A 72,089-nucleotide genomic window follows, 5' to 3' on the forward strand; every position below is an offset into this window, starting at 1 on the left:
TCATTCACAATTCACTGTGATATACACTCATTCACAATGCATTCCCTGAACTGGTTGGCTTCAACTTTCAAGAAGGAAAACCCTCAGTGGAAGAGGTAAAAGACAGGATGATGAAACTGAATCCAGATAAGATGGAGATTCTGTTGTTGGGAGAATCATTGGACTGGTTAGAGGGATATTTGCTTAGCCTTGATCGGGTTACGCTCCTCATGAAGGATCATGTTTGCAGCTTGGGAGTACCCTTGGACCCAGCTCTCTCTATGGAGATGCAAATAAATGCCCATCAACAGTGATGCCTGTGTTGGTACTCCCTAAATTAAAGTACTGTAAAATTATCTATATAGGGCTGCCCGTGAAAATTCAACAGGTCCAAAATGCAGAGGCTATACCGATTACAGGTACAAGGACATATGAACATATAACCCCAGTCTTAGCACCTCTTTATTGGCTCCTGGTTAGTTTCTAGCCTTTGCAGCCATCTGAGCTGTCCCAAACCCAAGCCCCACCCAGCCTAGGGATGTTGGAAATGACCTCACTCTGCCATACCTCTGTGCCAGCACACTGGCTGTATCTCTCGGCTGAGAGGGATTCGGATCTGATGTAATCCACTCTTGTCGCCCTACTCCCCTTCTCAGTTTCCCCTTTTGGTTCTTCTGCTAGCTGATTACAGCCGAGACAGCAATTGTATTGGCAGATCTGAGACCAACCAAGGCTAAGGGTTTGTGCCAGCAGAAAAAGCTTCGGTCCATTCCAAACCCACTACAGATGGTGTATCTTTGCATTTGTATTGCTTTGCCTGACCTCAATCCCTCAGTACTGTTTTTAGAGACTGAAAATGGCATATGTGAAAAGAAACTATGGGATTTCGCAGTGTTACATTTGGCCTGAAATGGAAGGAATCGTATGCAAGACTGGAACGTTTCTAAATCTCAAGGCTGCACTAGGGTAATACTTCACCCCTTTCTCCCCACTTCTCTCTGTAACTCTTTATGATTACTACCTTGGAGAAGTATCAGGTTTTGTTTTTTCCCGGAGAAATGGAAACACTTGACCTGTATGTGATGAGGTCTTTGAAGTGCCAGCCCAGCCTCTCTCTCTACCTGCTGTCTGCTCTGTCTCCAGACCTGCTGAGCCATCTGACAAATTTGTAGTTTACACCAGAGAATAACACAATCTCCACTGACAGGCTACAAACACTAATGGATTTCTCTCTCCCTTACACAGGGAAATTAAATAGTGTCTCTTTCGCCATCAGGAAAAAGCTGACAACATCTGCATAGGAAAACAGGCCAGACAAGGACACAAAGGTGTCAAACATTTTTCAAAGGTTTACTACACATTAGCACTTTCTCCACAGGGTGTCTGGCAGCTGCCAATAGAATTCAAGGGACCCATCACCACTCATTATTAACCTGGCTCTGGCTAGCTTAATGGTTTAGGTCTTTGGCTGCGGAACCAGAGGTCAGAAGCTGAATTCCCCACTGCTTTCTTGACAGGGGCTGGACTTTATGACCCATAGGGTCCCTTCTAGCTCTGCAGTTCTAAGATGAGGATCAGGATCCTGCCATAATGATGAGTCAGGAGAAAGGGATCCGATACCTAAACCAGTGATGGCGAACCTATGGCACGCGTGCCACATCTGGCACGTGAAGCCCTTTCTTATGGCACGCGAGTGAGTGGCCCACTCTCCCACCCTTGTGGAAACAAACCTTTTGAAGTGGCTGCAGCTGGGATTCCCCCTTTCTCTTCCTGTTCTGGGTCCTTTAACTTCCTGTCTGTCCCCATGATTCCCCCTTTAACTTCCTGTCCATCCCCATGATTCCCCCTGAAACTGCCACTTCCTGTTCCGGTTCTGGGTCTTCCGGGTGGCACGGCAGCCACTGTTTCTTCCCCACCCCCTCATTTTGGGCACTCAAGCCGAAAAAGGGTTGCCTCCACTGACCTAAACCATCTCTTTCTTCCATATTATCAATATAAATGGCAAGAGAAAGAAAGAAAGAAAGAAAGAAAGAAAGAAAGAAAGAAAGAAAGAAAGAAAGAAAGAAAGAAAGAAAGAAAGAAAGAAAGAAAGAAAGAAAGAAAGAAAGCCAAACTATCTCTTTGAAGGCTGGTATCTCCTTGGTCCCATGTGAATATGAGAGTTCTTAACAAAATGCCTTGGAGCCATCAGTCTTCTTTTGTTCATGCAATTACACGAGTAGGCCATCTCCTCATGTGCCTGGTCAATCTCCAAGAGGCACAGTTTGTTCAACAGGGCAAACGGGTAATATCACCCAATGAATTGCACTAATTTTGCAGACAGACATTCATCCAGCAAAGATGGGTTATAAGAAAACTTGCCATATGCAAAACTGTATCTCTCACAATCGGCCAGTTTCATTAAAGGAAAGACAGATGACAAACCTTTTAAACTGTATTTCTGGCAGTTGTTAAAGGTTTTTTTAAAGAGCCCTGAAGATTAACTAATCAACATCAAGGAAAAAAGGGAAAAGAACAACAATGTCCTTGTTTCTTAAAAAAAAAATTACAGATGAAATACATTAAAACTTGAAATACATTGGACTACTGCCTGCTTGATCTGGATCTAGTAGTAAACACATACAGCTAACCCAGTGAATGAATGATATCTGGATTATAAATGAGATTCTATGCCACTGATAAGTGCTATTAGTAGTTTTAAAAAAAACAACCCTCTTCCTTGCCTCTGAGCACTGCTTAAAGCATCTGGAACTGCTGCTCAAGGAATCGGGAGCACCATTTCCATGTGCTTGTCTTCCCTCCCAATCTCCTGCCTGCAAAAGGGACAGATTAATCAGTAAGCTATGAAAGAAAATTTAAAAATTGGCCCAGTGTCCATGATGCCTGACAGGGCGCTTCCTTTGTTCCTTTTTCTCACTTGTGAATTGCAATGCCTTCAGTGGATGTTTGCTAACATTTAAAATCCTCGCTGAAAGTAGTCATAACTTCAGTCTCCCTCACTTGGAATGTTCATACACTGTAAAGTTGTATCCATTTTACGCTGCTTTAATTGCCATGATTCCATCCAGCAGAATACTGCTATTTGGAATTTGTACTCAGAGATCTGTATAGACAACCCTGAACTCCAGCAATATAGCTCTCTTCCAGAGATTTCTATGTACTTCAATCTAATTATAAGGATTCTATGAAGTGGTGCCATGCCCACTGAAATGTCACTTCTTTTGTGGTCGAGATTTCTAGACAGTATCACCAATCTAGACCATAGATACAAAAGCCAGTCATTGAAAATCCAGAGAACAAGACCAAGAAACAAGAATCTTGCCAGAGAGCAACGTAAGAGAGGTGATAAAGATCTAAAGCCAGCATCCAACAACAAGACAAGGTCTAACTCAGTGTTTCCTTAATCTTTTTTAAATTTGGTCCTCTTTTGTAATAGCCAAGTAACTTGAGTGCTTTTTAAAGGCCTCCAAGTTCTTCAGAGGGCTCTTCACTGAGGGGAGATTTTTTGGAAGAGGAGGTAAGAAGGGGTGTGTCTGATTTCCATTTCCAAAATAGAAAATTAAACTCAAAGTGGATTGACATTTTTTTCCCTTCCCAAATTTTATCTGGTAGAGACAAATTTACCAACCTCCCACTACTTATGCATTATTACATTAATATTAATATATTAGGGCAGACATATTCTGAAAAAATCTATCTTTAATATGCTTTCTTTATCCAAATAAAAATGCCTTTTTATGCAAATGTGCCGGGCGAGCTGCAGGTTACTTGGATATTATAAAAGTGGGTGTGACTCAAAAAAAGGTTGGAAAATACTCCTGCATCTCCAACAGTCTAAGGGTTGCAGGGACAGTTGGCTCCTCCTCATTTACTGGTTGGTGGGGCGCAACTCATCTTGGCTGGAAGTGGCCTCCAATCCCCCAAAGAGAAACTGGCTTAGCTCATATTGTCATACTCGGATGGGGTGGATGAGTTTTGGATGAAGAAGCTGAACCATAGGAGGTGACTCTTTCTAAAGGTTAACCTATATTTCTCATTATTAGTCAGATATACTCATAGGGTTGTGAAAATGTCTCAGTCTCAATTTTGCTGTGTTTTCACAATTCACATCTGCTTTCTTCTACCATCCCTTTATATCAGGTACTTTGTTTTTTTGCTCTTTCCATAGGAAAATTTTCATGTCTTTTCCATGGGCATTTTTCCCTAACGGAAGACTATCACTGTGCATTCCCTTTAATGTATACCTTTCATTAAACACTTTTTCCCAATGTATTGTTGTTGTTTCGTCATTAAGTTGTGTCCAACTCTTTGTGACCCCATGGACCAGAGCACGCCAGGCCCTCCTGTCTTCCACCACCTCCCAGACTTTGGTTAAATTCATGTTTGTAGCTTCGATGACACTGTCCAGCCCTCTAGACCTCTGTCATCCCCTTCTCCTCTTGGCTTCACACTTTCCCAACATCAGGGTCTTTTCCAGAGAGTCTTCTCTTCTCATGAGATGGTCACAGTATTGGAGCCTCATCTTCAGGATCTGTCCTTCCAATGAGCACTCAGGGTTGATTTACTTTAAAATTGATAGGTTTGTTCTCTTTGCAGTCCAGGGGATTCTCAAGAGTCTCCTCCAGCACCACAGTTCAAAAGCATCAATTATTCGGACGTCAACTTTCTTTATGGTCCAGCTCTCACTTCCATACATTGCTACTGGAAAAACCATAGCTTTGACTCCTTAGAGTTAGACCTTTGTCGGCAAGGTGATGTCTCTGCTTTTTAAGATGCTGTCTAAGTTTGCCATCGCTTTCTTCCCAAGAAGCCGGTGTCTTTTCATTTCGTGGCTGCTGTCCCCATCTGCAGTGATTATGGAGCCCAAGAAAGTAAAATCTGTCACTGCCTCCATATCTTCCACTTCTATTTCCCAGGAGGTGATGGGACCAGTGGCCATTATCTTAGTTTTTTGATGTTGAGCTTCAGACCTTTTTTCTGCTCTCCTCTTTCACCCTCATTAAGAGGTTCTTTAATTCCTCCTCACTTTCTGCCATCAGAGTGGTATCATCTGCATATCTGAGGTTGTTAATATGTCTTCCGGCAATCTTAATTCCAGTTTGGGATTCATCCAGTCCAGTCTTTCGTATGAGGTATGAGGCATTCTGCATATATGTTAAAAAAATTCCCAATGTAGTAAAGATGCTCAAAATCCTACAAAGTAGGCTTCAACAGTATGTGGACCAAGAACTCCCAGAAGTACAAGCTGGGTTCCGAAGGGGCAGAGGAGCTAGAGACCAAATTGCTAACATGCGTTGGATTATGGAGAAAGCCATAGAGTTCCAGAAAAACATCTACTTCTGCTTCATTGATTACGCAAAAGCCTTCGACTGTGTTGACCACAGCAAACTATGGCAAGTCCTTAAAGAAATGGGAGTGCCTCACCACCTTGTCTATCTCCTGAGAAACCTATATGTGGGACAGGAAGCAACAGTTAGAACTGGATACGGAACAACTGATTGGTTCAAAATTGGGAAAGGAGCACGACAAGGCTGTATATTGTCCCCCGGCTTATTTAACTTATATGCAGAATATATCATGCGGAAGGCTGGACTGGAGGAATCCCAAAATGGAATTAAGATTGCTGGAAGAAATATCAACAACCTCCAATATGCTGATGATAGCACTCTGATGGCAGAAAGTGAGGAGAAATTAAAGAACCTTGTAATGAGGTTGAAAGAGGAGAGTGCAAAAAACGGCCTGAAACTCAACATCAAAAAAACTAAGATCATGGCCACTGGTCCCATCACCTCCTGGGAAATAGAAGGGGAAGATATGGAGGCAGTGACAGATTTTATTTTCCTGGACTCCATGATCACTGCAGATGGAGACAGCAGCCACGAAATTAAAAGACGCCTGTTTCTTGGGAGGGAAGCGATGACAAATCTTGACAGCATCTTAAAAAGCAGAGACATCACCTTGCCAACAAAAGTCCGAATAGTCAAAGCTATGGTTTTTCCTGTCGTGATGTATGGAAGTGAGAGCTGGACCATAAAGAAAGCAGACCACCGAAGAATTGATGCCTTTGAATTGTGGTGCTGGAGGAGGCTCTTGAGAGTCCCCTGGACTGCAAGGAGAACAAACCTATCAATTCTAAAGGAAATGAACCCTGAGTGCTCACTGGAAAGACAGATCCTGAAGCTGAGGCTTCAGTACTTTGGCCATCTCATGAGAAGACTCCTTGGAAAAGACCTTGATGCTAGGAAAGTGTGACGGCAAGAGAAGAAGGGGACGACAGAGGATGAGATGGCTGGACAGTGTCTGCGAAGCAACCAACATGAAATTGAGACAACTATGGGAGGCAGTGGAAGATAGGAGGGCCTGGCGTGCTCTGGTCCATGGGGTCACAAAGAATTGGACACGACTAAACGACTAGACGATGACGAAGATGTATTTGCCCCTGTTTGTCAAATATACGCATTTTAAATATTATGGAAAGTTTTGCAACTATTTTATTTCTCTGAAATGTATCACCAGCCTCAGAAGCATACAATACTGCCAAGGTTAAGTGTGATTTATAATAACCCTCAGAAAGTCAAAAATAGATCCTTTTATCAACCTCCACAGCTCTGGCAAAATTCTTACTGATCCCCAGTATCCAGATTTCAGCTTGTAGGCCCACAGGCTTTCCACCACAGCCTTCATGGAGGGAAAAGAGCAAACAGTGCTTTAACTGTGAAGGAGTGGGATCCCTCTATATCCATTCAGTTGGATGTAGGCTGCTCATGTATGATGTATCCACACTGACACATGTACAGAGTGAAAAGCAAAACACGACAGTAAAAGCAAAAAGCTTTTGATTTAAGCAGTTTTTAGAAGGCTGGGAGTACACAGCAGGAGTCCAGTGGAGGAAAGTTTGTCTAGATACTTAGGAAGCTGAATAAACTCTATGCCTCTGAATTACATTCTTCTCGCCGATTCCATTGAAAAGATCTTTTTCCATTTTCTACTGTGTTCTATGATTTGTATGCCATTATTGTGGACTGTGCACACCGCTGTGAAAATCTGTAGATGCTACATATTCATTCTGGGAAAGGAAAGGGGCAAGATAAAACTGCCTTGCATTATTCTGTGTATAGTCAACAGAATACTAAATATGTGTTCATCTTGCATTTCTCTTCCACCAGAGCAGAACTAAATAGTTTTATTTCAATGTAACAAAAATCCCAAGATTTCTCCCAATGGATGTTTCTTTTTAGCCTCTCAAGGAATGCTTATTAATTTGTTTTGAGCTATTTGCTTTGCTTCATGTATCATGCTGGGGCGAGATTATGACAGGGCCAGTTTTAAGAGTATTATCAGTCTTGATTTAAAATCACAATTGATAGAGAGAAAGCCTTCTTAATATAATTGGAATCCTACCATGCTTAGAATTGTTATGACATGTTATAGCAGCAACTGTCATTACAACAATGTCCGAAATTTTGTGATTGAATGTTGACATTCAAATCTGAATCCTTTCTTTTCTTTCTTTATCAGAGTGTTACAGAATTTAAAATTGTGGATATATATGAAATACTGTATAGGTAAAATTAAAAATAAATTAAAATGTTATGTAATTAGACTGTTTTTTGGGGGTATTTCAATAATGTTATCTTGGTCGTTTGCTAGATCTTTTGTATACATGGTGGAGCATAAATTGCATGCACATACAGTAAGTGTGCATTGATTGAATTTTCCCACAGTCACAGAATATTTCTCTTGTATTCAAATAACCCAATATTACTGGATTATTGTTTGATCTTCTGACTTTGCTTCAAAGTCGATTAAGTAATTTCCAGATGGTCCACCCCGGGTTTTGTCTTGGCAGGAGACATTCTTCAGCATTATATCTGTGAAGATTCTCAGTTATCCAGGTGAGGTTATCTGGAAGTTGAGACATGGCAACTGGACTTCTTTCTTGTTAGGTTTAAATATTTTGCTACTCATCCAAATAGCTTCTTCAGTCTGAGGAGAGTTGGTAGGAGATCCCTGGTGTATCCTTTATGTTGTGGCAAGGTCCCCAGGGGGAAGTGAAACCAATGTGAAGGATATATCAGGGATCTCCTACCAACTCTCCTCAGACTGAAGAAGCTACTTGGATGAGGAGCAAAATGTTTCAACCTAACAAGAAAGAAGTCCAGGTGACATGACTCATCTTCCAGATTCTTCAGCATTCTTCCATTTGGCAAAGCGTGTTCTCCATAGGTTTAACCTAGCCCCTACCGGTTGAATATTTAGAACTTGAGATGTGTACTTGATCCTGAGATTTGAGCCCTGATTTAGAGAACATTTGAAATTAGATCTCCATTTCCTCACAACTTACAGACAAATGTATTTTAATTGATGCACATATGAACTTGCCATGTCAAAAATTATATCTTAGTATGAGGAATGGCAATCATAAAACTGAAACAGTTGAGGTGTGGAAAATGCTCCTTGTTTTGCCAGTTGTACTTTTTTCAGGCTGTTTGGCCGTGTTCTGGAGCGTTTTCTTCCTAACATTTCACCAGTCTCTGTGGCCAGCAGAGGACAGGAGTTAGAACTCTGTCTGTGTTCTGGTTTAATGTTTGGGATAGTTGAGTATTTGTAGCTGTGGGATCTGCTTTTTGTCCTTTTCAGGAGACTGGGTGATTATAGTGATCAGGGTGCTTTTTGTTATGGGTGTATTGTATGTGTATGATCTGTAACTGTGATTGATGGGTGTCATTAGCTAGTCTTTTGTGTGCAGTGATCACTGGTCCTTGTGGCTGGGAAGAGTTCATTGACCTTTTTGCAGGCTGTATTTTTCAGTGCTGGGAGCCAAACTTTGTTGACTTTTAGACTTTCTTCTTTTTTGGTGAAGCTGTGCTGATGTTTGTCGATTCCCTGTGTAGTCTAACATAATGATTGCTGGTGTTGTCCAGTACTTCTGTCTTTTGAAATAGGATTTCATGTCCAGCTTGTTTCACAAATACTATAATATCGATGATGTTCCCTTTGATCTCCAGTAACACTGCCTTGCATTTGAGCATCTTTTCTTCATTTTGCTTAACACATGAACCATGGTACAAAACAGTGGTTTCCAACCTTGGTTAACCCAGGTGTTCTTAGATTGCAATTCCCAGAAGCCTGCACCACCAGCTGTGCTGATCAGGGTTTCTGGAAGTTGCAGCCCAAGAATACCTAGTTAGGAACCACTGGTATAGAAAATCTTCAGCAAATTCAATATCACAGTGAACACCTCTTCTGAAATCATACTGTTTTGGTAAGCAAGTCACACAAGAATAGGCCCACTGAATCAGTTGGTGTTTGGTGAGTCAATCAATTCAAATAGGCATACTCTAATTGTGAGTATAGTAAGTCTCAATAATAGTATGCACATTTAAATCAATGGAAATTATGGAGGAGTTGACTCACAAAATCCTTACTGATTTATTGGGCCTACTCTAGTGCAACTTACGATGTTAAGTGACAGGGTTTCAGGCATTATTTTGTCTTCTTAAACCACCATCTTGATTTTTCACTTTCTTTGATTTTTGGGGGGATGGGGGGCAGGCTGTTGGTATTTTCTGCCAAAAATGTACTTTACTTTGCATGTCTTAAATCACTGATGTTTCTTCATCAATTTTCACTGGGCAAAGAGGAAGTCACGAAGGAAGCAAAACCAGGGAGCTGGACAGGGGACAGATTGAATTTGTCTTCAGTGTGGAAGAGATTGTAGCTCTCGAATTGGCCTCCTCAGCCACACTAGATGCTTTCCAAGTCCTCCATACAGAGCACGCTACCATAGTCTTTCGAGACTGAAGGATGCCTACTATCTGCGATTTTCTGTATGATATATTCTGCATATAGATTTAACAAACAGGGCACCCATATCTGACACCCACATTTGTTGACATGCGGCCCTTATTTAGGCAAGAAGTGGTTAACTGACTAAAAAAGGAGTCCACTTCTGCAACCCCGCGTGATGTCATTTTGTGAATGGTAGTGAGCACAAAAGGGTATCCTGTAGACCAGTGGTTCTTAACGTGGGCAATAATGCCCCCCAGGGGGCGATTTCATTTTTTCAGGGGGGCGATAGAACGAAAAGGGGCGGTGTGGGGGCGAAAGAACAGAAGGGGGGCGGTGGGGGGGCGCTGGAGCGAGCCAAACCTGTGAAGGCGACTGCAGCTGCAGTGCTGGCAGTAGATCCAGTGCTGCTGCTGCTGCCAGATGATCCAGCTCTTTCTACCTGCCACGTCTCACCTTTCTCCTTCAGGGCAGCACTGAGTGTGGATCGGGTGGAAGGAAAGGGTCTCTAGGGTCCTCATCCTTGCCCCGTGAAGTGCTGCCTCGCACCCCGGTGGGGAGGGAGACTAGGTAGGTAGGTAGGTAGGTAGGTAGGTAGGTAGGTAGGTAGGTAGGTAGGTAGGTAGGTAGGTAGGTAGGTAGGTAGGTAGGTAAGATATCATCACCTCAGGGAGGGGGCACAATGATAACTCCTTCAATGGCTCAAGGGGGTGTTTCTTTCAAAAAGGTTAAGAACCACTGCTGTAGACTATCTGGACAGCTGCCATTGGTGTTGTCCACATTCAGACTGCCCTTTGCTCTGTAAAGCTTGGCATCCTTTTTCCTGCTGGCAATTTGGGCACAATATTTTGCAGCAATATGGGGTCATTTCATGGCTTTCTGAATCACTGGTACAGAAGCACAATATCTCACATTCATAAATAGAGGGTTTTTGAAGAATTGAAGTGTGTGTGTGTGTGTGTGTGTGTGTGTGTGTGTAAAATATTTGTTGACATTTAACATATCTCTGTGTTAAAAATATGTTCATGAAGCAAAGCTGCACTAGGCAAGCTACATCCACAGTAGTTTTGGAAGAGGTAGCCCTGTTAGTCTGTGCTAGCATATCAGGCAAAAACAAATGCCCGCTCCGCTGCCAAGCATGCTTCGGCACTGTGGAACTCCATCCCTCCCGGGATATTGCAAGACATGGGAGTTTTGCAGATGCAACCCAGGAGGAGAAGGGGAAGGAGTGCCCTATTTAAGGGCCATTCCCCCTCCCATCAGCTTCTTTCACTTCATGCAACCCACCCGCCCACTCTGTGCACTAGTTTGAGTTTTCTGGTCACTTTTTGGGGCCAGATAGGAATTTTTGACCCGCATCCTGATTGGCACTTGGATGCAGGTGTTTTTTGTTTGTTTGTTTGTTTGCCAAGGTGCACAGGCAGTTTGACAGGGTGGAAATCAATTGGTCACACAGGTGGGTAGTGTGGATAGAACAAGTTTTGGTGAGTCCCCTTGCAATCACAGGTAACGTACAGCTCATCGGTTAGATGAGCAGCGTTGCAGATCATTAGATTACAGTGTGTGGGGGAGAAGATGCGCTGGGGCCACACCTAGAGCAACGGTCACAAAGAGGAAGGTGACTTGAGGTCTGGGGGTGGTCAAATTTGAGCTGGCTGGGCACTCGCTGTCTTTAAGACCATGAGATCTCGGGGCTAAGGACTCATCCATTTGTTGTCTGGTGAGACCCCTATGCAAAACATGATTCCACACTACTGCAGGACCCAATTTTTTATGGTTGACTATAATGGCTATTCAATAAAGTGTGGTCCATGTTTGTCCCATAATACTTATTCATTATTCCAGGATGGGGGGGGGGAATGAAAATTAAAAATAAAAATAACCTTAAAGTCTAAGTGCTATAGTTTAATGTGAGTTTTCATGGACAAGTCCACTTCCATGTACACAGTGGGTCACCGACTTTTTTCAACACTACATGTAATCCTCTTTATTAAAACATTTATTTTCCATATTAGTCATCAGACCTTCCCTTCTTCATAGAAAGCAGATGGATTTTCTTCACACTTATTTTTTTACAGACTGAAATGAATACTGCCAGGCATTTGCAGGCAAAAACAGACCTATTATATCCTGTATCTTGTATCCCAGTTCCTCTTTTTAATTGTTTCCTGGACAAGAAGTAGATGATGTAGCTTTCTTCTGACTATGCCTTCTGCAGGGATCAGGGAGGGGGAAAGATCAAACATAATAAATTAAATAGATAATCCTCATCTACCTTTTCCTTTATTTCCTCACACATAAGGAAATAATAATTCTTACCAGAATATACTTGAGTATTATTTATCATGGGGTGGAGGGAGAAAGGAGAGAAGCTTGTCAAATTTATGAGATAAAAAAAATACTCACACCACAGCTGCATATGTTACATAGTTTTGAACAAAGAGATTCCCTTCTTAATCATATTGAGCCTCCTCCACTCTTTAGAACAAGTTGTTTGAGTTATGCAGAAGTATCATCCAAGTAAAATAGAAAGAAATCAGTCACAGTTTTTCTGGCTGGCCATGTCATAAAGCCAGAGAGCAAAATTCACTTGTTAGTTCCAACTAGAGTTGGCTATTAAATTAATGGGACTGTGATAAAGCAAAACTCTTATAAGTCTACCTGATTCAATGGTAGATTTACTCTAATTGGGATTAAATGTTTGATTCCCGCTGCCCCCCAATTACAAACACAAGAAAATTGACTATAGACTCTACATCCAAAGCTTTATGACCCAGAATCCTGTTGACTTATTCAACCATAGCAGGGCAATCACTGTCAAGCTCTCTTTTGTGTGACCACTCGCATACTGCTTATGAATCAGATGTGCAACTGGTCACAGAACTGACCCCAGAAAGGACAGTCCTCTGGAGGGGAGAAAACATTGTAGCAGCTTCCAACAAATCTTCCATTATACATGTTGAAGGGCGGAGAGTATATTGACATAGCTGTGAAGTTGCCTATTCTTCTTTGCAATGGCAAAGGACTGTGTTGGTGCAAAAACCGGATTGTCTTCGGTTCACTTTGGTTCTGCCAACTCAACTCCAGGGAAGTATGCATGTATCCCAATTGTCATCACCCCCACTACTATCAACATCGTTCGTTCGTTCGTTCGTTCGTTCGTTCGTTCGTTCGTTCGTTCGTTCGTTCGTTCTTTCTTTCTTTCTTTCTTTCTTTCTTTCTTTCTTTCTTTCTTTCTTTCTGTATTGTTTTTCCACATAATTATGCCCAGAGCAACCCATGTAGCATTTTTCTTTGTAAAAGCATCGTTACACAAAAGTATACCAACAATTAACCACATAGTAAAAAAATGTCAAGCTGTACAATAGTAAATGAACTAGAAACAAACTAACCTAACCCAACAGCTTAAAAGGAAACAGATGAGGAAATAAAACCTAATTTGGAAGTAAGAATTTGGAAGCAGGACCAACTAGGTTTCCATTCCATGAAAGCATCTTGGGGTTCTACATATGCAGAAATGTTGGTTAGTAAGCAGAACACTCATTTGTGGCACCTCTCCTCCTGGCTCTTCATGGTAAGCTTGTTGAATATTCACAGGTTTGGTTTTCAGCAGTGTGTGAATGAGAAATTACTTGGGGAACCTTATGTATGTTTTTTGGAGCTGTGCCAAAGCAGGTTGGAATATGTTTTCACCTTGAAGGGAGAAGAAGGAGGAAGAAGAAGTGGAAGAGGAGGCCTCTAACATAAGCAGGGCATGGTTCAGTGAGCACTTAGCATAATCAGTTAGCTCGCAGGGAATAACTTTATATTGTGATACATTTATCAAAGGGGTGAAAAAATTCAGTAAAGAATACCAGTGGCATTCAACTAAATGTGTATAAACATATGGATGAGGAGGGGCTAAATGTCTTGCTCCTGTTTATGAGAAATACCCACTGCTTGTAATCTTGTAAATAATAGCTTTAGATATATTCGTGAAGGCATTCACGGCCAGGATCTAATGGTTGTTGTGGCTTTTTTGGGCTCTTTGGCTGTGTTCTGAAGGTTGTTCTTCCTAACGTTTTGCCAGTCTCTGTGGCCGGCATCCTCAGATCTGAAGATGCCGGCCACAGAGACTGGCAAAATGTTAGGAAGAACAACCTTCAGAACATGGCCAAAGAGCCTGAAAAACCCACAACAACCAATAGCTTTAGAACCATTAATTTAGGTTTATCATTTCAAGATTGGTCCATGCCTTTCTCCTCAAAAACCAGTGTGATGGTTGATCCGATTTATATTTCAGTTTTGCCAGAGAGGTATTCATAGAATTTGACAACTTTGATGAAATGTTGAGGTTTTCTTACATTTATCACAATTTTGAATGTGGTCCTCCCGAAATTTTTGAATGTGGTCCTTCTGAAATAAGTGAACTATACAGAGGTTTTAAATTCAATAGGGATTATATTAGGGACGGTTTGAATACTTAGAAAGTTTCTTGTTCTCTATGATTTTCCAAGTCTCACCACATGGAGTCTCCCTACCAGAACTTCCCCTTTGAATCAACAAGATTTCCCAGCTTCCTGTAAAAATGAGACCAGGTCTAGTTTTCCCTGTCATTATTTTATAGGTTATGCTCCTGTACAAAGAAGTGCCAAAATCTGTGTACCTTAATAACATTCCCAATTAATCTTGTACAGGAAAAATGCCATTCAGTGCAACAATTGCAGTAATCCTTTGCAGGTCTACTTTTTTTTTCAGAAAAAAAAATGACCACAACATTTCTGAGAAATCCTATAAGATTTTCAGCAAGATTTTTCTGTGGGAGGGAAATCTTGCACATAAATGTTTTATTGTGAGAAAAACATGGCTCCTTCACCCACCCCTTCCTCTCTAAGAGGGAGAACATACAAGATTTATATCTTGGCTTACATAGTACTGTGAGGGAGGTATCCTTTCAAGCAGACTTCAGTAAAGACTTCGTAAAATTCTGCATGTATTCTCATCATCTACCATTACCAAAAGCGTGGGAGTTACATATACTATCAAACTTCACAGAAATATTTGTTGCAGTACCATAGAAACGAAAAGATTGTTCTTTTTTGGGAATTTTTAGCAAATGATAAAAAGAAAATGCAGATTAATGTGACAGCAACACTAGCTAAGAGAGGACAAAGAAACCATGAAATTTTAGCATCAAAAGAAGGACCTTTAAAATGAATACTGTGCCAAATTTTTCTCTCCTTTTTTTGGTAATGGTGGTGAGATGGCTGCAGAGTATATAAATGAATGATAGATAATAAAATTACCAACCACTGTTTTTTCGGGTGAGGAGTGAGAAGAACAGTCCCTTCCTCTCCTGTTTTCCAAGGCTTTAGATATTTAGTAGTGGTAAAGATGAATAAAATCCCCCTGACAGGGGACAGATGTATGCTTACTATATTAATTATACTAAGTAAACAAATGGTCTTCACTCTCTCTTTTCCCCCTCTCATCCTATTGAGCCCACCTGTTGTGAGTAAAAAGTCATAACCCTCTTCCCTTCTCTGTCATTATTAATACAGAAATGTGGCTTTGTGGAAAAAGGAGAAGCTGTTGTACTGAGGTAGCTTTTCCGTGTGAGCCAAAATCTGGATGGGCAGATTTCTCCCTCATGTGAAGAGGCTACACAGGTTCACCTTGCCAAACAGTCATGCTTCCATGTGGAGAATAATGATGGCAAAGAACTAATGTGTGTAGGCTCTACAGTTCCTAAACTATATCTAAACAGAGCTTTTCTCTCTTTTCCTCTTGAAAAACTGCATCCATGCTGTCAATGATAGAGGACTCTCCTCCTGCGATCTTCCCCTCATGCCCATATTATATTCATGGCCATTCAAGCAAGGGCTTCTGGCACACAAGGCTGAAGGGAAAGTGGATAAAGTCCAATGACTTGACAGCATGGATGGGCATTTTAAAATTTATTTTATTGTCTTCATTTTTAAGCTACTGGAAGAGGAACTGGCTGCTCAAGATATGGCTGATATTATATAGCCAAGAAGCTTTGGCTACTGCCATTCATAAATGACATTCTGAACAGCTGCCACCAAGGCTAGCCAGTAGCACCTGCCATGTCCCAGACAAAAAGGAACAAAAATCTGCCTGACAGTTTAGTGTTGGAAAACACCCTAAATGGTGCTTCATTTGGATATTGTGGAAATTTAACTGGTTGCTATACCCAACCTATTGTGACTCCTTAGAAGAGTGCTCTTGCTACCACGAGGTAAGCCATTAGATATACTGCCCTCCAGTTCTGGGTATCCCCTCTTCCCCCATCCCAGAACCAGCCCTGCTTCAAGGGAGCAGATGGAATTCCTGGCCATCCCTATTAGCTTGTGCCATCTTTTATGGTTCTGCGAATGCTCTACGAACAGTGTCCACAAAACACTGGAAAAGTGATGTAGCTGGAATGTTTGGCAGCACTTATATTTATAATGTCCCTCAAGATATATAAGCATGGTACCTGCAAACTTAGTAAAGCAGCATCAACACAGATGTGCTAGTGATAAATTAGACATGGTAAAGAAACCACCTATGGATAATGAAATTACTGACTGGCAATAGCTGCCTGACCTGTATCCATCAACATGTCAGATCTGATATTGGTAGACAGCAGGCGTGCACCTTGGAAAGCATGGGGAATGCATTAATCTATGACATGTCTTCATGCTGTTGTAGACAATTGTGAGATACTGTGGGTTGCTTCTGATGACTATATATGCCGTAAAACAACCCACACACCTGTTTAAAATTAGCATAAATGCCAGCTCTTCTTCTAACCTGCAATTCTAAATGGTCCTTGTTTCTTAGATGCATATATTTTAATGTTGCCTGATTCATATCTGATGGCTTTTAAAAGACAGTGGTATGACTTTATAGAAAGGTTTTAAATGATCCTTTATAATGTGGAAGGAAATTATGCTTCAAATGCTGAATTTGGTTCAAACAATCCATGGAAAATTTAATGCTCCACATTCCATCCAATGCATTTCAAATGCTGCACTTCATAAAGCTACTTCCATAGAACCCTATTAAACTTTGTGGAAGCCATAAAATATTCAGTACTTTTATTAGGGAACACCTACGCCAATGTGAGATGCAGATGGCAAACTCGCCTTGCCCTACAAACCGTGTTCGTAAACTCTTTGTAGAGCTAGGAGGGATTTGGTTATTATGCACACTAGGATAGTTAAGGGCACTTTCATTTCCACCATTCTGTTCTTGTTCATTGGGTTTACTCCCTCTTACATTGCACTCATCCTATCATAATTCTGGATTCACTATAAAAGAATTTATAATATTAATTCTCGAATTTGAGCACACATCGATTTTCACAGCTCTTCCTTCAGTTTTTGTGAACGTGTGTGTGCTGGGACAACTTGGGAGGGATTCGAAAAGGTGAGATATAAATTAGGAAGATGCACTGTTTTTGCTAGAATGTGTAAACAAGGACCGAATCAGTGCTATTTATGCACTTCTAAAACAACCATGGGGCAGAGCAAAGAGCCCAGGGGCACTCAAGGGGTGCAAAGCAACCAAGAAAAGTGTGCTGCTTATATACCGACCTATAGTGCTTAAAGTTCTGTTTGGGCAGTGTACAGTTTAATAATTCAGGCTATATATTGTCCCTGGATACTCAATTTGCCAACCTCGGAAGGTTGAAAGACAGAGTCAACCTCAAGCCAGCTGAGACCAGGATCGAACTCAGGTTGTGGGCAGAGTCTCTGACTGAGTACTCCAGTTTAACCACCATACCGTGAGGCTCCTGCTCCAGCACTGTGGAGTTAAGAATAAAAGGACAATGCACAATTAAAGGTGGGGGAAAGGGACTCAAAAGAATCAACGCCTCATTAGGAAAGTGTTGAGTTGGTGCCAAATGAATCAGCTAGTAATGGCATAGGGAAGATTGAGAGCTCTGTTCCCCAGTGAACCCCCAGGCCTCTCCTGAACAATCAATGGGACAGACATAGCCTTCCACTGCTAGTAATTAGTGGATCCCTGGCCTATACCAACTGCTCTAGAAAGAAAGAAAGAGAGAGAGAAAAAGATAGATAGAGATATACTGTACATATAAATATAGATATAGATATATAGATATATGCATGTTTAGCTGCAATGCAAAGTGAAGGCCTTCAATTGATGTTGGATATTGTTTTGGCTTTGTAGTTTCAAATTTTTTTGCCTTCTGCTTTTAAACAATTTGGTTAGTTAGTTATATCACTCAGAGTGTGTGCACGTCCAAATGAATTCTATCTATGAAAATCTATATGGATTTTGAGTGATTTGCTTTATGCTAATGCAGTGGTTCTTAACCTTTGTTACTCGGATGCTTTTGAACTGCAATTCCCAGAAACCCCAGTCAGGACAACTGGTGGTGAAGGCTTCTGGGAGTTGCAGTCCAAAACTCCTGAGTAACCCAAGGTTAAGAACCAGTGCACTGATGTATGTCTTCCTTCCCACCATATTTTCTCCTTTCTTGCTGGTGTATCACTCCAGGGCTTGTAACGGCTGTCTTCTGTTTCTCTTCTTTTCATATCCTCTGAACTGGAGGTGGGCAAATCATTCTGCCCCAAATAATTTTGACGTCAGTTTGTAATCCCCTACCCCAAGTCATCTCCCCTTTCATAGCAATGGTTCCCACTACCCCAAGATCAAGAAACACACAAATATCAGGATAGATTCAGACAAGGATGAGCTCAGAGCATCTCCAAGGCATAGGGTGGGTTGGGCGCCCATCTGTACACCCTTATTTGGAGGCAGACTGGATTATGGTGATAGGGCATATCTTAAATGTAAATTAACAACCGATATTTCTAATGTGATCACATTTCTTCTTACATCAAGATTCCTTTTGTGAAATATTTTAGCGATGTACTGTTGCACATTATTTAATTGGTAAACTAGAACTGTACAAAATGATACTTGAGATATACCATACCAATACTACCTCATTGATTTTCTTCAGTATTTTACCAATGCATCGAAGTAGCAAGTTTTTTTCAATTACTACTATTTTGAATATTTAGTATCTTGTTCCTGGGACCCCAATTGTTCCCCAAACAGCTTGCAAAGAAATTAGCAAACAAACAAACAAATAATAGACTTTAATAAAGCAATTTCCAAAATCCTGTCAGTTACACTCAGAAGCATAAATGAAGTGGTAGTGAAGTGTTTCAGAATAAGAAATCACAGTAAACATCTGTTCTGGATAGCTCAGTAGTTTAGCTATCTGGCTGTGGAGAGTTTGATTCCTCATGGTGCTTCCAGGGAGAAAAGCCAGCTTGGTTGGCTTTGGGCAAGCTTCACAGCCCCAGGATGGCCCTAGAAGAAGGGAATGGTAAAGCACTTCTGAGCATTCTGCATGATGATGACTGAGTAATTCAACTCAGCACTGGACAGATAATGTTTACAGTAATTTCAGGCTTGAGGCAATTGATCTCTAAATGTTACACCAACGTTTCCAAGACAGAACCCTTTGCCCAGATTCCATTCACCTCCAAATGGAACTCAGAGAATGTCCTCTAAAGAGGATCTGGTACTTCATCAGGATCCTGTGTATAAGACTACAATAAAATGAGCCTTGATGCAATCACAGATACCATCACATTAAGATTGGTTGTCTTTTGAAGTGGCATCAATGTGCAAATGTATTTCAGAAATAGAAAAATGAAGGAGGGAGAGATGAATTGCAAGCTACAGCACATTGCTCTGTGGAGAATGAAACATGCAATAAAAAGAATGGAACAATGGATGATTTCTAGTTCATCAGCTGTACTTCAGAAACAAAGTGAGCTAAATGTGGAAGTTCCAAATTCTGGGAAGAAATCTGTATGAGAAGAATGCCAGCTGTATCATGCAAAAGAATATGTCATCATACAGGTGAATTAGGCATCCATTTCTCACTGACACTAATTCCAGGGCCTGGAAAAGCTAGTTCAGAAAAAAATAGTTACTTGTGATTAGTTCCTTTTCCAATCAAGGAGTTATAACTACAATGCAATACAGTTGTGACATAGCAAGGGATGACTTGATTCACTCTGCCTTGGATAGAGCAATCACTAGGTTTGGCTTTAATTAGACCCCAATTGGTTACACCTAGTTACTTTATTAAATTATCACCCCAATTCTCAGATGGAGGACTCAGGTTTTCTGTGTCACACGCTGCACCTGACCTTCACTCACGCTGGCTAAGAAGAAACATTTTCCATTCAAAGAAAGGCCATAAATGGGGGAGGTGGATATACACGCATGGCCTGTGCTTCTTTGTTTGGAGAACTGGGTTGTTACTCAAGCCACAAATGCCTAAGCCATAGCTGTAAAACAGCAACCAGTCTCCTGAGCTACATCTAAGAGAGACATCTAAGAGAGAGAGATGTTTGGCCATTTCCACCATGCCAAGAACTTTTTGGACTTTACATCCAACAGCAAAATGCCTGGCAAAATCTATTATGCCATGAACATTTGGACTTTTAAGTTCTTCTCACCGGTACCAACCTGATGAAATGGTCTGGAAGTTGAGTCATGGCAACGGGACTTCTTTCTTGTTACGTTGAAACATTTCGCAGTAGCGATATGTTTCAACCCAAGAAAGAAGTCCAGTTGCCATGACTCAACTTCCAAATAACCTCATCTGGATGACTGAGAATCTTCACAGATATACTGATGAAATTGTATTTAATCCACAAAAGCTTGTGAATTGTATGATGATTTTTTTTTTGTGGTCTATAAAGGTATTGCTTCTTTTTGCATCTGTATTTTATAACAGAAGAGGTTTGTGTTCCTCATTCAGTATTTGTAGGGCTAAAAAGATGTCTTTACTCTCAGTCTAGAGAGATTCTTTCTGCAGCAAAAGAAAGTAATGCAGTGTACAGTACTAACCTGCCTGCAGCAAAGGAGAGGATGAGTGACAGCCATCTCACTGCCCAGTAAAGTCCAGGGTTTTGCCTAACCACTGACACACAAAGGAAAACTTTGACTGAGATCACAGTGTAGTAAACTTAACCCTTTACAGCCACTCTGTAAGCCAAAGAGAAAAACTTGTGTCACTGTTCAAATAGTATTTTCATGCTCTGGAATATTCTTATTTCTCTTTGTTCTCTTGTTTACTAAACTTTACTGAAATATTATTAGACAATTAGGGTGTGGGCGTCACAAATGATGATTGTTGTATGGGCTTTGAGTGGATAGATCACACAACTAGGGCACTGTATACCTCCCACCCATCCACCCATGCTTAAGACCAGTGTGAATTATGGATCACCCTTTTGACGGCTGGATAGTAATTTTTTTTCCTTGCTACCTAGATTGGTGTTTGGCTGGCAGTGTTTTTCGCCTATCTCACACTGGTATGTGAGATATCTCTCCTACTCTGGCCATGCTGCACTGGCTGCCCATCTGTTTCCGCATTGACTTCAAAGTGTTAATGCTTACATATAAAGTCCTAAATGGTTTAGGACCTCAATACTTGGCGAAACGCTTACTCCCAACTAGTTCTACCTGTGTCACCCGCGCGAGCCAGGAGGTGAGGCTGAGGAGCCTGATGCCGAGGGAGGCCCGCAAGGAGAGAACTAGAAACTGGGCCTTCTCGGCGGTGGCTCCTTGCCTCTGGAATAACCTACCTCTGGAGATTCGCGCTGCACCCTCGCTGGGTACTTTTAAGAACCAACTAAAAATGTGGATGTACAGGCAGGCCTTCCCTTCCAGTTAATTCCTGTCCTCTTTCCTTTTTTATTCTTTTTCTCTTTATTTGATTTATTTTGTATTTTTCCCATCGCAGAATCATTTAATTTTGTTATAAATTTTTCTTGAACTTGTTATACTTTATGTAGTAAGCTGCCCAGAGTGGTTGAAATGACTAGATAGGCAGGGTATAAATACAATAAATAAATAGAAATAAAATTTAAAAATATGTTTATTGTTTTGAGGCAGAGAAGGAGGGGGGCGCAGTTATATACTGCAGTCCCCAACCCCCACCCCTTGAATGACGCACGGTGAGATTCTCATCTTGCCTCATCCTGGGGGAAAGAAGCTCTGCTCCAGCAATGCTGCGCACACCAGCCCCCCACCCCACACCCTGGAATAAAGAGGTGAGACACAATTAACTAGGGCCACACTTTATTATCTCCAGACTAGATGAGACGGAAAGCTCTTTAATCTCTCTATACTGAGAGTAAAGACCAAAGTCCAGCTGAAATGCATGTGGGACTTCCTCTTTGCCGATGATGCAGCCATTGTTGCCCACTCTGCTGAAGACCTCCAACAACTCATGAATCGTTTCAGCAAGGCCTGCCAAGACTTTGGACTAACAATCAGCCTGAAGAAAACACAAGTCATGGGCCAGGGCGTGGACTCACCTCCCTCTATTACCATCTCCACACAAGAATTGGAGGTTGTTCTTGACTTTGTGTACCTTGGCTCAACCATCTCTGACACCCTTCCTCTAAATGTCGAGCTGGATAAATGCATTGGCAAAGCAGCTACCATGTTCTCTAGACTCACAAAGAGAGTATGGCTCAATAAGAAGCTGATGACACATACCAAGATCCAGGTCTATAGAGCCTGTGTCCTGAGCACACTCCTGTACTGCAGTGAGTCCTGGACCCTTTGTGCACAGCAGGAGAGGAAGCTGAACATCTTCCATATGCATTGCCTCTAACGGATTTTTTTGTATCACCTGGGAGGACAAAGTTCCAAATAGAGTAGTCCTAGAACGAGCTGGAATTTTCAGCATGTATACATTACTGAAACAGCGACATCTACATTGGCTTGGGCACGTCGTGAGAATAGCTGATGGTCGGATTCCAAAGGATCTCCTGTATGGAGAATTAGTGCAGGGAAATCACCCCAGAGGGAGACCACAGCTGCGATACAAGGATATCTGCAAGCGGGATCTGAAGGCCTTAGGAATAGACCTCAACAGATGGGAAACCCTGACATCTGAGCGTTCAGCCTCAAGGCAGGCGTTGCATCACGGCCTCTCCCAATTTGAAGAGAACCTTGTCCAGCAGGCCGAGGCAAAGAGGAAGTCACAAAAGCAGCAAAATCAGGGAGCTGGACAGGGGACAGATTCGATTTGTTTTCAGTGTGGAAGAGATTGTCACTCTTGAATTGGCCTGAAGGATGCCTAGCTAACTAACATTTACCCCTGCTGTTCCCAAGTGGGGGGGGGTGTCTGCGGTAGTGCAGAATCAGGTTTACTTTACTTTATTAGATTTTTACCCTGCCCCCCTAGACAAAGTCTACTCGGGACGGCTTACACACATGATAAAACATCATAATATAACAAACATCATAAAAACCATTTAAAACATCTTAATTTTAACACTTATTTTAGATAATTGCCAAGATGAAATAATTTAAAAGACAAAGAATAAAGATCTCACTGTCCACTCCCTGTTGCTGTCTGATCCCTTGGACAGTGCAACACTGGCCGGTGCCTGATGCAATCACCCTGGGCCTATAAGCCCCCTCTCATTGGCTACCCTCGGCCTGGGTAGGGCCCCAGCATCTCCTCCCCCCCAGCACTGTAACCTCACAATCTGCAGCACCATGAGGTCAGACACCCCCTTGTACTCCTTGGACACTCACCAATCATTGTTCTTTCCACAGTACCTGCCATAGGAATGGGGCTAGCTCAGCTATGTTCTGTTTCCCCCACCAAACCAAGCACCTTGGCATGCGGGCCCCTCTGCAGGTCTGTCAAATATGTTCATGCCTTGTTCTGATAAATAAACCCCGTTGCAACTCTGACCTGTCCAAATGGATATCTGGGTGGCCTACCACTGAACCCAGATCCTTGCTCATTGCCCCACAAACCTCCCTATTAACTTTCCGCCTGGCCCGGTTTACACATTGCAGATCACATTCTACTCTCCACATGTAGTACGGAATAATGTTGGACCAGATGATTCTCATCTCAGGCCACCTGCACTTCCATTCATGCAGCCCCCTCAATACGTCTAGAATGATGGCCTTGCCACATTGTGTTGCCAAATCATTGAAACCCAAACGGACTAGCAAGATATCCAGGGCCAAATCTGACACTCCAGGAAAGGTTGCTTCTTGAAACATCTCCCACATCAAGTCCCTCCGTCCTTTCCATTTCAGCCAGGCGGCGTCTCCAAGGCCTAAATCCCGGCCCCATGACATCCTAGCAGTGTGCTTAGCTGCCCAAAAGATAAAACTGTTGCTCACCATCTGGATTCTCCAATGCCTCATGGACCTGATGAGACCTGAAAGTAAGAAAACAAGGCAGCCAGACACCAACCTAAAACTGCAGCATGTCATGCACATAAAGACATTTATGAATATGTAAGTAATTAATTATTAAGTGCCTTTTATTCCCTTTTATTCATGAAGGGGCTGCTTAAATTAAGCCCTCAGAATATTGGCACCCACCCCAGGGGTGCGACCCTCCCCCTTAAGAGTGCTTTTGCCCCTCTTCAAACTTTCTTTCTTCTTCTTTTATTTATTTAATTTTAAGTTGCCTTAAAAAGGCAATCAAGGGGCTCAAGTGAAGGCCTCTTGCCCTCAAACCTTGAGGGAGTACCAAGACACCCCCTCACACCACTTGCGGTTTTGAAAATGCTGTGCCACATGTGTTATAGGCAAGTGCAGCACCAATACTATTCCAGACGAGAAGAAAGTCTCAAAAGAAGGAGGGGGGAGCGCAGCTATTTACTGCTTTCCCCAATCTCTGATCCTTGGATGATGCGAGGTGAGATTCTCATCTTGCCTCATCCCAGGGGAAGGGGGCAAAGAAGCTCCTCTGTGGCAAAGCTGCATGTGCCAGCGAAACCACTATTCTGTTTCTGAGATGCCTATGGATCTGGGAAGCGTGCTGACAAGTCAGTGTAACTCCAATAAAATACTGGTTCAGCCCAAAGGGGTGTGACTAAGAAAGAGTGACGCTGTGAGTAAGAGATTTGAATCAGAAAAAAATGGGAGAGCTGAAGAGAACTGGCCACTTACGCTACTAAGGCCTTTGGCAAATTGGTCTAGGTCTAATTCCTATACAGTTGTACCTCGACTTACGAATGTCTCCACTTGCGAATGATTTGAGTTACGAATGGCCCCATTCGCAAAATGTTGCTTCGACTTGCGAATGGAGCATTGACTTGTGAACCAAAAAAAGAAAGAAAGAAAGAAAGAAAGAAAGAAAGAAAGAAAGAAAGAAAGAAAGAAAGAAAGAAAGAAATAGAAGAAATATCCCCCTAGTAGTAGAGTACGGATTAACCGGTTTTGCATTAGTTCCTATGGGAACTAATGCCTCTACCTATGAACAGTGCCTCAACATACGAACGAAAAACAGCAGGTATGGATTAAATGATTTTCAATGCATTCTTATGGAAAAGTTTGCCTCGACTTATGAACTTTTCAATGTACGAACGCCATTCCAATATGGATTATGTTTGTAAATCGAGGTACCAGTGTATATGTGTATTGGAGGGGTGAAACCACATAGTGGATTCATGTATCAGCAATTAAATTGATGTTTTATTCTAGGGCTTTGAAGACTCTGCATTTGTAGCTATGTTATGGATACCCAAACCAATTGAGGAAGATATCTTGGATTTTTATCTGAAATTGACTTTTAAAAGGGGACACGAACTTCATTGAATAACTGCTGCATTGGTGCTGTTGCCAAGGACTTGGGCTCACAAATGGGGTGTGCTCTGGTCCATGGGGTCACGAAGAGTCGGACACGACTAAACGAACGAACGAACGAATAATTGCTCATGGTATCTGTTATATCACTGTGAATAAGAAGAGACTCATTTTGTACAACTGCATTTACAAGGTTCATTAATAGATATCTAAGTAAACAAATAGTCCCATAGAACTTAAAATGTTATACCAGCTGCTGCTATGCATAATGAAATAAAGATGTCTGTGTACTTGCATGAGTGTGTGCTGTAATTTAATTTAATCTCAATTGTATTTATACTCATAGTCCTGTAACCATGGTCTTGTTGCAGCAATGCAAAAGGAAGCAGTGGCATGCAGTATTTTCATCAGCATGCATAATGAAACCAGAGTGAAATTTTCCCTGTCCAGCATGGCCAAATAGCAGTATGTACAGTTGTTCCCAGCAGCTAGATAACTATGTTGAGCCTCCTTTTCTTGAAGACCAGGAGTCCCTGTGAAGATGAGAGAAAGATACACACACACACACACGGAGAGAGAGAGAGATAGAGAGAGAGAGAGAGAGAGAGAGAGAGAGAGAGAGAGAGAGATGCCTATCCTAGTTTGGCTCTCACATGGTTGGGTACACAGGGATTTGAACCCTGAGTTTAAGAGTCATGTAGTCAATGGTTCTGAATGAATACGTCTGTCATAACTGTGATTTCTCCCACAGTGGAATGTTTTGATGGAGGAGTGTGAAGGTGTAGAAAGAGAGAGTGTGCCGTCCGCAGAGAAGACAGAGGAAAAAGAGGATGGAAAGAAAGAACAGCTGGATAGCAGTGAAAGTAATAAAGAAGAGAGGAAAGGGTTAACAGAGAGAGAAGGGGAGGTAAAGGTGGAAGTGTGCTTGGCTGAAGGGGAGTGGGAGGAGCCAGAAGTGACAGTTGGAGGCAAGGAGAAGGAGAGAGAGGGTGTTGTGTGGTTTAGTGCAGTAGTAGAGGAGTATGAGAAGAAAAAGAAAGATGAGAAAAGACAGGCATTTGAGAAAGTTCGTACCCAGGGTTTATTGAGAGACTTCCCAAACCTACGCGTGGGCGGACTCTTGCCTGATCCCGCACCTCACCAGTACTCACCTGCGCCTATACCAACCCATGAATGGAAAGTGACCGTAGCCCCGTGGAAAGGAGAAGAGCGGCAAGAACAAGGTGGGAGGAGGGAAGAGTTTGAAGAAGGTCCGGATGAGAGGGGGTTGATCAGGCACAAATGCTGTGGGACAATCTGTGCCAAGAGGAGTCCCCCACCCCCTCACTGGGGCTACAAGAAACCCTATGGGGCCCATTGCCGTTAACCCCTTGGGACTATGTTCAATGTTTGGAACATGTTGATGAGGCTTTGTTGCCAAGTTGTAAACCGTTGGAACCGTTAAGAAACGTGCTGGAGGGTGAGAGAAGCAATAAAAGTTCTGTTGTTAAAGTTATAAAGACTCAACCTTTATTATTTCCTGCTGAAATGGAGGGGCCGCCTGAAGGGAAAGGCGAACCTTTTGACAGTGGCGCCCAACGTGGGGCGGCCCCTATGGCAGGAAACGAAGAGATAATAGAGTTGAGGCAAACCGTTCAACGCCAAGCGAAATTGATCGAGAATTTAGCGGAGCAGCAAACGTTATTAACACGTCAGTTGGTACAATTAAATGTAGGCGAAGATAAAGCCAAAAGCGAACCGAAAGAGGTGAAAAATCCATGGGTAACCAGTCCCACTCCAATACGGATGCAGAAAATGAGTGCCTCAGATGACCCAGAAGCTTATCTGCATACCTTTGAAAGAGTAGCCACCGCAGCTGGGTGGCCGAAAGAGCAATGGACATTAATTTTAATACCCTGCTTAACCGGAGTATTACAAGAAGTAGTGGATACGTTATCTACACAAGAAGCAACTCAGTATGAAATAGTCAAAGGCGCCATTTTACAAACTTTAAATTTGACAGAGGAAGCCTATCGTAAAAAGTTCCGAGAGCTCAAGTTCAAAACGAGGATGCATCCGCGCCCTGTAAGCCAGCGTATGAAAGCTAACGTCATTAGATGGCTAAAACCGGAAGAAAAAACGAAAGACGAAATAATAGAAATATTTGTTATGGAACATTTAATATCCACGCTATCGATGAACATGCGCAGTTGGGTGCAAAGAAATAGACCAAAGCGGTTAGAGGAAGCAGTTTGCCTGATTGAGAATTATTGTGCGGCAGAGGAGGGAGCGAAAGAATACGCCGGAACTACTTTTGAGAAGACACGCCCGCAAGACAAGATGGCTACCGGGAGCAACCACGCGCCACGCGGTCCATCCTCGTTTTCGGTTATCGGCAGGGGAAGACCTCAGCATTTCGAACCGATGCGCCCTAAACCAACGCGCCCTATCACCTACGACCAACGGCTGTTCGAACCGGGCACCGGGCTGAAAGAAGGAAAGGACGGCAAGCCCGTGTGTTTCGATTGCGGCCGCGTCGGCCACGTGAAAAGGCAATGCCCCAGACTGGACTGTTCTTGGGTAGGACAGAACGACGAACAGATTAAGATATTGGGATCAGAACAAGAGGGTTGGGAAGTGATGGCTACTGTAAATGGACACGAAAAGAGGGCATTGATTGATACGGGGTGTAGCAAGACATTGGTTCGGCAGCTAGAGGGAGTGGTAATACCAGATGATTTGACTGTAAGGTGTATACATGGAGATTCAAAAAAATACGCGACTATTTGGGTAGATGTACAAATTGGTAAAGAATGTAGAAGAATGAAAGTGGGAATTGTGCCGGGGCTTTCGAGAGAGATGTTGTTGGGACGTGATTGGGAGGGGGCGAGTGAATTGCTTAAGGGTAAAGAAGGGCTAGCCGGAGATTGCGACGCTAATGAAATTGAAACTGACTTTTTAAAGGGAGCCTCACGAGATCAAATGAGGTTATGGCAACAAGACGACCCGACATTGCAAAAAATATTAGATGAAGCTCAACCTACAGGATCTATCATGCCTGGGAATACGGGGTTTGAGATAGAGGATGGCTTATTATATCGAGTAAACCAAGAAGGGGAGAAACAGTTAGTGGTGCCCATGAAATGGAGAAAAGATATATTAAGAATTGCCCATGATATACCCACTGCTGGCCATTTAGCTGTAGATAAAATGAGTGCTCGCATAACTCAAAGATTCTGGTGGCCAGCATGCAATAGTGACATACAACAATTTTGCAAAACGTGTAAAGAATGTCAAATGACTCAAACAAAACCCAGACCAGGTGCTCCGTTAATGCCAATGCCTCTGATAGACCGCCCATTCGACAGAATAGGAGTTGACATTGTAGGACCCCTAACGAAATCGGCAGGCGGACACACCCATATCTTGGTATTAATTGATTATGCAACGAGGTATCCAGAGGCAATACCACTGAGATCTACGAGTGCTAAAATAATAGCAAGAGAATTGATGCAGGTGTTCACCAGGTTAGGGTTTCCCAAAGAAATATTAACAGATCAGGGGAGTAATTTTATGAGTTTAACGTTAAAAGAAATGTGGAAACTTTTAGATGTAGAACCAATTCACGCCTCAGTTTATCATCCTCAAACAAATGGATTAGTGGAACGGTTTAACAAAACGTTGAAAGGCATGTTACGGAAATTGGTGATAGATAAACCCCGAAAATGGCACCTACTAGTGGCACCCCTCATGTTCGCAATCAGAGAAGTGCCGCAAGCCTCCACGGGATTCTCCCCATTTGAAATGATGTATGGTTGGAACCCTCGAGGAATTCTAGATCTAATTAAGGAAAAATGGGAAAGTGGAACAGATAATTCCCAGATGACGGTACAGCATGTTTTAGAAATGAGGGATCACTTAAAGAAAGTAGCAGAAATGGCTAAAGGTAATTTAGAACAAGCTCAAGCCGGGCAAAAGAAAAGATATGATACAAAATTATCTCCAAGGTCGTTTGTAGCAGGTCAGAAGGTCTTATTATTATTACCTGCTGACAACGCTAAATTATTTGCACGGTGGCAAGGACCTTATGAAGTCATCAGACAAGTAGGCAAGGTAGATTATGAGATAAAAACACCTGATAAGAAGAAGAAGACAGGTATTTACCATGTCAATCTATTGAAAGAATGGCATGAGAGAGAAGCTTTGTGGGGTGAAAGTATGGAAGAGGACTTAGGACCAGAATCATCCCTATATCAAGAGGAACGAGTGGAGATTCCTCTGGGGGAAAGTTTAGATGAAGTTCAGAAAACACAAATAAAGGAGATAGAGAAAGATTTCCAAGATGTCTTTTCCACAAAACCGGGATATACCCGGATGGCAGAACATCGTATTAATACCAGGGAAGGCATGGTGGCTCGTAGCGGAAGTCGAAATTGGCCCTTCCACCTAAAAGATGTTATCAACAAAGAAGTGGATGAAATGTTAAAATTAGGGATAATTGAACCCTCGAATAGTCCATGGAGAAGTTATCCAGTAGTAGTCCCAAAACCCGATGGGAAAATAAGATTATGTATTGACTTTAGAAAACTCAATGAGGTATCAAAATTTGATGCATATCCAATGCCACGCATTGAGGACTTATTAGAAAAGCTAGGGGGCGCTAGATACCTCAGTTCGCTAGATCTTACGAAGGGATATTGGCAAATTCCTGTGAGGGCTGAAGATAAAGAAAAAACAGCATTTGTCACCCAAAAGGGGTTGTACCAATTTATAAAAATGCCATTTGGGTTACATGGAGCAGGGGCCACATTCCAACGTTTAATGGATAGAGTTCTGGAACCGGTTAGCACATTTGCGGGAGCCTATATTGATGATATACTTATTTTTAGTAAGAACTGGGAAGAACATATACTGCACATTAGACGAGTATTAGAAGAACTCAAAAAGGCAGGATTAACGGTGAATCCCTCCAAGTGTAAGGTTGCCCAAGAGAAGGTGAAATTCCTAGGTCATGTTGTAAGTAAAGGGGAGATATGCCCCTCAGAAGAAAAAATTGACAAGCTATCTGATTGGCATGTTCCCAGAACAAAGAAAGAAGTACAACAATTTTTGGGATTGGCTGGGTATTACCGCCAATTCGTACCTAACTTTTCTGGTATTGCGGCCCCACTTACTGACCTCACCAAAAAGAAAGTGAACAGGTATATTAAATGGGGTAAGTTAGAACAAGAGGCTTTCGATAAGTTAAAATTTATTTTGAATGAGTTACCTAAGAGATATGCCCCTGATTTTTCTCTCCCTTTCATAGTACAGACAGATGCGTCAGATAGAGGTATCGGGGCGGTGTTGGCTCAAGAAAAATCTGGAATAGAGTACCCCATTATGTATCTCAGCAAAAAGTTAAGCCCTCGGGAACGAAAATATGCAACTATTGAAAAAGAAGCATTAGCAGTGAAATGGGCTATTTTGACATTAAAATATTATTTGTTGGGAGCGCCTTTTACATTAGTAACTGATCATGCACCCCTTCAATGGTTAAATAGAATGAAAGATGCCAACCCACGATTGACACGATGGTATTTGAGTTTACAACCGTATGCATTTCAGGTGAAATATAAAAAAGGGGTCAACCATGCTAATGCTGATTATTTTTCGCGACAGGGAGAAGGAAATATGCGCGGTGATGAAGAGCGGACGGCCCACTCCTCCGGGGGGGCGTGTGAAGGTGTAGAAAGAGAGAGTGTGCCGTCCGCAGAGAAGACAGAGGAAAAAGAGGATGGAAAGAAAGAACAGCTGGATAGCAGTGAAAGTAATAAAGAAGAGAGGAAAGGGTTAACAGAGAGAGAAGGGGAGGTAAAGGTGGAAGTGTGCTTGGCTGAAGGGGAGTGGGAGGAGCCAGAAGTGACAGTTGGAGGCAAGGAGAAGGAGAGAGAGGGTGTTGTGTGGTTTAGTGCAGTAGTAGAGGAGTATGAGAAGAAAAAGAAAGATGAGAAAAGACAGGCATTTGAGAAAGTTCGTACCCAGGGTTTATTGAGAGACTTCCCAAACCTACGCGTGGGCGGACTCTTGCCTGATCCCGCACCTCACCAGTACTCACCTGCGCCTATACCAACCCATGAATGGAAAGTGACCGTAGCCCCGTGGAAAGGAGAAGAGCGGCAAGAACAAGGTGGGAGGAGGGAAGAGTTTGAAGAAGGTCCGGATGAGAGGGGGTTGATCAGGCACAAATGCTGTGGGACAATCTGTGCCAAGAGGAGTCCCCCACCCCCTCACTGGGGCTACAAGAAACCCTATGGGGCCCATCGCCGTTAACCCCTTGGGACTATGTTCAATGTTTGGAACATGTTGATGAGGCTTTGTTGCCAAGTTGTAAACCGTTGGAACCGTTAAGAAACGTGCTGGAGGGTGAGAGAAGCAATAAAAGTTCTGTTGTTAAAGTTATAAAGACTCAACCTTTATTATTTCCTGCTGAAATGGAGGGGCCGCCTGAAGGGAAAGGCGAACCTTTTGACAAGGAGCCACATGACACAATTGTAAATTGTAGTTCTGCAGTCAAGGCTCTTCTTAGAACCTGAGTTCAATCCTGATAGGCTCAGTTAGCCAGCTCGAGGTCATCCTTCCAAGGTCAGTAAATTGTGTACCCAACTCACTGAGGGATATGTGTGCATTGTGTCGCCTGCATAATTATATTGTAAGCTGCCAGAGAGTGCTTTAAGTGTCATGGGGGTGGTATATAAGCAGCAGCACACTTTTAAAGCTCATGGTTTTGTTCAATCTTTAATATGATGGTATGTGAGTGTTTATTAATTCTTACCAAAACAAGATTTAAGTGAAATTCTGTTCCATCTCTGTTTTCTTCCAAGATATAGAAGAGCTTGAAATCTGAGAATGGAAAGTTGAAAAGCCACTCACAAATCCTATCTCAGTGTTAAACAGAGAGAGTGAGCCGTAAAATGGAAAATTAAGACAACTATATGCAAACTAGCGCAAGCTTGAAAGGAATGTCCCCATGGTAATTTTCAAGGCCAGAGGCGGCCATCTTGACACTCCACACTCTGTCCTCTCTACTACTCAGATCAGTACACTGCAAAGGATGTAACAGGTTTTTCTCTACTCACTGGAAAATTGCTTCATGGATCTGCAGTTTGAGGAATTAATTTCAATATCTGGTTACTAAATATAAGCCAGTCTTACAATGTGGCAAGCCTTGGCAACATTCAGGAAATCTTTCTGTGCCAACCAACAACCAGGATGCTGGCCCAGACATTGAATGGGATGGAATTTGGCAGTCTCCCTAATTTAAATCTCCCTCCATGTGGAAAGCTTTACACGCTAGATATAATGCTTGGCTATAAAGAGAAGCCTCTCTCTCTCTCTCTCTCTCTCTCTCTCTCCTTCTTTCTTTCTTTTTTTGTATAGTTTTTTTCCCTCCTGTGTGAGACCTACTTAAACACAAGGATCTCCTGGATCAGAACATTAGGAATTGGTAATGACAAGTTATTTACTTTCAAAGGAAGACAAGGGATTATCAAGGAAATCTCTAGATGTGTGTAGCATTGTTCTGGCGTGGGTTAAATAAATGTTATGCAAATAGTCACTGAACAGCACGAAGCATAACTAACATTTGGCAATTAGTGCTCAGGAAAGTCTCTATAAATATTTGAAGATAATAAACAGCAAGAAGGTAGCTTAATGCGGGTAATGGGCTTTGATGAGGAGAAATTCTAAATGCACTTTAATAGCAGGAAGTAAGAAAACATTACTCTTAGGAGGGAAAGGAAATTCATTTGGGGAAACAAACACTGCAGGGCAGAGAAGTAAGCTGCATTAAAAGGCATATATATTTTTTGCAATCTTTTGCCCTGTACTTTCCAAAAATAAAATGGGAACTAGGAAAAAATTACAATTTTTCGAGTACATTCTGGCTAGGGGGATTCTGGATGTCCTTGTCCAAAAATTGACGACACAAGAATATAGGCTGGTGTCAGCATTTAAAAGCAGATGTAAATGAACAGCCTGCTTCAAACCAGTCAAGGAGGGAACCAAGTTTACTCTCAATGCCCAAGAATTCCACAGTACTGGGGCCAATAAGGGAGAAAGCCTTGTCTCTTGCAAGTGAACTATTACTTGAAGAACCATAAAAGTATTTTCTTTGTTCCACAAAAGGCTGAGGTATGTAGTGGTGCCTACAAGAATGGGTGTGTGTGTGAAAATTAAGGAAAACTCAGCCAATACTTAAAAAAATAGAAGACTTCAGTGCAAACAATATAAAAGAAACACAATTAAAATGACTGTCCTTTGTTGCAAAGACTTTTAAGGATCGGAAACATAGAAGAAATTATTTGAATTATCAGCCAGTCATCACACCATGTGTGGCAGAGAAAAAGTGTGTGTTCTTACTACCGAAAGGGGAGTATACTAGTTTTACACAGAGACATTTTGCAGAAGTTGGTGAAATCATATGGGGGGGGAAGGGGGGAAACACGCCCTGATTCACTTTTCCTAGGAGGAAATACATCTTACAGATCTTCAAAACTCTTCATGAAGATATCACATTGAAATACCCTAAAACAATGAGAATGAAGAATTTTGTGAGTATTTGTTACGTCCTTAGTGTGTTGTACCCATTTTCCTGAGGAAGCTTAAATATAGCCAAAGAGCAGGGCTTCAGTGGCTGACCTTAGGAGACAGATGGATTCATAGAATTATAATCACTTCTTCAAACATCATGTGTGCTGAAGACATCATATTGCTCATTTTTCAGCAACTTTTTCAGGCACTAATTCATTTCTCTCTCTCTTAATAAGCACACAGGCCAGGAAAGGACAGAGAGAACCCTGCATTTAAGAAGTATCCCCTGAACACACACACAAATGTACAAGACTAACAATGTTTGACAGAACACAGCTATATGCTAGCCAACTGCAAACAAAATAATCATGAGAAGTGAAATGAAAAAGATGCATTGTTCCCCAAAACAAACAAAAATTAAAAATGAATACTTAGTTTTAAAAGTATTACATCTGTTTGCCAAACTAGAACTCTCAAACATAAGATGTACTGTCTAAAAAGGTACATTGTAAACTTTGGGTTTGATACCATTTAACTAAAACTATCTTAGTTAAGTTGTTTGCTTGTTTTTTCACATTAGTTGGTCCCATGAGCAAGATTAAATGAAGACTGCCTTGACAATGCTTATCTTCTAGGAGGGTGGAACAAATTAGAAACAGGCTTGAATCCAGCCTCTTTCAGCTTTCTTCTAAAAACAAAATGAACACCATCAAACTTTATAGCACCACCTATCCTTTTGATGTTGTATAGATACTATCAACTCAATATTGGTCTCTTTTGCATAGTCTTATGCACTTTATATGATCAATGTGGGTGCTACAGCAGAAAGAGCATATAGCTAATTTCATATCACATGACTTTCCATGCATAATTTCAGTTCTTAGTGTCTCCAGGTATTATTGTTATGTGCTGTCAAGAGGGTGATGGATATGCCTGACCACCGTCTACCTAAACGTTGTATGGTAGAGCAATGGAAGAGTGGCGGCTGGGGAACTTCAGTTCAAACCCTACTAAAATCTAAATCCCTCTCCACATATATTTTTGTTTTTTCTGGGGTTAAAAAAAAGTTGAGGGACTTGTTCTACAAACTGGATAATGACCAGGGCTTTTCAAGGACAATCAAACCCTGGAGAGATTCATATCAACGATCAGCATAGCTAATGCTGAACTACGTTTCTGAACTACCTGCTTCTACCAATTATCTTGTTTGGTAGAATCATAGAGTAATTGAGTTGTAAGGGGCCTATAAGGCCATCAAATCCAACTCTCAGCTCGACTGCACAGCATAGCCCATAGCTTCTCTGAAATACTCAAGCCCCTTCGCCATGACAAGGCAGCAATCCATGAAGAGGTCAAAGCTTTGGTTTTTCCAGTAGTGATTTATGGAAGTGAGAGGTGGACCATAAAGAAGGCTGACCGCCGAAGAATTGATGCTTTTGAATTGTGGTGCTGGAGGAGACTCTTGAGAGACCCCTGGACTGCAAAGAGATCAAACCTATCTGTTTTAAAGGAAATCAAACCTGAGTGCTCACTGGAAGGACAGATCCTGAAGCTGAGGCTCCAATACTTTGGCCATTGACAGGTTTGACATAAACCTGAAAGGAATTATTAATCCAGTTTTGTATGAAACAGTTGTAAATAACTAAAATACAGTATTTGTCAGAATCAATAGTAAAAAGAATGTAAAGTAGCAATTTATACAGCTGGGATGATACAAGAATTGTATCAGCTGTGAAGAAAAACCTAGGATTGGCTGAGCCAAGAATAAAGTCAGCAGCCTCAGCACACTTACTCTTTTTGGTGGTGTGGTGGTGGAGAAAATCTTGGAAAAGAAGACTGACTGCTGGACTGATTTACATGGACTCTGACTGCTAGACTAGTTTACAAGGACTCTGAATACTGAACTGATTTATGCCTTAATTCTGTTGATATTACTGTGAATGACCATTGGACTGAATGAGGACAAAACTGTATGTATGTATCCTGCAACAAACTTGATTTAATATAATTTCTGCTATCAATATTGTCTCTTTGCTTGGTGACGTCATCAATCTGGGAAATGCTACTTGTAAGCACCTCCTGGCACACTGCAACTCTGTCAATGGTTATGGGCCCAGGAATACACTGCCAAGGTAAATGCTGACCTGAGAGAATCCAGAGGGAGTGACCCAAAATGAATACAAGCAGCAGGAATAAGTAAAAACAGCTTTAAAATACAGTCTGAAAAATGGCCAGTGAAATGATGATGTCAGGACTGAGTATAAAGAAGCTGAATGGGGAGAATTACTCCACTTGGCAGCAGAAAGTCCAGCTACTTCTCCAAAAAGAGTCATTATGGGATATAGTTGAAAATCCACCAGCTGTGTTAAAAGAAAGAAAAAAGAAGAAACTTAATAGCAAAGCACTTGCAATAATTGGCTTGACTCTAGAAGACCATCTCCTAATCCATCTTCGAGGCTAGATTTCAGTGAAACAGGCGTGGGTGGATCCAAGGGGACTCTTTGTAAGAGAAGACTCCCTAGAAAAGACCTTGATGTTGGGAAAATGTGAAGGCAAGAGGAGAAGGGTACAACAGAGAATGAAATAGTTGGACAGTGTCTTCTAAGCTACTAACATGAATTTGACCCAACTCCGGGAGGCAGTGGAAGATAGGAGGGCCTGGTGTGCTCTGGTCCATTGGGTCACGAAGAGTCGGACACGACTTAACGACTAAACAACAACAAAAATTATAGCACATGCAGAGAGATATCACATATGTTTCTATCAGATGGGGTTATGGCAGAGAAAGAGAAGGGATACAGAACTGATGTTTTGCTAACAGCAGACACACATTGATTTCCTGAATATCAGGTGCAAGGCTCACAGCCCAGGGAACTTCTTTTATTTTCTTAAGTCCCATAAAGGGATTACACAGCGGTGAAAACAGCAGTCATTCTAAAAGATCACCCTTTCTTTCAGTCATGTCTGAAGTTACATTTATAGCATAAATTACCTACTTTCTACAATGGGTTACAATTTATCAGTTGCATTTCACAGTATGATAAACAGGATACATTACAAAGTTCTAAAGATGTATTGGATATATATCAATGTCCACCAGTGTGATGTAGAGAAAAGGCAAAGGTCCCCCGTGACAATTAAGTCCAGGCATGTCCAATTCTAGAAGCCAGTGCTCATCCCCATTTGTAAGCAAAAGAGCCAGTAGACAATTTCCATGGCCATGTGGCCAGCATGACAAGACACAAAATGCCATTACCTTCCCACTGAGGTGGTACCTATTATTCTACTTGCATTTGTATGCTTTTTAACTGCTAAGTTGGCAGGAGCTGGGACAAGCAACAGGAGCTCATGCTGTCATGAGGATTCGAACTGACTGACAACCAATGGCTCAGCAGTTTAACCTACAGCACCACCTGTGTCTTGTGACATAAATAAATAAATAGAGTGTCAGATCTGGCTTTAGGTTCAAATCCCCAGTTAGCTATGAAAGTCCTCTGGGGGTGGAGGGTGGCAATTTTAAATAATTCCTACAATATCTAACATACCTCAAAAACTTGATTAGGGTCATATTAAATAGGAAGCAAGTTGAAGTTTTGTGTGTGTTGCATTATATTGAAGGGACAGCACATTTACACTGTTATACAAGGTGTATACTCACTGCTTTACACTGCTGCCAAGTGTCATTTCTTCAGTGTTGTCACATGAAAAGATATACTAAAATATTTATGAAATGTGAGGGGTGTACTCACTTCTGCGATATACTGTATGTTATTTTCAGGTTGGAACACCCCAATATTTTCAAAGGTCTGTGAGTTGCCAGGGCAACTGGTGGTGCGGGCTCCCAACTCTCCAAAATCCAGGTTTGAAAACCTGTTGCAGGACCAGGTTCTGGCTGGGGAAATCAGTTGGAGAAAAAGGAATAGTGTTTGCTGTGCTTTGTTCCAGATTTTTTGTCCTTTCCTAAATTATTTCCTTCTCATTGTGCATGATAGAAGGAAAGTTGTATAGAACAGTCTCAGACGTATGGTTCTCCCCATGTTGGGGTAGGGTGTGGAGCTTGAATGGCTTTATGAATCTAGAGACTACCAACACACTGGAGTTGTGACTTCAGAAGCAAATAGGATGAAGAGGTTTCCATCACAGACTCAAGTCTACATTTCCTGACTCTTTCTGACCTCAGAACTTGTTCTTTTCTATAGAACTGCACCTTGACATTGTTATAGCTCAACCATAAACACTTGGAAGTGACTTGCATGGAATATTGTAGGACCCTCAACTACATGTCCAAATAATACTGTACTCTCTAAATTCTTCACTCACAATGATTTAGCACTTCTTGACAAGGGAAATGGTGTGTACTTGGAAAAAAGGCCCTGTTTTCTGCAGTTTTGTGAGTCTTGTCATTCTGAGGTCTTTGAATCATGAATCTACATTCACAAAAGGATTATCAACATTCCCAGCATTGAAACCATCTGTCTCTCATCTTAATTTCTGGAGCCAACTTTATACTAGTCTTCCTGTTGCTATGGTGAAATACAAAGGCTACAAATTTTTTTTGCTAATCTTATTGATTCCAATATGCTGCAAAGATGTAAAGGGCCAGTAGGTTTTTAATCCATTCTGTTCCTTTATTTTCAGAGTTTTGTTTTTGTTTGTATTTGGGAAGTGGCCATTTCCCCCATCTTTTATTCTACTGAAGCCCTGAAATATTCATTTATTTCTGCTCTTTTGGATGTAAGTATTCATAACTCTGTTCTCTCATCTTTCTGTGTCAATATGTAGTTTTAAAAAAACATGAAAATTTTCCGGAGTTCAACCATTTTTTTCAGTGTAATGCATTATGATAACAATGCTGCAATGCAGACATTTATCAAGAAAATATGAACCAAGATGGCTCACAATGTGGAGTGAATGAATTTTGAGATGGGCACATACTAGAAAACTGGTGGTTCATGGTGGTTTGTGGTTCATGGCTCCCCATGAACAATGAACTGTCACAACCCCCACCATGAATTGCTTCATGGTTCATTTTGGGAGGATTGTGTCAGGAGGGAACCACCCACTATCCCCATCCTTTCCCACTGCCCCTGTCACCACACTATCTTCTCTTGAAGCCTCCACTGCCATTGGTGTGGCCATCCTGACAGGCAGCAGGCCTGGCTTCAAGGGGCTGGGCCTATTTCTTCTGTGCATGCACCCACCTGTTGGCCTAGGGGCAGAAAGTTTTGTTTTGTTTTGGCACAATGGAATCCCCAAACAATATTGATATTTTGATATGAAAATGTATTAAATATTAATGTTGCATAGTAATATGTAAATGTAAAATGGCTGATTTTACCTGAATCACTATATCTCTGCTAACCAATATCTCCTTATTCTGCTGATGTTATGAGAACACACATTATAATCAAAATTCTCAACAGGGTTATGCACCCAGAGGAGATTTTTTTTTAAAGCAGATAGATTCTGAATGTCTGGGAGGAAGAAACATATAAAAGCTAAGGCTGAAGTTGAAAACGGAGCTGAGGTCTGATGGTGCTGAAGTAACTGAGAGTGGAAGTACTTCAGAGGACGAGGGTCAGACTGTAACAGCAAGTTCCATGATGCATCAGGCAAGTGGAATGATGTGTACAAAACTAAATGACACTAAATACATGTCCTGGTCTTTTAAGATGGAGATGTACTTGAGGAGAGAGTCATTGTGGCAGTATGTTGAAAATCCTCATGATGATGATGATGATGATGATGATGATGATGATGATGATGATGATGATGATGATGATGATGAGCATGCAAATAAAGATAAAGCAAGAGCCACAATAATATTGTGCTTCGAAGATTCACAACTGACTTATGTGAGGAATCTGAAAACAAGCCAGGAGTGTTGGCAGGCACTCAGGAATGTCTATGTATGAGACACAGCTGGGTTCAAAATGGCTGTGGCACATAAGCTATATCGCAAGATTTTAATGCCTGGAGAAGATGTTTCTAACCATTTTAAAGAGATGTTAGATTTATTTCTCCAGCTGCAGGAGTAAGGAATGAAGTTTGGTCAGTCGCACCAGTGTTTCATGATTCTGAGCATCCTAGATGACAGCTGGGAGAATCTGGTGATAAGCTTGGAAAACATGCCAGGGAAAGACCTGGCAGTACAATATTTGTCTGGGAGACTTGTGGAGGAGGACCAGAGGTAACATGATAAGGTGGCGGCGAAGGTTGTTTATCAGAATAAACCAAGAGGGTCTGTGGATGAGGACTTCACAGCTAGCCAAGAAAAAGTTTCGCTGTTAAATGTTATAATTGTGGACATACTGGACATATTTCTAAAAACTGTCCCAGATGTGACAGAGTGAAGAAAAGGAAAAAGATGTTTAAAGAGCAAACGCGGAAGCGTGAAGTTCATTTAGCTATCATTAAAGCTTGTGACAACAAGCAAAGTAATTTATGGCTTTAGATAGTGGAGCTTCTCAGCATGTGTGCCAGAGAAAAGAGTTGTTCACAAACTTACCCCCTTCAGCTCAAAACGAAGTGAAGCTAGCAGATGGAAAGTCAGCATTTGTAATTGGAACAGGTTTTGTGTACGTAAACTGTTTAAAACAAACTCTAAAAATGTCTTGTGTGTGCCAAGCTTAGAGAATAATTTATTAAGTGTATCAAGTCTAGATAAAGATGGCTATACTATAATTTTTGAGAAAGGCAAATGCAAAGTAATGAAAAATGGTGCACAGATGGCAAATGGTTATCTAAAGGATCATCTATATGTGATGACTCAGAGCCAAATGAATGAAGCCATAAATGTGGTTAACAACTCAAAACCACATGAAAAGTGTATACACAGCCTACATAGAAAGTTAGGTCATGTAAGCTTTGGAGTTTTAAACAAAACTAAAGAAGTTGTGTCTGATCCAAATATTAAAACCTGTGAGAAATACTTAGATTGTAACATATGTAAATTAACCAAGTCAAAGGCTTTTCCTGTGACTAAGAAAAGCAAAAGAGTCAGTAACAAGATTTTTCAGTTGCTTCATCTTAATGTTGTGGGGCCACTGCAGCCCACAAAGGTGGTAATAGGTTCTGTTTAACTATAACAGATGACTACTCACATTATAGCTATGTCTATGTAATGAAAGGTAAGAGTGAACCTTTCTGAAGATTTAAAGATTTTGTTGCCATGGCAGAATGAAGATTTAGTTTTCCCGTAGTGTCTGTTCAGACAGATCGAGGAGGAGCACATTATTTTGTAGATCCGCTTAAGAAAAAAGGTATTCATCACAGGTGTACAAATGTAGCCACACCTGCTGAGAATGGAGTTGCAGAAAGAAGAAATGGAGTTTTGCAAACTGTGTTGGACTCGTTACTTGCCGATGCCAAGTTACCCAGAAGTTTTTGGGATAAAGCCATAAAATGTGATAATTATATTATGAACAGAGTGTGGAACCCTACAGTAGAACATACATTACACCCTCTTTTCTATTACATGGGAGACAACCTTGTTTTGAAACATATGAAAAATTCTGGTTGTCATGCTTGGGTTCATATACCCAAAACACGCAGGAAAAAAGGTAGCCCTAAGGCAAGGAAGTTGATTTTTTTGGCTATCAAACAGGAAGCAAAAGTTACAGATTTTGTGGTCAGTATGGAAACGTGATAATTATCAGGTCAGCTAATTTTTGTGAAAATGAGAATTGGTCACAAACAGTGAAATACTTTTGCCATTGTCTAAAGTTAGACAAGAGAGGTTTGAAAATAAGGAAGAACAAAGTGAAGCATATGAAGAAGGAAATGAAGCTGTAGGAGGGGAACATAAGATATGTAGTGAGGCTGAGGAAATTGTTCCACAACACTCATAGAGGTCTAATTTTGGTGTTCATTTTGATGTTTTCAGCATCATATGTAAATATAGTAATGTCTTAATCTAAAAATTATGATCAGATGTTAAAATTGCCTCATGCCCAGCAAGAAAAAAATGGCTGCAGATGGGTACACAAGTTGAAGACATTACTAGATAGTACTCAGCAACATAAATAAAAATAATTAAAATAAATAAACATAAAGCAGATTTGGTGAATGAAAGTTTTACACTGCAGCCAAAGTAAACATTTTAAGTCCTAGAGAGCTGAGATATTTAAAGGGAACCATAGATTGCAAGTTAAATGTAAATGCACCCAACAATCTGAAATTAGAGTGCTATGCAGATTCAGATTGGGGTTCATGTGAAAATGATAGAAAATCAATTTCTGGAATGGCTATCAATCTAGGTGAAGCCTTAATAGGCTGGAAGTCTGGAAAGCAAGGTTTAGTTGCCACAAGTACAACAGAAGCTGAGTATGCTTCATTAAGTGATATATGTGGAGAAGTCACATGGTTTGTGCAGTTACTGAAAGATGTAAACATGCAAATTGATTTACCTGTCACAGTGCATACTGACAGCACCACTTGCATTCAGTTGGCAACTGAGAGCCAAATGAAGAGTAGCAGAAGCAAGCACATTTACATAAGTATTGCCATGTAAAGAGTGCTGTGCATCAGAAGCTGATGTCCAAGTCAAAATAATATTGCAGACATTTTCACGAAGCCATTGCCAATGCAGAAGCATGTATATCTATGCAGGAAGCTTGGTCTATACAAGAAAAACGTAAAATGGCTGGTTTTACCTGAGTCACTGTACTGATTGTATTCAGGTGTGGGTATCAAGGATTAAGACTTAATGTTGTACAGCTGTGTACATGATGAAACTTTGTGTAACAGAAAATGAAGTAATGTATTTTCTGATTGGTCACAGATCTGTACATAAGTCATGTGTAAAAGGAATGTCTTTATCTGCTGTAAGTCAGATCACCTTTTCCTATGCTGTGTGTTGCTTCATGTCATGTTATGCTGCCAGAGGAATGTCTATTCTCTATGTATATATGTAAATAGACTAAGTTGTTGGTTTTACTCTCTCAGTGTCATAGGTATCTCTGCTAACCAATATCTCTGATGATGTTATGAGAATACACATAAAATTCTCAACAAACAGCACCATAAACTGAACCACAGACCTGTCCAGTTTGTGTTTTTTTCTGGTTTGCAGTTCAATTCATGCCCATATCCAAATGAAATCAATTCCCCTTGAATTTTGCTTCAATGAGAAGAATTCTCAATTATTTATGACACTTGTGCTTGGCCAATCTGCCCTGCCTTCTGGTTTCTTCAGTTTGTTACATTTCCTTCCATTCTTGTCATTTCATAGAAGCAAAGAATCATAGACTCGTGCAATTGGAAGGGGCCTATAACACAATTGAATCCAACCCCCTAATCAATGCAGGAATATAAATCAAAGGAATTGCCAGACGGTTGCCTAAATTTCTCTTTAATGATTCCAGTTTTGAAGCACTCATCACCTCTCAAGATAATTGGTTCCATTGTTGTACTGCTCTAACAGTTAGGAAGTTTCTCCTGGTATTCAACTGAAATCTGGGTTCCTGTAACTTGAGTCTATTGTTGCATGTTCTGCACTCTGGGATGATTGAGAACAGATCTTGCCCCTCCTCTGAATGACAGTCTTTCAAGTATTTGAAAAGCTTTATCATATCTCCCCTCAGTCTTCTTTTCTCAAGGCTAAACATGCCCAATTCTTTCAGTCTTTCCTCATAAAACTTTCCAATTTGTTGGCATCCTCCTTGAATTCTGGTGTCCAGAACTGACAGTACACGTCAGTGAAAGGAAAGGTAGGTGTTATTAATTCTCTCATTCTGCTGCAGTCCCTTTGGCAGGCTAATACTCTGCTTTAATTAGTGGGGCTTTATGGCATGGGAAAAGTGACCTTTTTGGACCACAGGTTCCAGAATTCCTCACCCAGCAGGTCAAAGGCCACATTGTTGGTGAGATTCTGGAAACTGTATCTTCCCAAAAGTAATATTGCTGGAGAGCTTGCTAAAGTTTCAAATTGTGTACTACGAAATGGCATACAGTCTGGTGGGTTATGGGAATTGCAGTTCAGAAGTAATTTTCCTAACTGGTTCCTTGTGCTGGATCACAAGCCCTCCCATTACAAAACTCGTCTGTTCATTCATAACAAAAGACAGAAAAAGCATTTCCATTTATGGGCAGTAAAGTCTGGATCCCATGCAATCAATACATAAGAAACAGAGGAGAACAGTCATAGGACTTGCCAACAGAAATGTTTGCTTGAAATATTTTTTGCTGGCACATCATGAGTGGGGGCTGTAGTACATTCCAGGATGCTGCTGGTTGGCAGTGCCCATCAGTCCTAGTCCAGGTAGCTAATGGTGAAGAATTATGGCAATTAAAGTTTAATAACACCTAAACAGACACACATTTCTCATTTTTGCCTTAGATCCAGATGGTACTCAAATGACTGGATTTAATTCTGAACTTGCACTGTAAAACAAGAAATGATGTTTGCAGCAGGCCTTGCACAGAAGAACAAAGGTCAAAGTAAAAAAGGATCTTATCCAGGGATGATTATAGGAATTCTGACCTACTTTATTGGTGATCTAGCTCTATGAAAGATGTTTAATATGTATGTTATATTATATCACAGTGCCAGATATGTACTGGGCAAGACACAGATAGACAGACAAAGAGACAGGCTGGCTGGCCAGAAGAGAGAGAGAGAGAGAGAGAGAAACTTGAATGGCTTTACAGTTGACCTGGTTGGTGATTGTGTTAAAGCCCAGATTGCCAAACAGTATTTGGTGACAGCCCAGGCAGTGGACACCAACATTCCTGAACACCTTCTCTGTTTCAGACCCTTCACTCTGGTTTACAGATGAACTGTGGGTCATGAAACAAGGGATGAGAAGGTTAGAGAGCTTCTGGAGGAAAGCTCCCTCAGATGTGAACTTGCCTGCATTAAAAAAGACATCCAGCAAACACTAATGCTATTTGATGTATTTAAAAACATTGGTTTTTAGAGAGTATTTATAGGATATCATCCCCTCATAATTGCCATTCTTCTGATTTGGTTTGGTTTGGTTTGGTCTGGATTGGATTGACTTTCTGTTACCATCTTGGATTTGACAGGTTTGTTGTTATATTTTTGTGGGTTGTGTAGGGTGGGCGGGTTCCTATCTTTATGATTTATTAATGTTGGAAACTACCCAGAATAGTAGCATGCCACTAGATGATGTGGTATACAAATTACATAAACAAACAAACAGACAACCCAGTCAGACAAATAGCCTGTAGAGTGGTTGTTTAACCCACAAAAAAGTTATTATGTGCTGTCACATAGCCTCCAATTTATGAATGAGCAATCTTCAAAGCATCCTTGCAACAGCCATGCTCAGCTCTTGTAAAGTCAAGGTTGTGGCTTGAATCTATCTCATATTTGATCTTTCTCTTTTCCAGCTGCCTTCAACTTTTCCCAGTATTATTGTCTTTTCCAGAGAATCTTGCCTTCTCATTATGTGCTCAATAACCTCAGATTCACCATTTTCATCTCCAGAGGTAGTTCAGGTTTTAGGGCCCACTTTTTTTGTCTTTCTGGCTGTCAGTGGTATCTGTAAAGCTCTCCTCCAGCACCATATTTCAAATGAATCAATTTTCTTCCTGTCAGCTTTCTTTACTGTCCAGCTTTCACACACAAAGAAAGGTACAAAGAAAAGTTATCTGACTTTGGTTGTTGTGGGTTTTTCGGGTTCTTTGGCCGTGTTCTGAAGGTTGTTCTTCCTAACGTTTCGTCAGTCTCTGTGGCTGGCATCTTCAGAGGACAGCACTCTGTGACTGACTTTCCTAACTGTACCACATTTTTTCCTCAACTACTAACCTGTCAAAGTACTTGAACTCACAACTCTTTGGGGACTGAACAATCCTTTTTCCGGGTAATATTTGCTGCCAAAGGTAGCTACTTGAAATAGGAATTCACATACCCCTCTTACATTCAGACCTCTATTCAGAGCACATTACCAATGTTAATGTACGACCTGCAGGGCGTTTGTCACAAATGGTTTTTTTTTTCACCTCTCTCATAATCCACACCCTTCAATTTCCAAGGGGAAATGGCAAACTGAACAGATATCTTGAGCCTCTGAGCTGGATTAACGGCGCAGAATGGATTTGAAACTACAAAGGCATCTTCTTTTTCCACTTGGCTACTCATTGGGAATTCATGTAGCAAACTACTTAGAAGGACAAGGCTGTCATGGGGACCTCATTTCTGTCAATGGCTTCTGTCCAACAGCATCTTATGCCTGACTGGTGGGACAAGTCTGGGCAGCTAATGTCAATATTGTTTCTCCCTGGCTTGTCAGGAAAGAATGCTCCCATAAAAATGGGCACTTGAATCTCTGCATACGAAAGGTTAAATGGAGACAGCATTATCTCTGCATAATAAGCTGCATTTTAGGACTCAGAAAGAAGAGTATTTTGGCACTTATGTTAAGACAAACACATCTGCAGCACTTATACAGCAAAGGCACATGACCTCTTCAACTGTAGCCGAAATGGATGTGCTTCAAAACATTCCTCCCAACATTCGCCCTTTTGAATCTGGGTGAGAACTGTCCTCCTGTTAAATAATACAGTTATATATATATAACTCGAGGATATATATATTTGGCAGAGTCTGTATTATTTAATTTCGCCCAACAGGAAAACACATACGCAATCTCTATATAAAAGCAGAGATAACCAATTTCAATAGAAGAACTAAGAAAAAAAAGAAGATCTCCTCAGAATTTTCAGCTTATTGGTGGGAAGTCCTTGAAAGTCAGGGAAAAAGGAAAGTACTCATTGTTAGCATCAATAGCATTGTTTTTCCCCACTTCTGCTGCTAGGTCTTTTCCCCCCTCCTTTCTTTTCTTATTTTTTCTTTTTTGTGCTGCTGCTGCTCTTGCAAGTGGCAACAGTAGCAACTGTGTTGGCAACTTGGCCACCCTATTGCATTAACTGCCCTTCCAAACATGTTCGAGGTTCTTCTGAGGTATCATATGGAGCAGGAGGAAAGATGGCTACCTCAAGAACATGCACACAATATGCCTCAGCACTAGGCAAAAAGGCATTGAGGTCTGGATGATCTTCATAAGCAACAACAATTACTCTTGGTACATCTCTAATTGTTGTTATTGTTGTTGCTGTTGTTTTGAATTGCATACTGCCCCATATCTCTCTGGGCAGCTTATGTTTCTGTCAAGCAACTAACTGTGTTTGTTGTGGTTTTGATTTGTCTCCAAGACTGAAATGCCAAGCAAGTAAGCAATGCTCACAGGGAAGCCACACTGGCATTGTCACCTGCGTGTTCATATCCATGCACATCCTTGCACACTAACACACACAGTTATGGGAGCTGTAGAACTGTGTTGATTTGTATCCCTCCAGCAGCTTTTAGAATCATAAGATGATATGATATTGTCTGAAGATGTGATGCCATCAAATCTAAGCACATATTATCTGCTTGCTGGTGTACAGGGGAAAAAAATAAGAACTACAAAGGGGGAAGGAGTACAAGGAAAGTTAAATTTGCATTCAAAGCAGTTCTCTTCCTATTGCTCTTCAAATAAAAAGCTCCTTCATTAGAAATCATCATCAAGTCTGAGGAGGCTGCAATTTGAAAGGAATCTTTTAGCCGCTCTATCATGGAAAGGAGGAAAACAGACAGAGAAAAATATTATCCCTGATGTTAATCCGTTCCTTATTTGAACGCCCTCTATAATTCAACCTGAGCTTGTTATTGATCTCCCACTGATGATACAAAACCTTGTGGAAAAGATGTGATGGCTGATGAGAAAGCCCACGCAGCTGTGGGTCAGAGGTTAACATTCCTTTAATTAATACAAAGGAAACGCTCAAGATTAATATATCAGCTTGAACTGAGGCAAAGATACACCTTGATGCTCTGCTGGCTATAATAATCCTCTAAATAGCTAGGGTTTCAGTGCCAAGTGCAGTGTATTCTCTTGATACAGCTAGAAATTCACTGGGTCAATGATGATCGGTTTGATTAGGAGGTTTTAGTTCTGAACAAGGGAATATCCATGATGAGGTTTCACATTCACCTTTCCCTACACAGAAGAACGGAGAAGAATGAAACTGTAGCTCAAGGGAATGCACCTTTTCGTTCTGTTCCTTCGAGATGTATTCTTTTTATAACACAATTAGCATACATTTCAGTGGCAAAGTGCAGGTCGTTAAGAAGCCAATGTAGGCACTGGGTATTGGTCCTGCTCAACTCTTCCAAACTCAAGGCTGTGGCTTTCTTTATGGAGTCAATCCATCTTATATTTGGTCATCTTCTTTTCTTGCTGCCTTCAATGTTTTCCATCATTCTTGTCTTTTCCAGAGAATCCTGTTTTGTCTTGATGTCTCCAAAGTAGGGTAGCCTCAGTGTCATCATTTTGCCTCCAGAGATAGTTCAGTCTTGATTTGCTCTAGTACCTAAGTGCTTGTCTCTCTGGCAATGAGATGGTACCAGCAAAGCTTTCTTCCAGCTCTGTAGTTTGAATAAATGGATGCTTTTCCTACCAGCTTTCTTCATTGTTCAGCCCACTATCCTGCCTGCTTAACCTGATTTATACCACCACATGTAACTAATGGGATTCAGACCTTCATGTTTTAACTGTCCATTGAAGAGCAAACCACCCAGAATCATTTTCATAGTAATAGCAATTGCTCACTGCAATATATTCTTGCAGCTAATGTGAAGGTTACAGGTAAGGAAATGGGAGAACCTCTCTCTCTCTCTCTCTCTCTCTCTCTCTGTGTGTGTGTGTGTGTGTGTGTGTGTGTAGAAGAGATGTTGGCATTTTGGCATTGCTGGGCTATTGCTAGAGGGAAGGGACGGTTCAGTAGAAACAATATCTATGTTTGTTTTGGGGAGTGCTTGTTTTTTTTAATAGTATTTAAGGAAATTAACTAATAATTTTGTTTTATAGTGTCACACACCCCCAGCTCCTCTGTATGTTCTCCCTAACAAACACATTTTGCCTTCGGGCATGACAATTTCTCTTGTCTCCGCTTCCGCTGCCACCAGAGGAACTCCTTCCTCAATTACCAATTAGGACCACAGAATCAATCATGTCAAATATAATATTGTTTATTAATAGATTAACATATTTAAGAATCAAGGAAATCATAGATGGAATTGTATTTGGTACTCATTAAACTTCATTTAACTTAGAAATATGTTGGTTACCTTGTATTTAGTTTCAATCTCCCTATAACAGTTGCATTCAGTTCTCTTATACGTTGATTTCCAAGTGTCTCTTTCCAAAACAAATTACTGTATTCCAACTGCCTAACTCTTTCCCTAACTCCTGACTAACTGTCCTATCTCATCACTAACCGACACCCCTAACTCCTGGCTAACTGAAATCCTAACTCTAACTGAAGCTCTAACTGTCCTCCATTCTCTTCTTATATTCCCTGGTTCCACCCTCCTGCACAACCATTGGCTACTGTAATAGTGTTCCATTGTGATGGATAGGTGTGGTTTTTTTTAGAGGGGGAAAAGTGTGTTCTGACATTTTCTGGCTCTGAAGTTGTTGCTTTTGAGTTGCTGACGTGGAGTGGGATTTTCCCACTGCAGATCTTCATGTCCTTTCCACTAACTGCTGGAAACATGAAATTAGGATCTGGAAAGTGACATCTTTAGGGGCCCATGCTCCTAAATGCTGGAGCTCTTGCAGGGACAATTGTCAACAGGACGATCAAGGCTTCTCTTTGCTCCAGCTCTCAGAAAGGAACCCTTAAGAGGCACAAAACTATTGGCGGGACCATGTACTCCACAGAGAAAAATTGGGTTCAGAATAGACCATAAAAAGTCTTGTGTTGAACCAGACCAAAGGCTCAGTATTAGCAAGGAAGATGCCTGTGGAAAGCCCACCAGCAAGATATGGGTGCAACTGCGCCACTCTACTATATATGGTACTTGATAAGCAACATTTGGCAGAGACGTGGTGGCGCTGCGGGCTAAACTGCAGAAGCCTGTGCTGCAGGGTCAGAAGACCAAGCAGTCATAAGATCAAATCCATGAGACGGAGTGAGCACCCGTCACTTGTCCCAGCTCCCACCAACCTAGCGGTTCAAAAGCATGCAAATGCAAGTAGATAAATAGGGACCACCTTGGTGGGAAGGTAACAGCGTTCCGTGTCTAAGTCGCACTGGCCATGTGACCACGGAAGATTGTCTTCGGACAAAAGCGCTGGCTCTATGGCTTGGAAACGGGGATGAGCACCGCCCCCTAGAGTCGAACGCAACTGGACAAAAATTGTCAAGGGGAACCTTTACCTTTACCTTTACCTAAGCAGCATTCAGAGGCCTTCAAAATGGACATTTTTGCAGGGAAAGCACCCTTTTTTCAGGCTGGAGACCTCCTTTTCCCTCAAGTCTCAGGATAACAAATATGAGAAAACATATACTATCAGCAAAACTTGAGATGTAAAAAATAAAATGCAGCAGCATGGTATGCAGTATACTGTTAGGGATACAGTAATTTAAAAGCAAATAATTAGGCTCGTTTGCAAGGGGAGAACTCTGCTTATTAAGCTGAAATTTGATTGTTTGAAAACAGCCATCCTCTTCAGTGAGGGAAAAGAGGTTTTATATCACCATTTGCCTCCAGCAATTGAATTCCAAACATTGTGGATGGATTTGCTACTTTCTTGGCAACTTGGTGGCATGGTGGTAAAAAGAGCCTTGCTTTCTCATCATCAAGTGGGCAAGATGAAACTGAACAGATGCTAAACCTGGGTTTCATATCTCCGCTTATAATTGCCCCAAATTACCGTCACTTGGATGGCTTGGCTTATTTATAATAAAAGAATCTATAACAGTTTGTACTAGCTTGCTGAAGAGAGCTTTGAGAAAAGCTCCGTTTGTTTGAAAGTTGGTGTATGATCTCCTCAGTGTGTGATTTACTCCAGGTTTTGAGACAACACTTCAAGAACTCTCTAGAGCCAGCAGGATGCAGAATGCATGAGATGACTTTGAATAACATTGTCCTTGTGGCATGCAGAAGCATTCAAATAGGTTGAATGGTAAAACACAGCCAATACCAATGACTTACTGCATATACATTAAGAAGATTTTGTATTAGAAGCTGGCTGGATAGCTCAGTGGCTTATGTTTCTGGCTGCAGAGCCAGAGGTTAGGAGTACGATTTCTCCACTGTGCCTCCTGCAAGCAGAGCCTGCCTCTGTGGTCTTGGACAAACTTCACAGTCCCAGGACGCATCCAGAAGTCTCATTAGGCATCCTTCAGTCTCGAAAGACTATGGTAATGTGCTCTGTATGGAGGACTTGGGACAGCATCTAGTGTGGCTGAGGAGGCCAATTCGAGAGTGACAATCCCTTCCACACTGAAGACAAATCCAATCTGTCCCCTGTCCAGCTCCCTGATTTTGCTGCTTTTGTGACTTCCTCTTTGCCTTGGCCTGCTGGACAAGGGTCTCTTCAAATTGGGAAAGGCCGTGATGCAATTCCTGCCTCCAGGCTGAACCCTCAGATGTCAGGGTTTCCCATCTGTTGCGGTCCATTCATAAGGCCTTCAGATCCCACTTGCAGATCTCCTTGTATTGCAGCTGTGGTCTCCCTCTGGGGTGATTTCCCTGCACTAATTCTCCATACAGGAGATATTTTGGAATCCAACCATCAGCCATTCTCATGACATGCCCGAGCCAACATAGACATCGCTGTTTCAGTAATGTCTATATGCTAAAAATTCCAGCTCATTCTAGTAGTATTCTATTTGGAATTTTGTCCTACCAGGTGATACCAACAATGTGTTGGAGACAACTCTCTTCTGAATATTCTCTATCTGAAAAATCCTGGAAAGGGTTGCTGTAAGTCAGAATTGACTTGAAGATACATGGTGATGGTGATGATGATGATGATGATGATGATGATTGATGATGATGATATTTCTATTAGAGACTGAGTTCCACAAAAATCTACTAATTATTAGACAGATCAGGCTTTGTTCTGTGTATTTGTGTGTGCATGTGTGTGTGTAGAAATACTTGCCCTCTAAACAGTTATGTTTTAATTTCCTTTAAACCAATTAAATCACTTAGTTGTTTAGGGAAGAGTCATCCAGAGCCACACAGTTTGATTCACTACATGCACTTTTGAATTGTTGTCTCCTGCCATGAGTAATACCAAGTAATGCAATTCTGAGATTTCTGACATGTTTTCTTGGCTGCAAGGAAACATCACTTCTAGCATATCTTGTGATAGTGGCATCCACCTGTTAAAACTGAATAAATGCTGATACTGAAAGGATGAAGTACTGTATCAGTGTTTTGAATGTACTGCTAATAGGCAGACAACACAATGAATAATTCCTTTTGGACAAGACAGCATTTTCCTCCCATTGGAAGACCTCAAAGCGTCCAGTTACTGTGGCTGTTATTTAAGTATTCATTACACTCTAAGGTGAATAAACAGCTGCCATTTTGTATATTTGTGTCTTTAATCCTGAACACATTTCTGTAGAAGTCAAATTCTGTAACATATACTTTCCCTGGAAAAGTACCTTTGTGAGACAGCTCCAAGAGAGGTGGGGGGAGGGGAAAGAGAAGATCTCTTCCAAGCTGTGATTGTCTACCTGGAAACACCCACCCTCAACTGGGTCATCTTGTTGACATATTTATAGATAATGTTTTATCATGGTTCACAGCTATAGTCATATGAAAAAGAATGTCCACTCGCTTTGAATTCTATGGTTTTACATATCAGGATATAATGAAAATCATCTGGTCTTTGGTAGGTCTGAAAATTAGGTAAATATAATTTCAGATGAACAACAACACATGGCATTTTACACCATGTCATGGTTTATTTTACAGAAATAAAGCCAAAAAGGATGAAGCAATGTTTGAAAAAACTAAGTACACCTTATGATTCAAGAGCTTGTAGAAGCCCACCTTTAACAGCAATAATTTGAAATAATCATTTTCTGTATGATTTTATTAGTCTCTCACATTGTTGTGAAGGGATTTTGACCCACTCTTCTTTACAATGTTGCTTTAGTTCATTGAGATTTGTGGGCTTTTGTTTATGCACAGATCTCCTAAGGTCCCACCATGACATTTCAATTGGAGTGAAGTCTGGATTTTGTGTGGCCATTCCAACACCTGGATTCTTTCCTTTTTTGGCCATTCTTTTGTAGATTTGCTGGTATACTTGGGATCATTGTCCTGTTGCATGACAGAATTTCAGCCAAGCTTTAGCTGTTGGACAGATAGCCTCACATTTGACTCTAGAATACTCTGGTATATAGAGGAGTTCATGGTTGACTTAATGACTGCAGGATGCCCAAGTCCTGTGGCTGCAAAACAATCCCAAATCATCACCCCTCCACCACCATGTTTGACAGTTAATATGAGGTGTTTGTGCTGATATGATGTGTTTGGTTTTCACCAAACTGTGACCAGACATCTCCATTTTGGCATTGTCTGTCCAAAGGACATTGTTCCAGAAGACTTGAAGTTTGTCCAAATGCAACTTTTCAAACCTAAGCTGTGCTACCGTGTTATTTTTAGAGAGAAGAGACTTTCTCCTGGCAACCCTTCCAAATCAATCATACTTGTTCAGTCTTTTTCTAATTGTACTGTCATGAACTTTAAAATTTCACATGCTAACTGAAGCCTGTAGAGTCTGGGCTGTAACACTTGGTTTTTGTTTGTTTGTTTTTGTTTTTTGGGGTTTTTGCAAATTTTTTGAGTATTACATAGTCTGATCTTGGGATGACTTTGGTTGGGTTGAACATCCATTCCTGAGAAGACTTTGGATTCCCCCTCCCCAAGGGAAACTAGGGTGCCCACATCTCTGTTTAGCTTCTGACAGGCAGTTAAGTCAGTGTTTTGAAGTAGATTTGTTCTTCAGATTCTTAATCCTATCAGCCCTAAATCCCTGAAAATGTCAGTGATGCTGTTCTAGGTTCTGCAGAAAGCAGTTTTGTAGATGAGAAATTTTCCAAGGATTTTGTATCAAAAGTAAGATATGCTGTTACTCTCACACACAATATTTCTAATGGGAAGCTTTTTTTTTTAATTCTGGGAGAAACCAAAACTGACAGATTTGTTCCCCGTCTCATCTCACACCTTGGGGTGTTTAACTCTTAAAAGCCTGGATTTGAATCCCTGTGAGGAGGAACTAAAGAACCTTGTAATGAGGGTGAAAGAGGAGAGTGCAAAAAACGGTCTGAAACTCAACATCAAAAAAACTAAGATCATGGCCACTGGCCCCATCACGTCCTGGCAAATAGAAGGGGAAGATATGGAGGCAGTGACAGATTTTACTTTCTTGGGCTCCATAATCACTGCAGATGGAGACAGCAGCCACGAAATTAAAAGACGCCTGCTTCTTGGGAGGAAAGCGATGACAAACCTTGACAGCATCTTGAAAAGCAGAGATATCACCTTGCCAACAAAAGTCCAAATACTCAAAACTATGGTTTTTCCTATAGTGATGTATGGAAGTGAGAGCTGGACCGTAAAGAAAGCTGACCGGCGAAGAATTGATGCCTTTGAATTGTGGTGCTGGAGGAGGCTCTTGAGAGTCCCCTGGACTGCAAGGAGAACAAACCTATCAATTCTAAAGGAAATCAACCCTGAGTGCTCACTGGAAGGACAGATCCTGAATCTGAGGCTCCAATACTTTGGCCATCTCATGAGAAGAGAGGACTCCCTGGAAAAGACCGTAATGTTGGGAAAGTGTGAAGGCAAGAGGAGAAGGGGACAACAGAGGATGAGATGGTTGGACAGTGTCACCGAAGCAACCAACATGAATCTGACCCAACTCCGGGAGGCAGTGGAAGATAGAAGGGCCTGGCGTGCTCTGGTACATGGGGTCACGAAGATTTGGACACGACTAAACGACTAAACAAAATGACGTTTAACCCTGTTATTGCTGAATTTGGGTTGCCAACTCTTTCTTCTTCCAAGGTTTCTCACCTTCAGCACTTGTCTGGCAGGCAGATACACCATCATCCTCTCTACACTGGTAATAACAGTCCATGGTGAATTTAACCTACTGGGTTATGTGAGTAATATTTGACCCATTCATTATGAGCTATCATGGAATTTGCAAACCATAGGAGGGATACAAATAGCAATAAAAAGAAATGTCAGAAAGTACCATGTCTGAAAGCATGAGCAATTAAGATACGGCACCTCACAACCCTGATAAAACTGAATTCATTAGGTTAAGAGATGAAATTATTAAAGATATCAGATTAAGAGAAGGAATTATTAAAGGAGGATGTTTTATTAATAAATGAATGACCTATTTGGAATATGTGACAAGAAGTATTTATTGGATATAAGGTATGAACTGAAATTCAGTCATAAGTTGCAACTAGAGCAGGGCCACTGAAACAGTGGGGATTTGGTGAGCCAACACCTTTGTAAGTTCCATTGAATTAATGGGTCTTCTCTAGTTTTGATGTACTACTGGATTTCAGCCACGGTCTCCTAAATTAATACACCTTAGCAATATTTATATAAGTGCAGTCAACAGTTGTGTATGGCTTCAATTAACACTAATAAGCATAATTTATCCTCAAAGGGCCTGGGGCTTACCAATATGGCTTATAAAATTCCTTCTCAGTATAGTTTTGTCACTAATTTTTAAAGCTAATAAATAGTTCATTAAATGCTTTGTAACTGGCATAGAAATGAACTCTGACTAGGAAAATACAGAGCCCTGAGCCCATTTAGACCAGGACACCAACTGTTAGGAAATGCCTTCAGCATAAATTACTGGCATCAACTCCTCCGAATGGGCTTTGAACCAGTCGGCCAACTTTTTTGTCTTCTTGCCAAAGGTGGACAAGGCGGTGTTATACAAATGTTCCCATCGTTCAGGTGCATTTGCATCAGCTGGACCTGGAAGGGTTTCCTCAAGCGCTTGGGCAAATTCCTCCACTTTTCTTTGATCGCAAGTCTTGCTGATGTCAATACGTGGTCTTCCTTCCTTAATAAAGTTAAGGCAGTTGAGGTTTCTCCTCCCATAATAATTACACAATGGTTAATGGAATAACAAAACAAACAATAGGAAATTAGAACTATGAGACAGGGAGTCTGGTAAACATAAATAATTATTGTGTGCTATCAAGTCAGTTCTGACTTACTGTATGGGGACCCATTGCAAGGTTTTCTAAGTAGAGAGTACTCAGAAGTGGTTTACCATTCCCTTCTTCTAGAGGCACCCTGGGACTGTGCAGTCTGCCCAAGGTGACACAGGCTGGCTCTTGAGGAATGCACAGTGGGGAATTGAACTCTCAGCCTCTGGCTACTCAGTCAGATACCTAACTCACTGAGCTCTCCAGCCAGCTAGGTAAATATAGACAAATAGTTAACTTTTAAAAAGCAGGAAACTCCATATAACCATACAGGGAAAATGTACGATAAAAGTAGCTGTACGATAAAAATAGGAGTTTTGGAATACAAAGGAATAGGAGTTTTGAGGTACCCTGCCAAGATTTTGAATGGAATACAAACCATTGTTTCTTTAAAAAGTAATAAAATGCAACATTTAACATTGCTATTAATGTAATAAAGTTTTCACTCTCATCATTAACAATAAAGGAGATAATCCTATTGCTTTTACTATGTGCTGAGGACAAATGACAGAAGTCACTGTGGCTGATTGATGAGGTTTAAGTTGCATGTTGGTCATAAGCTCGATTCCATATCCAGTTGCATAACCATTTTTTCATCAGTTAGTCTCAGTAGCAGCTTCACTGGCTGCTTATCTGGTTCTGGGAAGAATTCAGAAAGATGGTTCTAAAGTCCTAGTAAGTTTGGGCCAATGCCACCTCAAGGACCACACCTTCCTTTCTGAGCCTGTTCAGATCTGAGGATCATCAGCCTTCCTCTCAGTCCCACCACCTTCATGGGTGCATTTGGTGGGGATATGTGACAGTGTCTTTTCTCTTCCTGCTCCCAAACTCTGGAGCTCCTTTCCATAGGAGGCTAGGCTGGCCCCATCTTTAGTGTCCTCCCAAAAGCAGGTGGAGACCTTTCTCTTCTGGCAAGCTTTCCTTGAGGGAATGGCTCCCAAGTGGGATTGCAGTACTTTAGTGCACTGGTTCTTAACCTTGGGTTACTCAGGAGTTTTGGACTGCAACTCCCAGAAGCCTTCACCACCAGCTGTCCTGACTGGGGTTTCTGGAAGTTGCAGTTCAAAAGCATCCGAGTAACAAAGGTTAAGAACCACTGCTTTAGTGTATTGAATGTGTTTCGATGTTGATTATATTTTTTTTAGTATTGCGTTCATTTGATCCTTTCAGCATTGTATACTCACTGTTGTTAGCTTAAAAACTGTATTTTCATTGTAAGCTGCCTTGGTTCCTTTTTAAAGAGAAAGGCAGGATAAAAACATTTTAAATTAAAGTAAATTAGATTAAATTATGTGGGTGGGCGAAAGCAACAGGAATTTGGCCAAATAATTAACTTTGGGGAGGGGGGGGATTCACTCATGATTTAAAAATGAATTTAATTTTTAGGCTGCATTTCCAGACTCTGAAAATATGTGAACATGCATATGCTGTCAGAAAATGCATTTAAAATATTTATTTAATTATTTTCTGATGTTTGGGGGAGGGGAGAAGACAAAAGTGCACAGCTTTGTGAAAAATAGCATTTATTTTTATTTCAGTAAAATACTTTTAATCTGTATTTTATCCTTATGGATACTAGGGTGGTCTATACATAAAGTTAACATGTATCATAGAACTTAAACAATTAAAAAAAACCTCAAAAGTGTAACGAAAACAAAGCGAAGAGGAAAAGTAGCTAAACTGAAGAAACCAGTTAAAATGTCTTCTCCATCAAAAAGAAAAAGAAAGAAAGAAAGAAAGAAAGAAAGAAAGAAAGAAAGAAAGAAAGAAAGAAAGAAAGAAAGAAAGAAAGAAAGAAAGAAAGAAAGAAAGAAAGAGGTGAAGAGACAAGAAGAAACGAGAAGAGAAACTATAGTAATGAATTAATGGCAGTGTTAGATGACATGGATTTAGAAATCTTAAATGCAAACATTACAAAGATCAGAAATGCATTGATTTATCCATTCCCCTTACTTTCAAACTGTCACTCAATGCTCTGCAATGTAATAAATCCTGTCTTCATAACACATATGGACAGGCCATTATACATATTTATCTGACAAGTAATATGACAGCCTTTTCAAATGAAGAGATTGTTGGAAGGACTCACAAGCTTGTCTTCTGCTGCCCCAGAAGGCAGGATCCAAACAAATGGATTCAAATTACTAGAAAGATGAACCGGACAAAATGATAGGAAAAACTTATGGTGAGAACTGTTTGCCAATGGAATAGACTAAAGTGAGCTGTCTGGGAAGTTGATGGGCTTTCTTTTGGTAGATGTTTTTGAACAGAGGTTGGATAGCTATCTGCCAGGGATGCTTTCGCTGTGCATTGCCAGTACTATGATTCAGAAGAAGAGCAAAACTTAAAAGCCTTGGTGGATCAAGGGCTTCTTCTAGTCTAACATCCTGTTTCTACAATGGCTCTACAGATATAGAACTTGGGAAACCTGCAAGAGTATTGTGACTTGTTCTTCATGGATCTGCTCATTTTTTCCCCACAAGCCACCTACATGAGTGGCATTGTGTAAAAAGCCAGCTCTTTTTGTCTCAGTATTCCTGTCCCTTCACTCCATTGGATTATAAAGAGAAAAACTGGTGAAATCTTGTGTGTGTCTGTGTTCCATCAAGTCAATTCTGACTTTTGGCAACCTTTCTGCAATACGAAGTTAAGGCAGCTAACCACAATAAAATTCAGATAAACCGGAATACAGTAAAAACAAACCGGTTAAAACACGACTAAAAATGTAGCAGTTCAAAGAAACAACAGATTCCTTCAAGTTGTAATCCAGTTTTGATGCCAAACAGCTTAACTGAATTAAACACACATTTCTAAAACAGCACACAAAAGTATGCATGCCGTAGACCCATTCAACTGGCTGGATTGTTCAGTGAGTTAGAATTTTGGCTGTGGAACCAGACATTAGGAGTTCAGTTCCCCACTGAGCATCCTAGAACAGCCAGTTTGTGTGGCCTTGGGCAAGCTGTCCTGTGCCAGGATGCCCCCAGAAGGGAATGGTAAAGCACCTCTGAGTACTGTCTGCCTAAAAAATAACCTGAAAAGGGTTACCATAAGTCAGAATTGACTTGGCGACACATGTATTATTAGCTAAACTGTTTTAACTATTTTTAAAAAATAAATACCAGTTTAACTTGTTTTTAATATAATCAATTATTATGTTTTTAGTTGGTTGTATTTCGATACTTTGTAAGCCACCCTGGGTCCCTTCGCTAGGAGAAAGCCAGTATAGATATAAAATGGAATCAATGAATAAATATATTTGCACGGGGCTGCCCCAGAAGAGAGGGAGCTGTTTCTGCACACACACACACACACAGTGGGAACGTTTGCTTCAGGTCTAGCGCACCGAGGCAATGTGAATATCTGAATATCATTTCCAGAAGTGTTAAACCTGAAGTGCTGAGTTTGAAGATTTCTAAGCTGACAATTATGATGGCAAATTAAGTGAGATGAAGTTCATACCATCCAAAAATGCCTGGGAAGAATGTGGTGGCACATAATAGAAGCATTTTCCACATCCTGATCATGTTTTCCTCTGTTTCTCTTTTCTTTTTGGCATTTTTTTTTACTTAGGCTATATCCAAACTTTTAAAAACATCTTAAAATAACAGAAAGTCTTGTTTTACATGCATTCTCCATTGAATGAAACAGCAGACAAAATATATGGAATTTCCTGTACCTACTGTACTTTTTTTTAAGAAAAGGAACTGCAATGTAGATTTAGTACCTGTGAATTAACCTGCCTCTAAATACAGTATATTATTGCCACAGTACCAGATACTTAGTACTAGCTGCTACTAACATGGGCTACAAAGGATATAGGACCTCAGGCACTCTATTTCCATTGGAAATGTAGAACTGACCCATAATGCTCTTCTTCTATACAAAGTCATAGCCCAGTGAGGAGTGCCCCTTTTATGAGGCATGGGAACCACAAATGGTACTTAACCAGTGAACAAATGTTTATTATGAACTATTTACACCATATCTCCACTACACAGTTCTCTTTACTAAGTTAGCTATAGGGGAATTAGTGTTAGTCCATCAAGTTCCTTATCAGTAGTCACGGAGGATTACTTTCACTACAGACAGTAGGAACAACAGTTAAAGCTCCTATGTTTTCATGGCCACCATTCACAAAGTGACACCAGGCAAGGGAAAATCCCAGAAGCTGACTCCCCTTTTTCATCAGTTAACCACTTCTTACCCAAATACAAAGCAATTGTCAGTGCTATTTCTCAATTAGTTGAATAGTAATGAGCTCAAGAGAGTATTCCTACAGACAATCGTGACTGCTACCTTTGGTGTTGTCAACATTCAGGCTGCCCTTTGCTATGTGGAGCTTGGCATCTTTTTTCCTGCTGGTAACGCAGGCACAATGTTGTGCAGCAATATCAGGCCAGTTCCTGGTGTTTTTAAACATGGGTACTGAAGCACAATATCCCACACTCATAAACTGGAGGTTTTTTTAAGAACTGGATTTCCTGCCTTTTTAGAACAGGAGTATAAATATACATGCACTATACACAAATTCCAGGAGGAACGTCCTTCATGTGGAATTACCCAGTGCTAGATTATTCCAAAAAATGGGCACATGGTTATAGGGAGAAGACAGAAGCAAGAACAGCTTGAATGTGTCTGTAGTCCCTCTGTGTTAAAATATTTTGAAGGGCTGTTTTGGACTTAATGAAATGGTAAAGCAAAGATGTGAGTTAACACAACACACAAAATTGAGAAATATGCACACCCTTTAACATTTTGGGCAAACTTATGTTGCCATGCCTATTCCTCAGAACGCAGACTAGAAAGCTATGTTCCCATTTTCAAGCCCTTTCTTTGAGTTAGGCAAGCTGAGGAAGAAAATCTATATTGGACCAAAAGCTCTATGGACATAAAACGTACAAATTTTCCAAAATATCTCCCTTCGCCTTTTGAAATTAAAAAAGGGGAGAGGTTGGGGTTAGCAGAGAGTGTCACTGGAAGCTAAAGTCAAAATCACCCATACTATGTGAAAGAAATACAGGGACAAAAATAAACTTCACTTGAAATATGGTGTTGGAGGACAGATACAGAAGGAAGCCAGAAAAGCAGGAAAGTGGGTGCTCAGTAAAGTCAAGCCTCAACTCTCAGTCGGGCAAAAACAAGTAACTTGAGCCTATCCTACCATGTACATATAATGAAAATACAGAAGCGACCAGAATGGATTATATTGCTAGGAAAAGTGAGATGCAGCAGTGGGAATAGAGGAAGCCACAGCTGTTACTTTGCAAGCTCTGAACAGAAATTCATAGAAAAGACAATATTGGGGGAGGGAAACTAAGAAGATAGAACAACCTAACATGAGATACTGTTGATTTACAAGATCTGAACAGAGCGGTTAATAGGACATTTGAAAGTCAGTAACTCATATGGCATATAGAATCTTTGGAGTTTCTTTCATTGATTATCAAACAATGGTATAGGGAGTGACAAAGTTGGTGGAATAGGCACTAAAGCTCTGTAGGACTACCTCCAGAGACAATGCAAAAAACAATAATTTCACACCTTAAATGAGTGTGCTTCGGAATATTTATTTTCTATTTTTAAAACATTTTTACAATAGTTTTACATCAGAAATAACAATCCTTTTTAATGTGTGTTTCACCAGGAAGTAGTTAAAAAGTTCTCCTCCCAAGAGACATTTAATTTGGTCCTGACTGGCAAGGTCAAAAATTCGGATCTCCCTTCCCACTGCCCCAAGTGAAACAATGTTTATGTTTAGAATGTTTGTGCTGATAACCAGTTTATAAGAAAGTCAGCTTGGATTCCTTCCAAATAAAATGAGGAAGGCTAAACATACATTTGAAAATAATCAATGTGTTTTTAATTTTCAGTATACTGTATTTGATATCTTTTAAATCTGTAGACAGAAAAGGTTGCTGGTGTGTGCATGCATGATGGTAGTGGTAAAACTTTTTAAAAAATCATAACCCATATGTCATTTGCTCAAAGTCCTCAAATTTGGCACAGAATGAGAGCAAACTGCCTGGTCCATCTGTACCAAATATGTGCTGATCTGAGGTCCAGTTTCAAAGTCATAATTTTTTTGTTTGGGCACCCCTTTTTTGAGTTGCCTTATAGGATGCTTATTTGCTCTGTTGCATGCATGCACTCTCGTGCACCAATAATTAAACTTAAACAAAGGTTACTACATTTATTTTAATGAAAACATTGATAGAAAAGTGTATCCTAACTAGACAGAATGTATTTATTTATTTATTTATTTATTTATTTATTTATTTATTTATTTATTTATTTATTTATTTATTTATTTATTTATTTATTTATTTATTTATTTAATTTTTACCCCACCCCTTTGATGTCTCAAAGCTTGAGAACATTGCCCACTCGCAAGAAAGACATATTGATAGCTTGAGGATTAGAAAAGACTGAGAGGAGGAGACAGGAAGTGGCAAACCTTGAATTCTTTAGGAGGGCCAATAGGACAGTGAGAGACAACCAATTAAAAGAATAGCTGCAGCCTACTCTCACTTTCAGAATTCCTTTGAAATAGTTTTTTTTTTCTTATTGGAGAGAGATGCAAAAGATTTGATGTTCTGAAAGATTTTTCTAGTATCTACCATGTAGTTGCCGGGGGTAAAAAAGATGAAAAAGGTGAAAAATCCTAATTCATTATCACAATCATTGCCAGATTTTTAAAAGGTAAGCATTTGGGATGTGACCCATCAATTTTCCTTTCACAGTTCCAGTCAGCAGTGGAGAACTGAAGAGAACAGAGGAAAAAGAATGTGCTGCTTATATACCACCCCATAGCGCTTCAAGCACTCTCTGGGCGGTTTACAAGTTAATCATGCAGGCTACACATTCCCCCCCCCCCAACAAGCTGGGTACTCATTTTACGGACCTCGGAAGGCTGAGTCAACCTTGAACTGGCTACCTGGGATAGAACTCTGGGTTGTGGGCACAGTTTTGGCTGCAGTACAGCAGTTTAACCACTGCTGACAGGCTCCTAGTGAGAAGATGTGAGATTTTCAAACTTTCTTTGTTGTTCTCTCTGTTTCAGCAAAATATCTAGTGATATCTCAGTAACTAGCAAGTTATTTTGGAATATTTTGGAATATTTGGACAGATACTATAATTCTCCCCCCCCCCTCATCTGTATAATGCTATATTTGTGAACTGGAATTTTTCAGTAATGAACAATAAAGTCATATTGGCTATTGCCTTGAGGTGTCTGACTAATTTGGGATTCCTGGTTTTAAAACGTATCAGACAGGGACAGGTATCAATATGATTAAATCACCCTGGTGGTATCACTCAGGTCTCTGAGGCAAAGAGAAATGTTTTCTGCAGAAAGGCTGTATGTCTAATGTAGGTCAAAAAGGGCAGCTTCTGTTCTGCTTTTCTTTCCTGTCTAGCTTAGCAAATATAGCTAAGGTTTATGGGAGACATGTGAGACTACTTACTGAGTGTTATAGGAACAGCATTCTATATGCAACATGATATGAAGAAGGCTCTTATGGTAGATGCATTCACATTTGAAAGGGGTAAATAAGCATGTAAAAATCCACATAATTTATCCATTTTTGGCTTTCTTGGGAACTAGGAAAGTGTATAAACAGTAGGTCGTTCAAGATGGTACTTTTTAATGAAGTGATAAATTACCATGCGAAAATCCACATGGCCTGTCAACATGTAGATAAAATTCATCCAGAACCTAGCCCCTCGTATCCAATGGCTTACCAAAGTCATTAAAATATATACTTTTACTAATAGATACCTCCTATCTTGTACCGTGGAGCTCCTAATTTCTTCTCCCTGGATTTTACCCTAGAGAAACAGGTACTGTACCTTGAATAAGTTGTTTTGCAACACAGTGATATAAATTTTGTTATAACAATACCAGTGTTGACCAGACTAGTAAGTTTGTTCCATATTGTAAGAAAGAATGTTTAATAGCTGGTGCAGGAGTCTGTGGGAAGAGCAGTATCGCACCTCATGGATGGTTCTGTGGAAATGGAAGAAGGATCCATGTCCTGTGCAGAGCACATTTAAGTGGCTTGACTATTCATTTAGTCATCCTCTTTTATTTGATAAAGGTATTGTGCTTCCTATGGGCCTATTATAAGCCCTAGATTATTTGCTCTCAATTAACTGCAACAGTTAGAAATATTAACTCTTTTACATACAACTTGGGTGTCAGTACTACACATGCCACCACACACCATCCATCTTGAATCTAAGATTTAATACTAGCAACTTAGGTGGCTCATGAGTGGAGCAGGGGAGGATGTCCTCAATCTACAATGCCCTTGCTCAGTCCACAAGTCATCTCAGTGCCAACATAAGCAAACCTTGAGTGTCTCACTTACTCGGCTTCCACATCACCTCAGTAATGAAGCAGGGGCCAAGTCTATTTCTTTGTCATATTCATCCCCATGAAAGGGCAAGCAAAAAAATTAATTTCTATGAGGCCTTTCATCTTGTGTCACAGGTCTTGTTGACTTTCACCTTGTCTCTGTTTGGCAGCTGCTTCAGGCTGTGTCATAAAGGGGTTGACACTCTGTGGAGACAAATGAGTAATAATGGAATCAAATGAGTCATACTATGGGGAATGTCAAGTATTTGCCAAGTGAAATATGCTATGGGCAAACCTTCATAGATGAAGGATGTGCGAAGGGAGCACTATGTTGAAAATGATGACGTGTGAAAGCTCTCAGCATCAGTTTTTCAAATTCCTCCACTGACTTTCACAGTTTTTCCTGTCTACTTACATCAAACTTAATGAGCCCCTTTGGAGAGCAATAATCTTTGAGGTTAGAACCACTGCCATCCCAAGATAATTTCCTGCCTCAAGCGAAGAACAAGATGGTGGTCCCTGCCTATTCCTTACACAAAGGCATATTGGTGTGGCAGGTGAAACTTTCTGTAACTCTGATAGTGTCACAGTATCTTCAACTGTACATAAATATGGCTGGCTAGCTTAAGTGGGGCATGACGCTCTTTTCCAGCATTTTCTTCCATTCCTATCACCTATTTTGGGGGCAATTACTTCCTGTGCCAAATGGTTGGCAGGCCCTTGATTTATTCAGTTTATTTCCTCATGTTTATCGGCACCTTACCTTGCCTGTTTTTTTCTTAAAACACTTGATGAGATTATTCCCCAGGACATATTTTGTTGTTTTTATATGAGCTGATCTAATTTTTTAAAAAGGCCAACTCTGTCACCAGTGTAGGTTTTTTCTAAAGAACAAATTTGCATTTATGTATCATTTACACATCTATAGTAAAACAGAATTCTCTAAAGCCAAATGACAGTCAAAACATTGGCAAAATCCTGTTTTGTAAGTTATACCTATAGGAGGGTGCTGATGTCACTGGTGGGTGATGTGTAGTGAAAACCACCTCCTCATTTCCCACAGCTTGTCTGATTTCCAAGTAAACCATTTTATGAGATGAAAGCTGTTGAAGTTGCAGGAAGAATGAAAGAAGTCTTAACTAACCAAATCATCTCCATCTGCAATTTCATTTAGTGTTGATGGTGAACATTTTCTGTAATGAAAGATGTCCTGCTTCTGGGCCACAGCTCCCATGGCTTCTGTGTAATGAAACTGACTACTCGCAAGTTAAAACAAATCATGGAAAAGGAGGAAGAAGTCTTTAGCTACCAAAAATTTCCCCTACCAATGACAGCAAACATAAGTTACACAACAGAGTTTCAGCTCTTAGGTTCCAAATGTTCTTGCTTAAACAATTGCAAATCCATCTATCTGTGCCACCTTCCACTTTCATTTAATAAGCTCTTGTCAGATTCTTTTTCTTCAGAATTCAGATAGTTAAACTCTCTTTTGAAATCAAAGATGAAGTTTGAAAATTTTGAAAAAAAGAAAGTGTGCTGCTTATATACTGCCCCATAGTGTTAAAGCACTCTCTGGGCAATTTACAGTTTAATTATGCAGGCAACACATTGCTCCCAATGAGCTGTGTACTCAATTTGCTGACTTTGGAAGGATGGAAGGCTGATTTAATTCTGAGCTGGCTACCTGAGGTTGGAATTGAACCTAGGCCATGAACATGGTGCAATACTGCAGTATAATCACTGCACCATGAGGCAACATTGTAAATTAACAACAGGAGCAAAATACCTTTGTAATGATAACTCCTCCATTTGCACTGGCCAAATCCAACAGATCTGTTTATATCAGTGTTTGTGGGTTGCGGGGTATGGGAGAATAAGCTCAATTCACCCTCCCTAACTGAATTGAATGCATAGGGGTTTTAAACACTCAAAGGTCTTCTGCCTGGACAGATGGATCCATCAGCTTCAGTCTCTCCAGCTTTTATTGTTTTGATCACAAGTAGAGATGGGGACTGTGAGCCAGCTACAGCTGGCTGGGGGGAAGGAAATAAGTGCCAGCATGGGCAGGCCCCCTCAGCAATGCAGAAGGGTTGTTGGCCTTGAAGGAAACACCTGAGGCAGATGAGGGTGGAGGCCCTAAAACCACCCCCAGAGAAACAGCTGTAACTGTAGCTGAGGTAGATATAGAGGCGAGTGAGCAAGGAGAGGGGGAGGAGGAAGTAAACATTTGGGAGAATGCCTGGAGGTTTTTGTCACCTTCGGGGAAGAGAGAAAATAGTCTGCCACGAGAAATGCTGAAAAGAGCTTCTAAGAGGCCTGCATCTCCGGAGTATAGCTGGCTTATCTGAAGGCAAGTTGAAAGCTGAAAGATAGAAACTCCCAGGGACAGCTCGGGCTGCACAGCCTCCTCTGCTTGCTGGACGCTGTGCTGGGGGACTCGGCTTGGTTCCCCTTTGATCATCTTCCTATGCCCCATGGGGGTTAGGAAGAGGAATGTAGCCTGGTCTAAGTGATCCCCAATCCCTGCTGTCTTTGCAAAGGCAGTAGGGGTGGGGAATCGCTTGGGTCTCCCTTCCCTCCTCTTCCTATGCCCGTGTGGCATAGGAAGGCTGTGGAGGCCAGGACTTTTCCTTTTTTATATAGCCCTATGGACTGTCTAAAAAATCCCCCATGCCCTGGTGAACCAATAAGAGGGAAAGGATGAAAGCAAGATCAAAGTGATCATTCCTCCTTCTATGAAGTGGGGGAAGCAAGATAAAAGCAATCCCCTATTCCTTCTGTCTTTGCAAAGAAAGTGGGGAGAATTCCTTTGGTCAGGCATCTCCTGTGTAGACTGCAGGGGCATAGAAAGACAAGGGAGCAAAGCAATTCCCCCCATTTTTTAAAACAAGGGGCAGGATTCCCTTCCAACAGGCTTTAGCAAAGCTGTCTCAAGGGAAGCCCCCTCTCTGCTTATGCTCCTAAGGAACTGCCGATCCCCAGGAGCATAAGCAGATAGGAACAGATAAAGGGACAAATGTAAAATGGTTATAGTCATTGCTTCTTATTCGTCTGGGTCTCTGGACCCCAAGAATGAGAAGCAACGGATATTTAATGAATCAATGAATATCCCAATTCATTTTTATATCCATCCCCATGTCTAAAATCAAGTTCTTTTTACCTTGCCTACATTAAAAAATGAAACAAAACTAAATGCTGGTGAATTGTTATCAAAACCAAATGGAAACAAAATCCTCAGTTATTCTTAATCTTTTCCTTCAAGTCCAGCATGAAAATGTTTCAGTCTCAGTTGACAAGCAAGATAGCTAGAGAAGTTCTTAGTACCAGATTCAAATCTCCACTCAGCCTTGAAACTCACTGGCTGACCTTGAGCCAGAACATTGTTTCATTCAGACCTACCTCATGGGGATGTTGTGAGAATAAAATAGAGGGACAAGAGCCATATAAATTGCATTCAGCCCCACTAATGGAAAGAGGAGATATAAATGCAACTAGTAAATAAATGAATAAAAATACACTTCTCCCTTCAACAACGCTGGGATTAAGGGTGCCAGATCCCTATGTAGTTCAAAATCTGTGCATAACTGTTATGTCCTAAAAATATTAGCTACAAAGCATTGATTTTCTCTCTCTCTCATTCTCTCTCTCTCTCTCTCTCTCTCTCTCTCTCAAACACACACACACACTTACTTCTCCCCCAATCCACATCAGCTTCCCACGATGCCCCAGCACACTTCCCAGAAGATTGATTAATAGACTGATTGAAAAAAATCTCTGTATAACCAATATCATGGTACTTAGACCACTGCCATTCAAAGGAGAAGCGTACAAAGAAGAACATTTTCAACCCTTTCCATTTCAGCTCTAGATAATAGGGTGACTCTTTCCAAACAAATATTTGAGACTTTCTCCAAGCCCTGCAAAAACCATTTCCAAACAAATCTAACAATGTACATAGGCACCTCTTGTCCAGGCAATATAATAGTGAGGTATACTGTTACAAGTATGTCAGAGAGAAAAATTAACACTAGATCAACTCATTCTTAGTAGAAATAAACTAATTCTAAGTCTGGACTGAAGGTGTTATTTGCATTACAGAAAGATTCTTGTATAACATGTTTCAAGAGAAAGAGATAGATAGAGAGAGAGAGAGAGAGAGAGAGAGAGGAGAGAGAGAATGAAAGAAAGAAAAGTCAAAATTGTTCTTGTACTCCAAGTAAAACAGGAGCCCTCATAAATATTTCCCTGTAAGCAGTGAGACTCCATTTCAGACATCCCTCCCATGGAGTGGCTGTTCTTCCAATTTCACTCATAAAAATATTATGATAGGAAAGTGTAGAATCAGTTCTAGTTTCAGGTGTTCTAATTTGGTGCCTAAGAAAAATTATGAGCAGAATATTTTGTGTTACAGTTACAGTATATACATTCAAAGCTTGCATCAGTTCAAATACTCCATAGAAACCCTAATTAATATTTTTGTTTGACATTTTTGAATGCATAAAATGCAGGGAGAGGGGGTCAAGAAAAGAACAATACTGTTTGTTCCATCTTAATATTAAATCTGGCTATTAAATACTACAAGGAATTTCATGTGCTATGTATTCGCGAAGGCTTTCACGGCCGGGATCTAATGGCTGTTGTGGGTTTTTCGGGCTCTTTGGCCGTGTTCTGAAGGTTGTTCTTCCTGACGTTTCGCCAGTCTCTGTGGCAGGCATCTTCAGAGGATAGCACGTGCTGCTATCAATTGGATGTCAACGCACAGATTGGGGTGTCCCTTCATGCAGCTTCAGCTATATATTTCAATGTTATTTTCACTAGGTTTGGAAGATAAAATGTTCTTCTCTGTGTGCTTCCACACATATGCTGGAGATGCTGACGAGTCAAGGCTTCGGGCAGCGCGGCTCACTCTTTGCCTCCCACCCTTGGATAACGTGAGACCTGGTAGGTCTCTCGAGAGCTCTAAGAGCAGGCGGGGGGGCGATGCCAGACTTAAGGGGCGTTCCCCCATAGCAACCCTCTTCTTTTTCAGGCACCGAGAGAGAGAGAGAGCTCCGTTGCTGACTGAGAATTTGAACTGCGTCATCTGAGAGTCTAGTGTTCCTGAGAGAGGGGAGGGTAGCATCGGTTCCCTCCCAGGGCTCTGTTATTAACTTATATTTTTATTACAGGATATGCATTGCAATAAGTTGTTTATTAAGCAAAAGAGTTTGCAAATTAATTAGAAATACGAAAGGGGCTACAGCAGTGGCGTGGTTCACGGTGGCCACACTTAAGTATGAAAGGGGTTTTAAAAAAAGAAGATATATTAAAATAATACAGTAAAGAACGAAATTAATTAATACTTTAAAAACAACTTGGACTATAGTTTGGCAGGTTCAGGGTCCAAGAATCAGTCATTTTGGGTGGCAGTTATTTGATACAGGCCCTCCCCCATTGTGTTGGATTAAGTTTTGGCGGGAATGGGTTGCCAATTTCCAAGCCTCAGAGGAATTAAAACAGAGGAAGGTATTTGATGTGGTCCCTCACCAAATGCTGCTGAGAAAACTCCACAGTCATGGGATAAGAGGGCAGGTCCTCTTATAGATTGAGAACTGGTTTAGAATCAGGAAACAGAGAGTAGGTGTCAATGGGCAATTTTCACAATGGAGAGACATGAAAAGCAGTGTGCCGCAGGGATCTGTCCTGAAACGGGTGCTTTTCATCCTGTCCATAAATGACCTGGAGACATGGATAAGCAGTGAGGTGGCCAAGTTTGCAGATGACACAAAACTTTTCTGGGTGGTGAAGACCATAAGGGATTGTGAAGAGCTCCAGAAGGATCTCTCCAAACTGGGAGAATGGGCGGCAAAATGGCAAATGTGTTTCAATACTATATAGGAAAATGTAAAGTAATGCACATTGGGGCAAAAAATCAAAACTTTATCAGCGAATGGGTTCTGAACTGTCTGTGACGGATCAGGAAAGAGATCTTGGTGTGCTGGTGGACAGCTTGATGAAAGTGTCAATCCAGTGTGCAGTGGCAGTGAAGAAGACCAATTCCATGCCAGGTATCATTAAAAGAGGGACTGAAAATAAAACAGCTAACATTATAATGCCATTGTACAAAACACTGGCAAGCAAAAAGCAAAGTGTGCTGCTTATATACCGCCCCATAGCGCTTCAAGCACTCTCTGGGCAGTTTACAATTTAATTATGCAGGCTACACATTCCCCCCCCCCCCAGCGAGCTGGGTACTCATTTTACCGACCTCAGAAGGATAGAAGGCTGAGTCAGCCTTGAGCCAGCTACCTGGGATTTGAACCCCAGGTCGTGAGCACAGTTTTAGCTGCAGTACAGCGATTTAACCATTGTGTACAGTTCTGGTTACCACACTTTAAAAAAAGACATTGTGGAACTGGAATAGGTGAAGAAGAGAGCAACTAAAATGATGACTGGGCTGGGACACCTCCCTTTTGAGGAAAAGCTACAGCATTTCAGGCTCTTTAGTCTAGAGAAAAGGTGCCTGAGGGGGGACATGATTGAGATATATAAAATTATGCAAGTAATCGATAAAGTGGATAGAGAGAAACTCTTTTCCTTCTCACGCAATACCAGAATCAGGGGACATCCACTCAAATTGAGTGTTAGGAGAGTGAGAACAGACAAAGAAAATATTTCTTTACCCAGTACATTGTAAGTCTGAGGTGATGGCATCTGTCCTTAATGCCTTTAAAGGGGAATTGGAAAAATTCCTGGAGGAAAAGTCCATCACAGGTTTCAAGCCATGACGGGGACGTATAATCTCCAGGCTTCAAAGGAAGGTACCTCCAAATGCCAGAGGCAGGGGAGGGGTATCAGGAGACAGTTATCCAGTTGTCTCATGTGCTCCCAGAGGCATCTATCTGGTGGGGCTAGATGAGGAAGCTGGACTAGATGGGCCCTTGGCCTGATCCAGCAGGGCTCTTCTTATGTTCTTATGTAAAACTGGGCCAGGCCCCTGCACAATGTTTATTGGATGGCAAAACACCTACCCCCAATGAAAAGTCTATTGTTCGACTGACATTGCCCCTCCAGAAGTATGTTGAGAGGTGGTGACAAATAATGAATGAAATAAGGTAATCCAGTCTCTTCCTCTGTTTCCCTGAAAGAAACCCTCAGGTCATCCCGATCTGCCTCTGGTTCTTCTCACCCCTCACAGGTAGCTCTCATCAGCCAACTCCCTTCCTGGTATGTGTCATCCCTCCCCCTTGTCTACTAGGAGTCCAGGATTCATGGTCTTCGGTGGCCCACCCAGCCGACCAGCAGGAAGCCCTTCACAAACACAACTGCTGTTTTGGCTATATGGAAGGCAGAAAGCCATCCACATTAAAATGAATGAACAAACAGAAGAAATGCTGTCTTAAAGAAGGCACTTGTGAAAATTGTTCTTTCCCTTCTTCCACATTTGAAGCCTCTTTCTTCAAATCAAAATGCAGGTGCAACGGAAATGTCTCAGTTGCCCACGGATTTCATCATTAGAAGTTATTCTGTCTGTCAACATGAATCCTATCTTTCTGTTAGTCAGTTAAGCAATTTCAAAACAATCAACACAAACGAAGAGGATGAAAGAAAAGGCAAATGTTCCCACCTGCTGATCTGATATTTTAATTCAAAAGGGGAATTACCAATTCTTCTCCTGTCAAACCTGACACAGAGAACAAATGCAAAAGAACAAATATTCATGCCATAATAACAACACAGATATCTT

General features: G+C 41.0%; 1 long non-coding RNA gene across 1 annotated transcript; it reads right to left on the bottom strand.

The window, feature by feature from the left end:
* Positions 1 to 11,214: 11,214 nt before the first annotated feature.
* Positions 11,215 to 26,032, bottom strand: LOC110088630 (uncharacterized). Its single transcript, XR_002302116.3, has 3 exons — positions 23,977 to 26,032; positions 20,662 to 20,799; positions 11,215 to 19,104 (listed from the first exon to the last, which is right to left on the bottom strand). It is a non-coding gene; the product is annotated as an uncharacterized LOC110088630 (long non-coding RNA).
* Positions 26,033 to 72,089: the final 46,057 nt, after the last annotated feature.

The sequence above is a fragment of the Pogona vitticeps genome, chromosome 1 (genome assembly GCF_051106095.1).
Source record: "Pogona vitticeps strain Pit_001003342236 chromosome 1, PviZW2.1, whole genome shotgun sequence".
NCBI classification, from domain to species: Eukaryota; Metazoa; Chordata; class Lepidosauria; order Squamata; family Agamidae; genus Pogona; species Pogona vitticeps.